Source organism: Hetaerina americana, unplaced genomic scaffold, assembly GCF_022747635.1.
Source record: "Hetaerina americana unplaced genomic scaffold, ioHetAmer1.1.p SCAF_44, whole genome shotgun sequence".
Classification (NCBI taxonomy): Eukaryota; Metazoa; Arthropoda; class Insecta; order Odonata; family Calopterygidae; genus Hetaerina; species Hetaerina americana.
The window spans coordinates 1718063-1790000 of NW_027287030.1; the positions used below are offsets into that span (position 1 = coordinate 1718063).

Below are 71938 nucleotides of genomic sequence, written 5' to 3' on the forward strand. Positions count from 1 at the left end.
TTCTTGCATTGAGGAATTTAATCACTGCCCTCACTTCACAACTGGCGGCGTTCTCAATTTTTTTAAACATTGTAAACAATCACAGAAACAACACAGGCAATGCTAGCGTCACGCAACTTGGCTCAGAGAAGGCAGACAAGCCACTGAAGCTATCTGACCTCGTCCAGCGGCTACTCGCGTCGTCAGCACTTCATGCGGTACGAACGGGTACTACTTTCCGGATGACCCTCGTATTTTGAAGATTAAGTAATTGTAATGATAACGGCAATAAATTTTCATTTTTGGAACCAGTCCCGATACTTACTGTACGGACCCTGTATATATACATACACACATATACACACACATACAGTATATATACATATATTTTTTATTTATGTAAAATTATATGCAAAATGTTGCATGCATATACGTGCAATAGGTTACAAATTCATTTACTCATTTTTGAACAAAATTTGAATAAACAAAATAATGATAAAACAATATTTACCCAAAGGCACTATCAAAACTAATTATCAGCATATTATTAAAATTTTTAAAACTTCCACACCATTCAATTTCCTATCAAAACCGGATGGAATTTGAAGAGTTTTCATTCTATAAGAGGTGGAAATCACTATAATCGTTTGTAGAAATTATTTCACACTTTCACTAGCTGTGAATTTTTTAAAAATTTGTCATACAAATATCACCATTAAAAACTTTCAGTTAAATGTAAATGAGATACATATTTTGATGTCAACATCTTTTTTTGTACATGTGATAGAATATAAAATGAATGAATCTTAGAAACATCATCCTATCAAACCACAATGGCATTATTTACAAAATTATTACTTGCTTCAAACTATTATTCAAGTCATCCCTGATTTGAAAGGAATGCCAGCACAACTTCACTCGACATCTGAGACACTATAATAATTAACTCCACTTTTAGAATATCACTTTCCATTGCACTGCTAATGTGTATAATGCACATGCAGAATTAATGAAACTATGCCATCATTTCAGCTCTGTCTAATGAGCTTACAGTTACCAGTTACTTTATAATAGCAATTTTATTTTGCCTATTGCATTAAGTTGTGCGTTGGAATGACAAATATTACTTAATTCAACTAATATCTTATCATTGAAAAAATTCTGGCCATGAAATTATACTATTCATAAAAGTTTCTTCTAGTCTTTTAAGATAATGAGCGTATGAAGTTAAGTCACAGTTTTACCCCAATTTACATTGAAAAAGTATTCTTGTGAATGAAGATAATGATTCTTTAGAAATTAAAGTGACTCTCTACACAAGAAACAATTTAAAGGAAAGGTTAGACCAGGCATATAAAAAGGTCATTTAGTGATGCAAGCATGCCGATAAATGGCTGTAAAAAAACTTGGCTGATCATAAATATTTTACTTTTAACATCAATTAGACCTATTAATAAAGTGTTGCCCTTGCAGTCATCAATATCAAATGACTAGCTCCAACTGAAATTTTATTTTCATTTGAAAATATATCCTACAGAATCATACACAGAAGTGCAACAATCTCAGGCAGTTAACCTGCACTTGAGATTCAACAGATTCAATGGTAGTTTTGCTGCAGTGTCTTACAAATTATGTTTTAAAACTTAGAAACTAGACTCTAATGAACTTAAGACTCTATTGATTCAAAAACTTGACTCGGGTCAAAAAGGAGAACCTAAGGAAATGTCGGAAAATATATATTAATAACATAATATATATTAACAATAATTTATTCATACATTGTATTTTCCAATATATCCATCCAGGGGGAATTCTGACTGCAAATTAGGTCTGGGAAGTCGGGGTAAAATTTATTAGCTGCCCAAAAAGTGCAAAGTGATCCTTCCTTCACCATAACCTGGTTTTCAGTTAGCAAATTGATTTTAAAGACCACATTGTATGCCTCACATCAAAATTTAACACTAACGTATGGCTGAAAGATGAATAAATTGACATAGAAGGTTTATCTTGAAAGAAATGCAATACTATCTGTATTTTTTGATGCCCAGGGTGTGGTTCACAAAGACTTCCCACCTCAAGAGCGCAGTCAATGCTGCTTACTATGTGGATGTGTGTTCTACTGCACTCCTGGCTAAGCAAAACTTTGCAATGCTGCTCTAGCCCCCCTTATAGGCCTCAACTGGATCTGGTAGAGTTTAACCTGTTCCTGGGAATCAAGACCAGCCTGAAAGGTGATTGTTTTGGGACCTCCAAAGTCATCCAAACTGCCGTGAAAAAAAGGCTCCAAATGAGGGTCCCAACAACATCTTCCGGGATGCACGCACAGCACATGAGCGCACAGTCACTGGCAGAATTGTTTAGATACCAAAGAGGACTATTTTGAATAATTTTAAACGTTGTAACAATATCTTGAATAAAATTTTTCACAGATAAAATTGCATTACTTTCTTGATGAATCTTGTACTACTCCATTACAGTAATTTTAATAAATAAGACTTCTCATGATCCGTAATCATGGGCACATAACAAGAGCATGATTTAGACGACCAATAAACTCATCAAGGTAAGCCAGCCGAGTAAAGATTGATGCAGAAGGGAATGGAAAAAAATATTATGATGCGATGTGAATTTATGTACATGAAGTGGAAACCAAGGCACAGTCTTCATCGTGTGTTTCAAAAACTATCACCACGATCATGAAAAGCTCTTCAGTTCAGTCAAATATCAAAGTAATATTGATTACTTGTATCTCAGGAATGTATTTTGGCATGAATTCATGACAGGGGAAACAAAGAGAGACCGAGTAGTTCGAATGTACAATGAAAACTGATGGAAAACACAGGAATGAAATGTGAGACAAAGAACAAGGATGTTTTATCATGACAAACCATCAGTCAATACCTCATTATTGATTGCTTAATTGGTAGTGATTGCATTTTTTTTGAATTATTTATTTTTATTATTATTTCAAAGTGTCCCTCTCTGTAATATTGCCAATGCTACTGGATTGTCATTGGGCATACGTATATTGATTCTGTATATTTGATAAAACAAAATAAAGTAAAAATAACAAATTTCAAATTCACATTAATGTAAATGTTCTAAGAGGGACCAATCAGACTCAGGTGATTAGAGTGACTAAAGTAATGGGGTATAATGTACGGGGAATCTTGGGTCAATCTTCCAAAAATTGAAGTTATGCAGTTTTTGGGATACCAGATCTCTATTGAAAATTGAGATGCCATGGAGTAATTAACTGGTTGCTCTAATTTAAATGTGTAAAATTCAACATATAAAAGGAGTCAAATTTAAGGATCGATGGTGGAAGATGAAAAAGTGACCCTCAGATATTGTCAGTTTTGTAACAAATGTGATATAATCAGAAATTTTTAGAGAGAAGTTGTGGTAATAGCAAAACAAAAACATTGCATTCTCCGTTGTATTTTCTTTTTACAATCAAAGATACAGACAGAACTTTGATAACTTATGGTAAAAAATTTCATTTTAAAGATTGGGGGAGGACATATGCAGTTTAGGAAGCGTTTCAGAATAAAGTAAGCAATATAGTTTCTGACATGAAAAGAAGGGTTGCTTTATGTCTAGAAGCTTTCAACCAAGAGGCAGAAGTTGATGAAAGGCACCTCATGTAAAGATATAAAGAAAAGACAAGAGATAGCCTAAATGTGAAATTTAGACTTGTAAGACTTGGAAACTTGTTCATTGAGGCAATAGAAGAGGTATAGATGTGACACCTTTGAGGTGTGGGTGTGGAAGAGAATGGAGAAAATAAAATTGGCAAATGAGAAAACAAAGGAATTATAGTTCCAGGCACAGTGAAAGGGAGAAGATTGTTGGTAGTGATTCAAAGAAGGAAGGACAGGTGGATGTAGGAGACACTGAGAGCCAATGGGATGCTGAAGACGGTAACGGAGGAGAAAATACTTTGAAATCAAAGTAGATGGATGAAGAGGACAAGCATTTTGGAGAGAATTGAGGAAGGTCGAACGTTTACAGAGCAAAAGTGATTTTTAATATGGGGTTCAAGGATATTCTATGTCCTGTTAGTCAGGGAACAGCAAAATGGAATTTGCAAGGGCATACACATTTTTGCTATATGTTCAAATACATAATATTGGTTTGGTTAGTTCACTATTGATAAGGTAATAGCTGATATGGTGGACAGTCCACTATCCACCATGAATAGGCAGAAATATATTGAACGGACCGAGAAACAAATGGAGAACTAGGCATGGTAGGTGAAGAGAGAATATTGTTGGGAGAAATATGAAGGAGGCAGTAAAGAGTGTGTACAGAGTGGCTATGGATGGTTGAATGGTTGAAGACAAAGAGAAGAAAATTTTGTAAGGTAAAATACTAGGTCTGTCCGAAAAGTATTGCGAATTTTGAATTTCCACAGGTTACATATATTTGATTTTTAAATTGTTTTTTGTGGCGTTATGTATGGTACTTATAACTCTCCCTTATGCCGAAAAGTTCAGCCATTTTGAATTTCCCCTTAATTTTTGAGAGCTGTTTTGCTGGGATGTGTTTTGGCTTGTCTTCAATTTTTGCGTGTTCCAAAAAATGGATCAAAGAATCTGTATCAAATTTTGTGCGTTGAAAACGAAATTAGGTGCGTGGATGCATCCAGAATGTTGACTGTGGCAAATGGAGAAGCTATCTTGGACCGAAAAAATTTTTATCGGTGGTACAAAATGTTCTCAGAGGGCCGTTGGAAGATGTGAACGACGAAGAGTGTGCTGGACACCTGAGCACGTCAACGACAGATGAAAACATTGATGAAGTGAAGAAAATAGTATTATTGAATCATCGTTAGGGAAGTTGCTAGGGCCTAAACATATTGATTGGCTCGTGCCATTCGATTTTTACCAATGATTTAGACATGACATGGGTTGCACTGAAATTCGTACCAAAATTGCTCAATTTGGACCATAAACAGCAATGCATTAACATTGCTAATGAGGAGTTGGACTCTGTCCACGACAACTTAAATTTGATCCAGAGGGTCATAACTGGTGATGAATCATGGGTTTATGGTTAAGACATGGAAACTAAAGCTTAATCATCCTAATGGAAGCTGCAGCACAAGCAAAGACCAAAAAAAGTGCCCCAAGTTCGGTTGAATGTGAAAGTTTTCCTTACAGTTTTCTTCGATAGCAGGGGCATGGTGCATCATGAGTTCTTGCCACAGGGTAGAATGGTAAATAAGGAATATTACCTGCAAATTATGCACAATTTGTGCGAAGCAATTTGCCACAAACATTCGGATTTGCGGAAGAACCAATAATGGCTTTTGCACCATGACAACACCCCTGCTCACACATCATTGCTTGTGTGTGAATTTTTGGCCAAAAACAACAAACCAATGATGCCGCAGCCACCGTTTTCCCTAGACCTGGCCACCAGTGACTTTTTCTTGTTCCCAAAACTGAAGAGGCCCATGAAAGGGCGATGCTATGCTACAATAGACGAGATGAAAACTGCATCAAAGGAGGAGCTGAACAAGATGACAAAAAATGATTTTTTGAAGTGCTTCGATGATTGAAAAAAACGTTGGCACAAGTCTATAATATCTAATGGGGATTACTTTGAAGGGGACAATATAGATATCCATGAATAAATAAATAATTTTTGAAAAACACAAAAGTCTTAATACTTTTTGAACAGACCTCATAGATGGAAGAAGAGAATGGGTATGTTGATTAGAATAAAGGAAGTAAGAGAGTACATAGAGTTAATGAAATCTTAAAGAGTTGCATCTGGCGAGGCTTATAGTTTGAAAATTGCTTAGTCCCTGGGTCCAACAGAAATTTACCAGTAGATGTACAGTAGATTATTGTTAATCATTACTTATGATGGTAACATGCATCAGTCTCATAAAGGGCAATTAGGAATAGATTATTAGCATTGTGTTTAGAGAAATAAACCAACTAGACCACAGCTATCAGTGGCCTAGAAAACATATATCTGTCAGAAAAATTGGGATTTGGACATGACTTTTTTTTCCTTGGTCAAGTAGTCACTCTACGTTAGAGATAACAGACAATTACAGAATGGCAATGTAATTTGGGGTATGACTGCAAGTGGTTTTTCACCTTTCCATGTAGTAGATGAATTTTTATTCTTATCTGATGCACTGAACTGCCAATACTACAATTTACCTTAACATGAAATGATTAACTTGCCACTCATGGCAACAGAAGTGATCTGGAATGGTTTTAACATAATTTAATTTAACTTTATGATTTGTTTTAATCATTGTTACAGCAGCCATTCGGCTTTTAACTTAAAGGGCTTATGTAACTAGAAGTGTATATAAATTAGTACAAATGCCCAAAGTGCAAAGGTAAAAAATGAATCCTAACCTGATTGAACACTAATCCTGAGATAAAAACGGTTTAAATGCTTTGCTTGTACACTTAGTAAACTCATGAGCTTAATGAGACAACCATAATGCAATTGTACAAACTGGAAAAATGATGCCCATAGAGAGAAATATGCACACATATCTTAAAATAAAAAAATATTGATATAACAATGTTCAAAATTATATTTTTTTGTATTAATGAAGTCTATAATATTGCCATAAAAATGCAAAACCATGTAGTTTTTTTTAGGCATGTTCACAGAATTCAGATTTGGCTACAGCATTTACTATTAGAAAAATAAAATAAAACTCAGCTATAAGCCTAGAAATTTGACTCAAGAGTCAACTGTATGAGTAAAGGGTAAACTACAACTATTCCTTTGGTTAAAACATTACTATTACCACTATTTAGCACTATAGGAAAGAGGCATCCAGTTAAAATATAAAAAAAATAAAATATGGCACAATCTTTTGGGGAATAATATCAATGAACTGACCCAAATTAGATGAAAAAAGTAATAAATTTACCCGAGCTATCAACTAATAATAATCATATTACCTCAGTAAATGCAAAAAATTGTATGAAATGTAACATAATTGTTGCAATTGCTGAAATGCAAGGGAAAACAGTACATATGTGACTTTATAATAGGGGACCATGATAGTCAAAGGAAGAAGAATGCATTGGTTGCAATGGAAAGAGCAAAGATACCCAAACCATTTTCCAATAGCATTTCACTTGTCATGCTAGCTCTTATTCTTTAGTACACTAATTTTCAATGGCAGGGCATTGATCAGAACAGACGTTTGCCATTGATTACCTAAACAAATTTACTTAGCAAAGGAAATAATCAGTAAACAGTGAGCTGATTGATTGCTTAGAGGAACTTTGGTATGAGGTTATATTTTGGATAATAACTCTTGCCTAATTCTTAACGATTTATAGAAGTTAAAATTAAGCCAATTTTTTACTGATATTATGACTTTAAAAAATTGACAAGTCATTTACCATAGAAGCACTGTTCACAAAAAAAAGAGATCAAAATTATCACATAATCTAGCACACTATCAATGTAATTTCATACTAATCAAATATATGCAAAGGCATGAACAATTTTTTGTTATCACTCTCATGCCTTCATTCCATTGTGATACCTATCATTACAGCCTTTCATTTTATACAATCTAAAATAGATAATTTAATCAGTAATTAATAAGGATTCGGGTTTGACATATTATCATTTCTCGAGGCCATGCAGGAACAAATCAACGCATGCTTTTCTTAGCTAAGCTAACCTTGCAAGCCTCATTTTAACATCCCTTCCCTCCAGAAAATGTGAAGATAAATCACTCATGACTAATCCAGGGGCAGAGCATAAGTTTATCAGAGTAAAATATTGGTAACATCTTGCTCAGATGTTTCAACATAAAGCTTACATGATTTAAAAAAGGGCGATTGAGACTTTTGGAGGGAATAGATGTAATTGTGTCATGAGCACTTACAAGTTTTGAATTGATCAACTTTGATTTTTCCCTAAGAGTTATCTTGAACTCAAGCAATATGAGAGAAGAGATGGTTTACAAGACAAATTTTCTTGGTATCACTTTAACCCTACACTAGTTTTAAAAAAATAAATGAATTATGAAGAAACTTGACCTAAGAGAGATGATTTTGCATGAGAAAAAAAGCATCTAGCTGTCAAATACAAATTCTCCTCTGAGATAGATCAATGAACTTTGGCAAATAAATTGGCATTTAATAGGAGGTCAAGTGAGTCAACTACAGTCTGCATGTAACACAGAACTTGTCCAAACCCCCCCCCCCCCTACCATGGATGCGTGAATATCACATACCATAGGCTTGAAAAATGAATAAAATATATACCAGATGAGCTCCATCATCATTCATGAGATAAATCTTTAAGTCGAAGAAAAAAAGGATCAATGCTTTCACAGAAAATAACATTACAGCTTTTTTTCTATCATATCTTTGGAAAAATTCAAAATAAAGAAAAATAATATCACATTGCACCATTTAATATGTCATTGATTATTATGTGCTTATGAGCTCAATGAAAGGCAAGCTAATAGGATATTGAGTGAATATTTTTTTCAGCAGCCGTGAACTTAAAATTCTGAATGAGGTTGGAAAAATGAGAGTTCAAATTAAGTCATAAGTTTTCCAAGCCATTCTTACTACTTTTAGGCTAAAAAATATAATTTTACAATTAAAATATTCAGTGTAACATTTTAAATATGCTTTTTCCATAGCAAACTGTGGCTGAATACAGATTCTCTGTCCGATCTCACTTCAGTTCCTGACAGAATGGATAATAAAGGGGTGCTAGGATGAATGCTGTCATAGGCTAAATACAGCTGGCCTAGGAAACAAAAATTTGGAATTGACAGTATCCACTAATTCACAAAAAAAATGGCCACGAAGAAAAAACTTCAGCCGTTCAGCTTCAGTCACTTGGAAATTTTAAAATTTGCATCCTATTATTCCTATTTCCTTCCCCAAGTAACTGAGGATCCTTTGCTTGTCAATTGTGATGTAATAGACAGACCGAGGCTGCACTATTTCTGCAAATCAGGGCTTTGATCTCCATCAGATGTTTAGGAATATAAAAATACCAGCTATCAAATGTATCCAACAGGGGTTAATTCACCTACTGTTCCATAATCTTAGGTTCACAGCACTTAAGGAGAAATGTCATAGCCATTTCTAAAGGAAATTCAATATCCTTGATAAATAAATAGCTTTTGGATTTGTTTCTGCAGTGCCTATTCTAAACATCTCCTCAACTCATTCCTCAACAGGAACTCACCTTAAGACCAGCACTTAAGTCATAGAATAATAGACCAGTGGAATGCTACTGGGAAGTGTCCTTTTATAGCTAATTGAAAGTCCCAAACCAAATAAAATTTCAAATAATGTTATGGAGAACTTTTCATGGAAAACAAATCATTGTTACTGACACATTGAATCAAAGGAGGCTATGAAATACATCCATTTCACAAAAAATGAATATACACACACTATTCCCACATATTAACTTTGAGTTGAGCAGATATTAGTTCTGTGAGCGTAAAGTTACATCTGTTCATCGGTGAATGCCTTACCATAATGACAAACGAATGTGTATTTTTTCCATACAAAGTTGTGAAAAGTAATCTCCCTAAGCCACTTCTACTACATTGGGCCAACACAACAGCTAAAGGCACACATCTCATCCTGGGTTCTATTGATATGCTAATAGAAAAAGGCCTCAGCCTGTAAAAAAACTTAACTAAATAATCTATGCAGAACATCGAAACTCTGACCATCACAGTGAATTTATCACACATCTTTCGCTGTTATGATTATTTAATTCTTTTGGATGATTTTGCGCAACAAATGCCTTCCAGTAGGAGTTCCACCTCCTTCTCCCAGCACATAATAGGCTGAAGAAGACAACTGTGCACTGTTTTCTTAAAAATAACTTGCCTAGCAAGTGGTTTACCCCAGAAGCACCATGGTGTCTTCACTAATGTACTCGTGGCTTCCATCTGTTGTAGTTTTAGACAAGTATATCCGAGGCAGGCTATCAGAAGATGATTTCGCTAAAGAAGGTCTTACACCACAAATGAAATACCATCCAACAATTGGCAGTAGACAAGCACGAACATGTGCCACTGGTTCTGACTTGGTGCATAGTAGCAGAACCCAGAAAACCTGCAAGTAATTATAAACAGTATAAGCCACGAAAAAAACACAAATAAAAGGATTAAAAAATAATAATTACCTGCAAGTACGGTATAACAAAAATTAAAACCCAAATGGAAAAAGGGACATCAACCAGATGATGCCAAAAATTTCCTTGGTCCTTGTGTTGATGGTATTTGTTTATGTGTTCTAATGCGTTGGAGCGATATTGGTCTGATAATTCAAACAAGTAGTATGCAGCCGTTAGAGTCCCAATTAGATATAAGAATAGAAGAAGCCAGGCAATTCTTTGCCTGAAATTCATTTTCACTTATAACAAGCGTCGATTTCATTTTACAAAACTAACAGCCGAAAACCCATGGCTTGCTTTAGAGAGTAACGGATTGCGATGTTTAATTAAACAATTCTTCTTGACGATATCTGTAACATTAAGACAACAATTACTAGGGTTGAATAAATAAAAAATAATACTAAAAGCCGCATAGGTTGTTGTGCACGACAGTACATCCGGTATAATTTTAATCAAAATTATAATTTTGTTGGCATAAATTTTCCGATTCATCGTATACTTAAGTGTGAACATGAACCAGCTGATTTGATTTCAAAAGGCAGTCTTAAGTCATAGTTGGAAAATTAAATCTAGGCAGACATTCGGTTTTTGAACACCCCGCACGCTGTTGTTCACTCACCAGTATATTTAAGCAAGTACACTTAGCATCCTTACACATTTTCCATTGATCCAAGTGTCTTCACAATGCCCGGGAAATGTATGCAAGTTCCTTACATACCGTACAAACCCAAGACAAATCTACCATATTACTTGGACAGCAGATATTGCCGACCAACGCAAATAAGGTGCGTATTTCACATATCATCTACTTCGCGCGCGCGTAATTTAATTTATCACGACGTAAAATAATCATTGTATTTTACTTCACACGAAAATTATCCCATTTGTAGTGTGCCGTGGCCATTCAAAGACAATATCCTTATTTTAGATGGGCTATCCAAGGAAGAGGTCAACAAGCTGGCTAAGCCAAATTGTTGGAATTGGTCTATTGATGAAGTAGGTGATTGGGTGGAGAATACTCTTGGATTTCCCCAATACAGGGTTTGATACCATTTTTATCGATTAATAATAAGTTTTTTTTCGCTTAAAGTTTAAAAACAAGGTCCTCATAAAGATATCATCCATTCAAACAAATTTTCACCGTTATCACCATAATTTTCTGCCATTAAAACTTTCTAGCCTTAAACAACTGACTTATCAAGGTATTAACTATTGGTTAAAAAGTCCTTCAATTATCATCAATCTGAAGTCCTAATGATGATTCATAGCTAGCCCTCAATGTACTACCGTTATGCAATTTCCAATTAACCATTTTCAAATATGGTTTTCCAGTTAGCTCTATTATTCCATAGCGATAGGGATTTGGAGTTACATCCAAGTTTGGATTTGTGAGTCAACGAGGCTGATGTTTTCTCCTTTTCAAGCCCTTCTTGTTGCACTAGCATGAAACTACATACACGTGTATTCAGATAAGTAACCTATATTGCATTTAAATAATTTTTGGAAGAATGTCCCTACCCTTAATTTGGTTTTTCTTGCCCTAATTGTTGTATTAAGACTGATCTTGATATCATGCATTATGTTAGCTTAATTCTGTACAACAGTGGTAAAGAACCTGCTGTATAAGAATATTATTAATTCAGCGAATAAGTGCATTTCACTTAACATTTATTGTAAATCAAGCCAAAGAGTGTTTGGATTTAATGTTTCATATAAAAAAATGATAAAGAAGAAAGCTCTTCAAATTTATGTATCAAAATCAAGAACTTATGCGCAGGGGGTGTCATCTTTTAATGACAGCAAGGTTGTTCAATATATACCAACCAGTTTGTCCCTGAAAGGACTCCCAGTAGCTAAAAATATTCGAACAAGCACAGTGCACAAACAGTCAGCATATAGTAGCAATCTAAATATTATTGGATGCATCATCCATTTTGAATATACATGATGAGGGCATGATACAATATGGCATAATTTGATGACCCCCTCTCAGTATCTATGTTCTTTTCATGCACAAGCTATGTTTAGTGCAATAGTTATTTTGGGCATTTGCCCATTATTAATTCCTCATAATTAATATACTAAGTGTAACCCTTAAAAATAAAATTACAATTTTAAAATATAATTTTATTTTTTATTAATAACATCATAGGGATTCCAGTAGGAGTAAATCATAAGATATGGTCATTAAATGTAATAAAATAATTTTATAAGCAAACATTGGACATATTTCATCACAGATGATGGAGGAAAAATTGATCACATTCCGTTGAAATAGGGTAGCATATTTTGATTGGCAACATGCTTAGTGACAACCCAGATTAGATTCAGGGCATTGCCATGAACATAATTGGTAATTAAAATATTTCATAAAAGCATAAATTAAAAATTTTGTTAGAAAGGACCCCTAGCAGGTCTCCATGTATAAATATGTCTCCAAGTATGGGCTCTGCTTTTCCTGCCCATACTTCATTTGCCTTCCCTACATCCCTGGTTAATCATTTTACTTTAAGGCTATAAATTAGTTAGAGCAGTCAGGTAACTTTTGTTTTTTGAACACAGAGGTTTTCAATTTAAAGTCCTTCATTTTTTTTGTTGTTATTAAAATACCTTGTTATTATTCAGCTTCATAAAGGTTGATTAATTTTGCTCCTCATTTCAGAATTGTTTCATGAAGAACTATATCAATGGACGAAAATTAATACTTGTAGATGCATCCACTTTGCCTCGATGGAATATTACAGATTTTGACCACGTGAAGGTAATTTCAATACATGCACATGTCTTTTACAATTTCAGACTCATTTATGATAGCCATAAGATGTCCTTAGATTGAAAGCTTTCACTCTGATTCTATCAAATAAATTTTTTTCAAACACAGGTAATAACTGCTGCAGTACGAAATTTACTAAATATTGTGCCTGAATATTTCACTAGAAGTATAACATTGCCACCAAGAGAACCTAAAACTATGTTTTTGATTTATAAAAGACCAACTGGAATACTTCAGGACCGAAAAACAAGAACAAAAATACTGCAGGAAGTGGGTTATTTAATATCCAGGCCAACACTACCCTTTAACTTATGGGATAGGACGAAATTTGAAAAACCAAAATTTCCAAAAGAAATGGTTGGACTTTGGAGGGTTAGAACTAACCGCCAGTTATCAGGATGCAAATCACCTCCCAAAGAGAATGCAATTTAAACTCCATGACAAAAAAAATCAGATGCTTTCACCTCGGCATTTTTCATTGGGAAAGGGATGTAACATTTCAACTGAGTCATTGAATAATGAAGGATAATATGATGAAGACCTTCCTTAAAAATGAAATCTCTTGGCATTTTGCTGATTTCCATCACATACACACACATGGCACAGTGACATTTTAAAGTTTGTGAATGAACGAAAATGTCAAGCATTCAATTCAGATGTTAATTTCTGTGCAATTTCCAAAAAAGTAAAGTATTCTTCACATTTAAAAATGAGACGACTGAATACCTTTGGCTCATGACAGAAAACAAAGAGTGGAACCACCTCACACGAACCCCTTGAACAGCCAACTCAATAACAAATAAATTCACAAATAATACGTTTAAATACTTTTCACCAGCAAGTATCACAATTTTTTGGTTTGTTTTTATAGTAAAGCTATAAACATACACGTTTGCTAACGATTTATGTTTTTCCTCCGCCTGACAGGCAGAAAAATATCAGCAGCATCATCATTGTTGTTGCCACCACCTCGACTTTCATTCAGCCCTTTGGTTGAACTTTCTGATTTAATACTAGATAACGTAAAGTCTAACTTTTGTGATTTAGATGGTGCTGGCAACATTTCATTTTTGTCTCCAGTCAGACAGTTAGCACCTAGTGAGCTTCGTTTAGAGGATTCAAAATCACTATTTTCATCTGTGTCAAGTTCTGTCTCACTGCCAGATAAATCACTAAGTTTCGTGGCAAAGCCTGCTCCATCTTTGTGATCAGAGTCAACAGTGATTCCTGGAAGCAAAAACATTATATGGCAATAAAATAGAAAATAAATGGCATAACACCAAATAAAACACACCTAAAACAATCAAATATCTTTCAAAACGTACAAATAAACCACAACACAACTATTACTACATACACTGATCCTCTTTAATCCACCAAACACACAGGTTTCTATTCCAAACGCCCGTATTTGCAAAATTACTTCCAAAGATAACAAAGCTACATCACACCAACATCCTTCAAATGACTATTCTCTAAATCCGATTGGCAGTATTTTCGAAAACAAAATACTCATACCCTTTCAGGGAAACACATATTGAACTGCCATAACGCCCCAAATCTACTAAAGAAATGGAATAAAGAAGTCGCATTTGTTAGAGAAGGTGACCAGCAGTTGGTCTTTTTGCATCATTAGGGATAGGTAGGTAATTCAGTAGAGGTGGGATTTCTAGGACTTGGGAAAAGGATGGCAAAAACCCAGTGTTACCCTATTATTAACAAAAGGCACGAAGGGATCCACTATTTTACATCCCAACTGGAATATATTTAAAAAACAAACCAGACTATAAACCTACATATGTTTCAAACACAAAATTTTAAAAATTTGGAAGATCCAAAAGGCCTTCAGAAATTCTTTATGAAACGACACTTGACTACCAGTGCTAAAGAAAATAAAGATAAAATGCAGTACAATTGAGCTTTTATGTAAACATCATAATTGGCTGTTTAGAGCTAGTATGTGAAAAGTTTACGAATTGAAAATGATTCCTGTGAGTGTCCAGCTTCCTTTGTTGCAGGCAAAAAATTTCATCGGCAGGGAATTTGGGAAAATTACATTTGTTAGAGGCAAAGCCATTCATCAATGCATTAAAAGTGGATCCCGAGCTGTTTTTGTAAAAGGAATATACTAAAGTAAAGTGGATTTAAATAATTACCAGATGTAGTGGGACGAGTCTCAATGATCCGCTGCAGCTCACTAATTTTCTCCTTCTTCGTGTTTAGCACAGCTAAAGATTTATTATAGAGGGCTTCTTCCATATCCTTTTTTAACTTCGTTATTGTGCACACGTGAGTGCGCAGGGAAGTATTCGCTGAAAAATTTCCAATTGTTTATCAAGACTTGTCACAAAGAGCCGGTTCACTAAATATTTTCAAAAGTAATACCTGTACGTAAATCATGGTTTTCCTTCTTTAAAGAATTGTTCTTCGCTGATAGGGTTATGCAACGATTTAACAAGAAATCAACAGCTATTCCTGCAAATGATGACACTGGAATCTGTTGATGGTTAGAAATACTTTAGGAAAAGGAACTTTGTAACCTAAGAACATTAAGTATCTAATTCCTACACCATTACCTCCTCAAGCAGTAAGGAACCAAACTTGATCTTTATGTTGTCATCGATTATTTTTTTCCATTGAAATTCTGATTTTATTAAAGAATACGTGAATTCTGCACAACCGCCATCACATGTCAGTGCCCTTTTTGTTTCCAATAGATACTCCTCTACTGAACTCTGCGTGAATCCGCAAAGGGACTTCAAATCAACTTCTGACACCTGAAAATTTTTTCCCATTTAATGTTAGCAATTTAGCACAGTGTACACTCACCTGAGAATATTTTAAAATCCATGTACATACTGATTTAGCTAATGCCTTGTCCCTGTGAAAAATATTTATTGAGAAGCTATTATCAGTCCATGTTGTGTAGACAGGAACAGATTCTCCAGGTAAATTTTCCAGGGGTATTTTACAAATGTAAATATCCATTGCAACAAACGAGTTTGCTGATGTTAAATAAAACCCAGCTCTCGGCCGCACATTTTTCACTATAAAAATGCTGGTGAAGCAACGGAAAACCAAGGCTATATTTTACACATGCAGATTTTTTGCTCAAACAACGTAAGAAATTTCATACTTCTCCGCTGCACTTGTTGATGAACCGGGTTACCGTATTTCTTTGTTTATGGTAATATTCTTCCAGTCACTCGAAGGTGGCGCAAAACATTATCTAAATTTTGCCGGGCTCGTTGAAAAGGGTTGTTAAGAGAATATACTCGAAAATAAGAATTTTATGCAGCTTCATGACCTTATATAATACAAATAAACTTTCGAAGAGAACACCTAGACATAAGCAAAATTAAAAGCCCTTCGAATTCCGCAATAAACCAAAGAAATTTGAAGAGATGAGCTGGGTGCATATTCAAAGACGAAGTACCTGTTTCAGCGGGATGACAATCAAACAGAATCCCTTATAATAATATTCTCTTCAACATTTAACCTTCGCATTATTGTAATTTATATTTTTCATCATTTCAGTTACTATAATGGAGAGTTACAGCATCAGGGGCACCACACCATACATATCTTAATTTAATTAATGAAAAAACTTTCATTTTTCCATAGTTTCATTTTGTAATCATTTAAAACGATTTTATCATTTTAGGGAGGGCATAGAGAAATTTGTACTCCATAATGAAAAATGGCAGGAATGACTACATTAAGAATTCGCATAGATATGCAATTGAGTTTTTGAAATATTTTTTCACCAGTTCACTGTGGGTTTGAAATGAATAGCCCTTGATTCTAACCAATCAGTGATGACAGGTTCTTAATGAAAATAGATAATAACCAATGACACAATTCTGGGCTCCATTTTGTTGAACAAACTTAGGGAATCCATTTTTCTTGGATTAATTCTATTCACTGGCTCTGGTTCCTTCCCATGTACATCTCTGAAATTCACAGATTTGCAATAAAACATATCATTCGGCCATGTCCATCATTATAAAACAATCTTATTTTGATCTAAATCACCCATTATGGCTAACTTTGATCATCTTTTATTCAACTTGTTAGTGTAAGGAAAGATAGGGCATTCACATTATTAGTCTCTGAAGTACCTGTGACTTGTGCAGCATTCTCTGCACATGGCTAATGGACTTTATCGGCTAGTTTTTTTGCATTGTCACCAACATATCATAAGCAAAACTAAAGTGGAGTAATATCCCAGGCCCACTTTCATTATTCTCAGAAAAGGCAGCAGGAATGGAATAGATATATGTACATGGTTCATTATGAAAGCAACACACATGGTTTTATTGTGATGCAGATATCCATGGCAGTGCGGTAAAACTGGTCGGGAAAAATGGTGGGGGGCCTGCCCTTCCAATGCAGTAAGTTGCCAGTTGGCTCTGAGCAGTCTGAGGGGAAAGATGTACCTCGGTGTCAAGTGTGTTTTTTGACTTGGTAACATGGCGCCCAGCCACAAACCACATGCCCCCAACCACACGTCTTTCATCATTACCAAGTTCCTGGCCTGTAGCACCACCCTGATGGTCCCCGAGCCCCGACTTGGCTCCATGTGACTTTTTTTGTTTCCCCGACTGAAGAGAGAGCTGAAAGGAAAGTATTGAGAGACTGTGGAAAACATCCAAAAGCATGTTACAATGTTCCTGATGGATATTCCTGTCAATGAGATTCAGGGTGCCTTTCAGAGGTACCAGACTTGTCTCCGTAAGGGTATTTATGCAGGGGGAGAGTATTTTGAAGAATTTCAATCATTTGTACAAGTATGATCAATAAATCCATTTTTGCCAGAGAATGCACATTACTTTTACAGCATACCCTGTATTACCCAAGGGACCATTTATTAGAATGACATTAAAAAACTCCGCAATTGAAAAAGTAGAATAAAAAGAGAAGAATGGACTATGTGAATGAGCTGGAAAAATGAAGAAAGAAAAAAACTCCAGTCAATTAAGAGAGTCAAGTTCAATAAGCAAGAAAATGAAGACAGATGAAGGAAGAAGTCATGGGAAAGGATACCAGAAATGATGAAAGAAGACACTTTGCTTTTCCAAGTAGAATTTTTTTAAAATTACGATCTAGGTTTCATTACAGCATCTTCAGGTCCCTCCCCCGACCCAGCCTTTTTTCCCCTCCTTCCCCCCTCTCCTCCTATTATCCTTTGATTGTTCTCTCCTCCCCTCTTTCCCAGCTTATGGGTATATCTATGTGTGTTCAGAAATTTCCAATTTACCTGAAGATGTTATGCTGAAACGAAACCGAGGTCGTAATAAAAAAAATTCTGTGGGGAAAATCAGAGTGTCTTCTTTCATCATGAAGGATTTCCACCATATTACGCCTGAAACTGTGTCATTAATTAAGTGCGCCAGCAATGCAACCAAGGCTAGTCTTTACCGGAAATTGACTATCAAGTACCGCGCCGTATCAATGAACATCTACTTCAACTGCCGATGACTCCCTCTCAGCTTCATACCCAAGTACAAGAACATCAAGTGCAAGGCTGATTCTTCAGCTGAGCGTTTCACAGCAGCAGCTGCGAAGCGAGTATGGATTAAACAGGAGCTGCACAAATGGTATGTGATGAGGGACTTAATCTCCAATTATCTATTTCTGTTATATCAAGAATTGACAAGTTCTTTTCACTGGATGGAATGGATCACTTTGGATGATTGTGTCAGACAAAGAGCAAGTGAAATTGCGTTCAGTAAAAGGAAAGTGATTGCAAAAAAGCTGGCTTCCATTACTCAAAATCGTATGCAATTCCACATACATTTAGTGCCAAAGTAATAAAAAAAACCTGGAGATGTTTCACTGTAACAAAACCTAGGTCGTGATGAAAAAATTTTATGTTGAAAAGCAAAGCGTCTTCTTTCATTGTGAAGGATTTCCACCATGTTACGCCTGAAACAATTTCATTTAATAGCAGAATAAAAATACTGAAAATAGAGTAATCCACATTCAAGTATAACCAGATTTGCATGAATTTTAAAAATAAATAAAAATATTTGATAGAGCCAAATAAAAAAAAAGATAGTTTAGATGAAAATAAAAAATACAGAAACTGCACTGTATTTTTCCCGAGAATTGCCATGTAACAAAAAATGTATTATTTATAGAAGTTGAAGATGAAAGGCAGTTCAGCAATGGAGTTAAGCTGTTACCTCAGTGGCTATATATCCATGGGACAGCTGATATGAAGGATATTTTGTGAAAATTTCATCAAGTCTTAACACAATGCACATAAGAGTCATGCATCTCCCATCTGATAGCCATTACTTAAACTAAACTCTGTACTACTGATGCAACAAATTATGATATTGTAAACATATTAATTAGGTGGGGATTAAATACAAGAGACACCTCACCAACAACTGTAATACTTCAATAGAATGGAATAAATGTCTATGCCCATCACTCAAATGGAGAGTGAGCAGTGAATCTCTCTATTTAAGTTCAGAAACATATAATAAGTACAAGTTTTGGAAGTGAATACCTTGGTAGATTGCAAAATATTGTCTACACACTACCAATATGAGGTATCAGCAATTTCCTGACACAAAAATATTAGAGGTGCAGGGTCTGTCCCAAAAAGAAGTATCACTATGCTCATCATCTATTTAGACTCAAAAGGCAATATCTACAGATATGTAGTGCTTCAGCAATGGACAGCGAACAGTAAGTTTTACGTGGAAGTCCTTGAAAGGCTACCGAAAAGAGTGTACTGCTTCAGTAGGAAGGAGATCTTTGCCAACTGGAGGCTGCACTACGATAACCCACACCACCTTCCTCAGGACTGAGTTCCTGGCCAAGCGCAAGGTGGGGCAATGCTGCTGCAGCCACCCTACAGACCTGATATGGTACTGCCAACCTTCATTTTGTTCCCAAGAATAAAAAGGAGCTTGAAAGGCAACCATTTTGGAATGCTGAATAATACCAAAGAGGTTGTGACACTGGGTGCCTGAATGACGTTCCTGTCAATGCCTTCCACAAAATGTACCATAACTGGCAGATGCACTGACATCAGTTTGTATCGATCCATAAGGGTGCTATTTTGAAGAATTTTAGTTATTTGTACTTTGATCTGCAATAAATTTTTCCCTTCTGGATTTATTCAACTTATTTTTGGGACAGATTATGATCATATTTGACTATGTAGTTTATGCAAATAGTTCTCTGAAATATAGATCGTGAAAGCTGAATTATCTTGAGTTTTATCACATTTGTTGTTTCTAAACGGACAGAAATTTTGCCAAATAAAGTGCGGCTGTAGAAAGTCATACCTAGGGCAGATGGGAAGAACTAATAAGGCCAACTCCAGGCACACCAACTCTACCTTTCATTCATTGTTCGGCACACCTAAATGGAGCTGGGGCAGACGATCAACTTGGATGAAAGTGATCTCAAAATGCCACAACCACTGGTTTATTTCAAAATACATTGAAAATTTCATCAAAGAGGATGGCATTACCAGCTTAGCATGTAGAAGACTTCTTTGAATACCAACCAATAAGAACACAAAATTGCCATGAAGCTGCTTATATTAGGATGACCTGTAGGAAGAGGAGCTTGGTCCTAAAATGAGGGTAACAAATCGTTAATGTTTTATATATTTTATTATTGTTACTGTTATTTCTCCTGTGATTATTATGATTGCAGAATAAAAACCTCTAAAATCAAACTAGTGCATCAATACTTGACCTGAAGATGATATGCAGAGCTGGAATGCTGGCAAAACTGTTGTCAGTTAAGCAACAACAAATGCAGTGAAAACTGAGATAATGAAGTCTTCACATTTGACTACATATCTGCATGCCCAATTATCCTTAAAATAAGTAACATATTAGCAGTCTTTAGCAGAAAAATAAGAAAGATAATAATCAGGGCTAACCTATAAAGTTAATCATCGAATAAATTAACTCCTTACTCAAACCAATTTTACATATTGAACAATTTTGTCAATTGTTCTATTTAAGATATGGACAGTAAAAATTTCAACTGTGTTTCAATGTTTATTAAAATATCTCCCAATAATTATTTCAACTACAAAAATTTGAATTTGCAAACGAAAAATTTTACAAAATCTTCAACAATGTTACAGAAAAGCACTATACATTCAATAAACATATCTACCACAGTTCAATTTGGCTTTAACTTGGATTTGGTATAATTAACAACAGCTCTCAATCTGGATAATCATCAGGTCTAACATTTAATACATAAAATATGCATAATAAATTCCATTTTTTAAATGGAGTAACATAGAATCATATACATTAAGCAGTGCATGAAAAATTATATCCAAACAGCAGCTAGACTACAGTTCAAATTAATTTTTTTAAACTTATCTAATTATAAAATAAGCCATATTTCATCATTAAATGATCTTTATAACACAACCTCTGTAATGAAAGTCTTATAATGAACACAATGACTTCTGAGGATGAAGTTGATTGTAGCAATGAACCAAATACAAATGTATGATGAAGAATATTCCTTGAGTAGTTTAATGGATTTATATCAAAATTCCGATTGAACAATTAGGATGATGTTCCATATAGACATATGGGCTTATATGTTCTTTTTGCATGACAGTGCCACACTGTCTAGAGATATGGCAATATAACAAGAAAATGTCAGAGCTGCCAGCTTTGACGTTTATCAGACTAAATGGAAAACTTCAGTGGAAGAATATACATATGTATATAAATATTGCATTTGAATAAAGGACATTGCACATTATAATGTACACTTGGTTCAAGTCTCATTGTTTGGGAGTATAGACCCATTTTACAGTTCTTTCTAGAGCACTGCTATACAAATACATATTGAGTATGCCCCAGAAATAAATATAAATTCCCTTATGAATACCACAAAACATATTTCCAAAATAAAATTCTGAGTATAGAAAATCTAGTTTCATTAGAACTGTTTCAAGCAATTAATTTTTTCCCAAAAGAAAAAGGCTAATTCAACTTAATCATACAGTGTAACTTCATTGACACTCTGTAGCTGGCATAAAGTCAACACTGCAGACACTTTTCATTTCTGTATTGATGGTTCTATGGTTTTACATAAAACTATTATGCATTTCTACATGCTTAGAAAAAATTACCCATTTTGTAGGGAATGTAACACATTTACTGTCAAATGATTAGAATATTTATTTAAACGTTTTTAATTTTTATTAACATTTAAATGGATGCAATGACACCTGTAATTGGAGCAGGGAAATTCCCTGTACTTATAAAAGAAAATGAACACTTCATCCATTGATGTAAGACATTTAATGATTAGAAAAGATTGATATAACTTGCATGTTAAATCTGTAATTTTGGAATGTGTTGTACTTGCTTTGCGCTTTGAGATTGCTTTGAGTATTGCTTCACAAAATGTCTTCCTTTCTCAATTTTCCCCTCAGGCACTCCCCTGCCATCATATTTCACATCTTTAAGTAAGCTCCTTCTCCATGAACTAAGTGCCAGAATTTTTTCCTGGCTATCTCGAATTTCCTTAGGGAGTGTTTGAGCTTTTGCATTTGATAATTAGTCATTGCTAAACTACAATCAATCCTTATTCACTTACTAAAACTGCTATTAAAAACTAGCATTCATGTTGATTATGGTATTCCATGGAAAACATACTTCCCTTCTAAGCTACAACCTCTAATACAAATAATTTTCCTTTAATGGTTCGTATCCTAATAACCTTCAGTTTTCTATATCGCCTTGATGGCTTGCAGGATATTTTCTGGGTATACTGTAAACACCATCATTTTATCCCTTATTCATATCAGAGATTATCTTTAACAACACTAGAATACCCATTCCAATAACTATAGTGAGCATTAAGCATTATGAAAATCCTATCCATGAACTGCAAGTGGTAACAGTGTTTTAATGCTCTCAAAATTTAAATTGGTTATTAAATTTGAATTTCTCAATGGATGGCTTCACCTACAGGCCAAAATCCTGATGCTCATAATTAGTAGCTAACTCACTACTAGTATTTTTGGAATGAGATCATACGACAGCATTTACTGATGTACACAGTTGCAACACATGAGACCATAGGCTGCTTTATAATTAGAAAATTATTCCAAAATAGCATTTTTTTTAATGATCACATTGTTTTTTTTAGGATGGTGCTCAAAACATGAGAATTGTTGAGTATTTTAATGAATTTCCCTGATTTTCTCAGGTTTGTAGCCACCCTGGTAAGATCACATTTTACTTCCACAACATCATCATATGCATTCACATAATATTACCCCAATATCTTTCTTCATACCTAAAGACTGACCTCATGAACTTCGGGTAATCCAGCTAGAACATACCCAATAAACCTGGTTGAGAATTCTTGTTAGAAATAAATATAATCTTTCGGCTATGAAATGTTACGTTAATGCTCATACTACGTTCACTTAATACACGTTTTGTATTTTTCAGAGTCAAAATGTAGAAGACTTCCTGAGGTGAGTGCAAAAGAAAGTCTTTTCTTTAGTTTCAGTCTTTGCAGTTTTCTTCTCTATAATGTTTTTAATAACATAATCCCATAAATAATTGAGAGCTGCCACGTTAAATTTGTGCTTACAAGCCATGAAAGTGCATAACAGACATCAACACACAAAATTAATCCACTTCAAACATTTAACAACCAACACATCAATATTTGCTCAATTGGAAAGTCAAGAAAATGAGGCTCTTCAAGTACAGTTAACCAGGTAATCAATTCACTAGACACTCTGGGTGTAATCCATGTAATTTTTTGGACTTAGTGAGTTAAGTTATCAACCAATTGATGCAATTCATATAGCATATATGCACAGAATATCTAATGGCCCATGGGTACCGGGTAGTTACAATAATAATAATAATAATAATAATAATAATAATAATAATTTTACATCTATCATGTGTATCTGATGTGTTTAAGCCATGAGTGCATGCTCAAAACAACATTAAAATCATAAGCATAAAGTAAAAATCACTATATTAATAAAGAATATGCTTTTACCTTTCTATTAAAGTGGCAACAACATTAGCCTTGACCTGCTGCCAACCTCAATTTTATGTGAAAAAGTAATTCTACACCTTAAGGTGGATAAACAAATTTCAAAAATTCTCCATGTCCATCACTTTTTAGGTCATCAATATTTAGCATGCATTTTCAGGAACATTTGCCAAGGAGAAGGTTGCAGAACCATCTCTGATACATATATCACTCAGCTATAATTTATTCAAGCATCCCCTCCCAGGAGAGGTCTAGATTTTGGCAATCTTTACATACATGCCTTTTTTGTTCCATGCAAATTTTTGGCTGCACATGCATTTTAACCTGTATTTTATATCTCTAGCCAATTGACTTGGTTTTTGCTTTAATTAGTGACCTACTTTGGCTGCCGATATATCTGGTTTTAATTAGATTAATATCATTGGAATCAGTTTTGGAGCCATGTTTGTGCCACAATCTGATTGAAATGGTTAACTCCCACAGAAAAGAAATTAGCCACAAAAAGTACAAATGCATACAAAATATGAATGAGCAAGCTGAGACAGAGGAAAACATATGTGCTAATTCTTAAAATATGAATGCAATTCTAGTTCAGGATTTTTATGGAATTTTTAATCAATTGTAATATCAAACTGACACTTATGATTCAATATTTGGACCTGATATCACCAACTTCATTTACAAGTAAATCACAGGAAAATTCACACAAATCACATCTCGGGCATTACTTGTAATATCTACATTCTTGCTATATGTTATATCTGGATTCCATTGTTTGTGCATTAATGAATAGATTAGGAACATTTACTTAGTCACGTGAACATGAAATTACCTCTAAATTTAATTATGGAAACAGTCTTATGTAATATTTTTTCAATAAATTAAGTTGGTACATGGTGAAAAGAAAAAATATTCAAAATGGTTTCAAAATTCTTAAGACTAACATTCAACTGAGCAGGAGATATTTAAAATGATTTTTCTAGTGAAAATTTGGCCATGTCTTTCGTCACAGTAATTATGATCAACCTTCGAAGAAGTTTCTTACCAAGTTATCAAATGATGATATCTTAGCTACTAGTTTTCAAGAACTAAAAGGTATGCACTCTTTCAGCCAATTAAGCCATTATGAAAGATACCATTCACTGATATTGGTCAACCACGTGACCATCATTGGAGAAAGAAAAGTATATATGTAAGGGGTTTGATATGGTACAAGATCAGTGGAGAGCCATTATCAGTGGTCAGAAGTACCAATAGGTGGTCACCTAATTGACAAAAATAGCAAAGCTTTTGATTTCTGTCTTCCATAATACCTTTATTGACTTAAAGAATATATAATACATTTTAATTTTTCCTTGAATGCATGCAAAATACTTCATATACCTATCTAATAGTAACCCAATTCAGGCATTTATTTAATTCTGGCTGATAGGGATCCTTTAATATTTCATAATTCGTCCTCCATTCATTAAAAAAACTGATTACCTGGGATTCACCCAGAGAACTGGAATATGCATGGTTAACTGTGAAATTGATTACCTGGAAACACCAAAGAAACATTGAGCTCTACGGGGCAATGGCACATCTTTAAGGCTACAATATATGTATAATTACTAATACTGGCATTTTATTAATGGTATTCTAATTTTCCATTTTCAAACACAAAACATCACCTTTGAATAAAATAACTCAGATTAAAAATTTATCTGAACTCTCTAATATCCTAGGCAAATACTAAAAAAAAAAACTATGAATCAGTCAAAAAAATATGATAAATGAACAAAAGCTGATGAATTCACATGATCTTGAAAACTGAAGAGATGGGATGCTTGAAATGTTTCATGGAAGCTCCAGTTACAAAAAAATATTATTGGAGTTTGATCCCTTTGCGTTCCTTTCATTATAATAGCAAAAAGATTAATTAGACATTTCAGGTAAATTCAGTTCTCAGAAGTCCCTTATGACAATGTATTTGCTTGTTTTATTGCAGTTTTGGACGTGATGCATCTGTGTGCAATTGGAATTCAGATAAAGGCTTATCAAAAGTTAACCAAAAATTATATTGCCATTAAGGTACTTCGACAGTAGGAACAAATGTGAATTAGGAGACAGATAAAAGACCTAGGAGATATGGACCTATGAACACAGAGTCTAAATTCTTGAGCATGTGGCAAATGTTTCCATTTGTGGATATATCTCTAAAAAATAAATTTGTGCAATATAATATTTACTACATAACTGTCTAAGCATTTGCTCGATAAATATATCTATAAATGAGTTAAAAGTCAATCATAATAGGTATCTTGACCCAGAAATCAGACTTTTGTGCCCCTAACCAGGATTTAAAGCTTTGAAATATCAATAGACTATGCTTACTTTGGCAAGATATGAATGTTTAGGATGTATTACTCTATTAAAATGTCAACCACTGCATTCTCTACACTGCTTTTGGCATCATAGCAAGGGCAGCTCCACATGCAGCATCTCCAGCTGAGGTGAATATCACTTCCAAGTGGCTTTCAATTTGTTCCCCATCGCTCCCCTTTACAACTTGTTCATACCTCTCCTTCACACAAGACTGCAATACTTTGTTCCTTGCCAGCGCAGATCCAACGCCCAACAGTCTCTTGATACCACTTGACAAGAGCTTCTCTTTGGGCATCATCCTTTTGCAAACAATAAAGGAAAGCTGAATAAATTCACAGGATATGAAATTTTACTGGAAATTAGAAGCTTACACATCCACTGGTACACTGATCTATATATGAGGGCTGTCCAGAAAGTAACTTATGTTTGCGTGCAGCGAGTAAAGTAGAGGGGGGAGCTGAATGTTTGCCGTTTTGACACACTTACTAGGGCAATACACCTTGATCTGCGGTTTAGAAGGCCAGGCTACTTGTTGTTTGTTTACAGTAGCAAGCCAAAATTAACAATATAATTGGAAATTACACCAAATGTAAAATCTGTGTTGTGATAAGGTTATTACTGGCAATAAACTTCAAAGCTGCTGACATTCATCGGGTGATAGTGTTGTGTGTAGTTCAAGAATGAACGGACATATATCCATGATGCCCAAGAACTGGTCATCCGTCAGTTCACCTGTTACAAGGCTAGGCCGACCACTGTGGCCCTCGTCATGAACGTTGGTGTGACCACTTTTAAACTGAATGCACCACTGCCTCACTCCGCCTTCACTCATAATTCTGTCTCTGCACGTTTCACAAAGTTGCCTATAAATTTCAATTGGCTTGTGGTTTTTGCCAGCAAAAACTTAATCACAAATTGCAACAACTCATGGGATTTTCTATTGTAGAGCACATTTTTAAAGTTCGCAGTGAGCCCCGCAGTCTGCACACTACCACAGCAGGATGTGCACTGTGTGTAGGGATGTTTAGACCCCAAGCTAGTGGCTCTAGGCCTACCCACCATCATGCTAGGCCAAAACGTAAGTCACTTCCTTGACAGCCCTCATATCTACATGATGAACAAAGTCCTGAGGAATATGAAATGAACTGGTAAAGCAAAAAAATACTGAAAATGGACATTCTGTGCCATTAATTCCATTATTTATAAGTTGAGCCAGCAGATAAAAAAATGCATCAGAATCATGACACCATATGCTATTGAAAATTATTTCTGACAAAAAGACAGTAAATTTTTGGCGACTCCGAAATTTTAGCTATTGCAGATAAATCATAAAGAAAATTGAGGTGCGATTCAGGGAGTTAACAGCATTTTAGGGCTATTCTTACCAAAAAATTAATGATCAGATTGACCTTTAATTCAAACTAACATATGATATCTTATTAACTATAATATCATCCACGTCAAAAAAAAAATCTTCAACACCTAGTATCATATATCAGTAAACAAAATGTAATGCAATTACCTGTGTATATTATCCACTAGACCAACACATAGGGCCTTGGTGATAGGGCCAAGCCCTAAACTAGATGGACCAATTCCTTCTATGCATGCTCTGTGTTCTGGGCAATGCCTCTCTCCAAACAGAAGTGGTTGGATTTTCATGGTTGAGCTTGCTCCCTCTTCAGCTTCTCCAAGTTTTAAGATGCACTCCCATACTTTTGCTACAACAAAAAGGATGGAAAAAATATCAATGGAAGATCTGATGCAGAGTATACAATTACATCATGATGAAATATATCCAAATAATGAAGCCACACCAATTATTTCAATCGTAGAAGTTGCAAATAAGCAATTATCTCTTGAATCAACACTGATATGAACCTTTACTTTTTTGGAAATAGAGGCACTTTTGGTGGTGCAAATTTCAAATCTTAATTATTAATTATCTTTACATTGTTTTCAGCAATATTTGTAAAAGCTACACATCATATTTTTGGCAACTTCGGAATGAGCTATTAGCAAACTAGTGATAATTTGCTACAAGGCAGATTTATTGTAAAGTCATAGTCTAATAAATGTAAAAAATTGCTTGATTAACAAACCTTGAGGCACACCATGCTTCCCTCCGGACAGCTCACCGACCCACCTCTGCAATGCTGCCACATAGGCAGCCAATACATTTCCCCCATTCATGGAGGCAGCCACGGAAAGGTAACGGCCACCAAAGTATGGGAAGTACTCCACCATTTCTGAGGAGCCAGTGGACCCTTCTTCCAGGGTTGAGAGGGGTGCCGGGTGGAATCCCTCCGGCATGACAAAAGCAAGTTGGGCAGAGGTGGACACATTCATCACAGCATCCGTCTCAGATACCAGCGTGGCCAACACAGAACATGGTAAATCTCCAAGGGCAGCACCTGGAATGAGGGGATTTTCCCAAAAAGAAATGGTATATGGCACATACATAACGTATAATAAGACGAGGAGTTTCAAATACGTAGGTAGCAAGAAAAGGTAACTGATGCAGGGAATTTCACCAGTAGTGTTCCTCCAAGACCTCCAAAATCAAACAGTACATATGTATATAAGTAGGACGCGGTAGTCCAGGTGGTAGAGCGTTGGACTACTGACCAGAGGGCCAGGGTTTGATTCCTGGGCAAGGCACTCTGGGCACCTACAGCTCCACCCAAGCTATGTGATTTTTCGGGTACCTGATCTTCCTGAGAAACCATAACTGGCACAGGGAAAGGAGCTGGCCCACCTACCCTGATGTGTGAATTTCACACCCCGTCGGGCTTAGTACTGGATGAACTCTACCATCACCTACCAAACTGACCTTCGGGTTGATTACTGTATTTATGGTTTTTGTAATGTATAGATATGTTAATATATATATATATATATATATATATATATATATATATATATATATATATATATATATATATTTTTTTTTAAGGTAATCTACCGGTTAAGGTAGATTTTTGGATGGACACAACTACCAAACAAATATTTTATTACTCCTAACAAAACACAAAATCCATCATCCTACTCTATATCAGGTCCCTCTTCATCTCTGAGTACTTTCTTCCTCCCTTCATCCCATCCAACATCCCTATCCTGTTCCTTCCCTTTCCTCTTTTGCCCAACATTCTACCCTCCATCACAGTCTTCAACATCCCACTGCCGGTCAACACCCCCTTCATCCACTTTTCCTGCCTCCATAGGATTGCTCCCAACAAACCCCTCTCTTTGCCCACCATACCAAGTACTTTCTCATTTGTTTTCTTCTCTGTCCATTTCACCTTCTCCATTCTTCTCCACACCCACATTTCAAAAGCCTCCAATCTACGTCTATCCTCCTGCTTCAATGACCACGTTTCCGCACCGTACATAGCTACGCTCCATATCAAAGTTTTTACGAGTCTTTTCTTAACATCCTTACTCAAAGTCCCTGTCATCAACTCCCTCCTCCTTGTGAAAGCCTCTTTGCCTAGCGCAATTCTTCTCCTTACGTCCCTACTACTTTGACCGTGTTGGTCCAAGACACTACCGAGATACGTAAACTGTTCTACCTGCTCTAGTTTTTGCCCTCCTATTTTAATGTTAATCTTGGCCTTTTTCTTTCTAGAAAATCGCATAACCTTTGTTTTATTAATATTGATTCTCATTCCATACCTGTCGCACTGAATTTCCAATTCATTCAGCAATGCTTGCAGCCCCTTGGCTGACTGACAAACTAAAGCTTGGTCATCAGCAAACCTAACTGATTTTACGAATTCCCCGCCCACTTTCATTCTTACCTCGAGTTCTTCCCATGCCTCTTTGATCATTTCCTCTGCATACAGGTTGAACAGCAACGGTGATAATGGGCAACCCTGCCTTACACCCCCTCCTAACACTGCCCATCCTGACTCCTCGTTTCCCACCTGCACCTAAGCAGTCTGAGACAAGTACAGGTTACGGATTAGCCTCCTTTCCCTCCAATCTATTCCTATTTTCTGCAATAAACTCATTAGTTTTTCCCAATTCACTCTATCAAACGCTTTTTCGAAATATACGAAACAGGCAAATACCTCCTGGTTGTGTTCTATATTCCTCTTGATTAATAATCTCATTACTGCAATGGCATCACGCGTACCTCTCCCCTTCCTAAACCCAAACTGATCATCCCCTAAGTAATCATTTGCCCTACTCTCTATCCTTTTGTTTATGATCCTAAGAACAACTTTAGCTTTTTCGGAATAGGAACTAAAACTGATCTCACAAAGTCTTCCGGCCAGATTCCCTCCTCATAAATACTACGGATCAGCCCATATAGCCTCTTCCTCCTACACTTTCCTAAGCATTTTAAAAGTTCCACGGGAATGTTATCCACCCCCACCGCCTTATTTAGTTTCATCTCCCTTAATGCCCTTTCTATCTCATTGTCTAGTATGCCTGGACCTAAGCTGTCTTCCTCTACGTCATTTTCTTTTTCAATGTCTAACTTTGTTGGTCTGAGTTCTTTACTATACAGTTCTTCTATATACTCCTTCCATCTCTCTTGGATCTTTCCTGCGTCAACTATTACCTTACCCGCATTATGTCTGTTAGCATAGCTCTTCCTTTCTTACTTCCCGATAACGATTTAACTTTGCTGTACAGCGCACCCATTTCATCCTTCCTCTGCAGACTTTCCATATCCTCGCACTGCGTCTTCCACCATGCTTCTTTTGCTTTATTTGTTGCCTGCCTCAATTTATTGTTCAATTCTTTGCACTTCATTTTGCCTAATTCTGTATTTATATTCTTCCATTTTTGCCGCTCATCCATCTTTGTAATCATCTCATCCGTGATCCATGGTTTCCTAGTCCTTTTAGCGTTAACGGTTCCAATAGTGTCTTTTGCGGCTTTAGACAACCCTTTCTTGATCATTTCCCATTTTTCTTCGATAGTACTAAACCCTTTGCCATCCTCCATGATTTTCTCTACCGCCTGTTTGTATTCCTTCCTTTTCAACCCATTTAACGCTTCTACATTCCATTTTCGAACTCGCCGCCCCTGCCTTATCTTTTTGAAACGTACGCTACATTTCATAACAACTAAATTGTGGTCTGAGTCCGCATCCGCTCTCGGGAAGCTGTGGGAATTTATCACACTGTTCCTAAACCTGTGTCTAACCAGGATATAATCTAGCTGATATCTTCCTGAGTCACCTGGCATTTTCCATGTATACCTGCGTCTTTTGTGGTGTCTAAACCAAGTGTTGGTGATGACTAACCCCTGTCTCCTGCAGAACTCAACCGCTTTCTCCCCGCTGTCATTCCTCGTGCCTAAACCGTAGTCCCCCACTTCATCACCATCTCTTCCTTCGCCTACCGTCGCATTCCAATCCTCCATCACTATCAAATGTTTCCCTGCAGGAACACACGCGATCATGTCCTCTAACTGATCGTATATCCTATCGACCTCTTCTTCCTTATGGTTGCTCGGTGGCATGTATACCTGAATAATAACTAAGTTCGTCGGTTCTGCTTTTATCTCCACTAGTAGTATTCTATCTGTTACCTGCTCTATGTTGACTACGCTTCTTCCTACCTCTTCATTTAATATATATATATATATATATATATATATATATATATATATATATATATATATTAAATGAAGAGGTAGGAAGAAGCGTAGTCAACATATATATATATATATATATATATATATATATATATATATATATATATATATATATATATATATATATATACTCATATATACAGAAACATATATAAGGAAAAGGGATAGGAACACACATAAAGGACGAACACAATAGAGGTGGGGAAGGTGGAATCGAACGGATCACAAGAGTAAAAATATTTTCTTGACCGGGACTCGAACCTTGGATCTTTCCACTTGCCGGGCAGATGCTCTTAACCACTTGAGCTATCGAGGAAACGTAATTTACCCTGAGATCCATGGGTCTAATATGTCGCCAAGCGCCCCGATTCTTTAGCCAAGAGATGGCGTCAGGGGGCTGTTTCACCCACCAAAGGAGAAATACACCACACACAAGAGGGAAATGACAGTGGGTTAGAATTCATACAACATCATACAGGAAAGGAACAGTGCGTTTCGTGGCACGCATAGCCAGAAGAAAGAGATGAGCCACATTGGCCAAATGCACATTCAAACACGAAATCCCGCCAAACGGCAAATAAATACTCATATATACAGAAACAGATATAAGGAAAAGGGATAGGAACACACATAAAGGACGACTCTATTGTGTTCGTCCTTTATGTGTGTTCCTATCCCTTTTCCTTATATCTGTTTCTGTATATATGAGTATTTATTCGCCGTTTGGCGGGATTTCGTGTTTGAATATATATATATATATATATATATAACATATAAATATGTATGTGTGTGTGTGTGTATATATATATATATATATATATATATATATATATATATATATATATACACACATACATGTATGTGTATATATATAGATGATTTCGTCCACGTAACACAGAAGTGCTGAATAGTACATTACACAGTAACAAACAATATAGAAATACAAAAAAAGATCACTCACACGTTATTTCCTGATCATTTCGACGGAATTCTACTACGTCTTCATCGGAAGATAGAGAAGTAATGACTGCTGGAATAGTAAGGGTGAGGGGTGCGAGAGAAAAGGAAGGGGGCCAGGGGAAGGGGAGAACGGGAGGCGGAGGAGGGGTGAGAGGAATGGTTGGGGAGAGGAAGGGGAGAGGAGATGCTAGAGGGGAGCAGAGATACAGAAGGAGGGAGAGGGAGGAGGTGGAATTGACACAAAATCGGAAAAGAAAACAATCTGCCCACTGCAACTATGGCAACATCCGAGACCCAGGTTTCAACTTACAAAGTCTTGGTCAAGACCCTGCAAGTCGAAACAAAGGCCACGCATACCAAAACTCATGAGGAAAAACAAAGCGTTCAACTCCCCGATATGCATCGCTTCCTCAAAGTAACAATCTTAGGCCACTCTCATCAGTGAACGACATTGAGGCCCGAATGCTGATAGGCCATACAGATGTAAATAAATACCATTTCAAGAGTTTTAATTCTATAGGGTTATTGGATGTGGGAAGGGACGCTAGGACGGAAACATTGTAAAACTGGTTGAAAGGGGTATTATGATGGGAAGCATGTTTAGGGATGGGGAGACCTGCAGACTGGGAGGAGGCATTGCATGAGGCACGGTGGTAGTTAATCCTAATGTTCAGTGGTGTGGAACATTGGACTATGTAAAAGGACGGGCAGAGTTTACAGGTTAGAAGATAAACAACATTCTTGGAAGTGCAAGAGGAGTGGGGGAAGGGCGGGAGAGAGTTAAATGGTGGGATGGAATGGGGTGGAGTGGTGAAATTAGGGCAGGTTTTACATCTTCCTCGATGACATTGAGTGGGTAGCAGTAGTAGTTTTTAGGGGAGGCGACCGACAGCTAAGGTCATTTGCGTCATAGGGGATGGATAGGAAAGGATGAAGGGTGGAGAGAAACCCGGCGTCGGCATTAGCCTACTCTTTACGAAAGGCACCAAGGGGTCCGCAGTTTAACGTCCCATCCGACGGACGGCGTACTCACTCAAAGTGCCCTCCACAAAGCACCTCAAGTAGGGATCGAGATACCTCTGAAAAATATTTAACAACGCCGGGATTTGAACCCGCGCCCTCAGGGTGGGAAGCCAGTACGTTAGCCCCCGCACCATCTCGATCCCCGACATTGAGTGGGTATGGCTCTGGGGTGTGAGGGAATTTTGAGAGCGGCCTGGTGGATTTGAGGATATCTGCTAGGTTGGCAGGACATTTGAAGGAGACAGAGGGGCATTTGGGAAGAAGGTTGGAGGAAGTCTCACAGACATCATAAATTTTGCCAGAAATCTTAGATGGCGACATTTCTGGGCGATGCAACCCGCCACTCTTCAATACCCCCCCCCTCTTCAATACCCCCGCACACACACACACAGCGCCCTCACTAAGTTCCGCTCTCTCACACACAAATAAACACAGATACCATTGTTAAAGGTCTGATGTACAGGACAAAGTTCTGTTTTTGGATTAAAGAAAAATAAAAAAAAAATTGGACATAAATATCATTCTAATTTCTGCATAACTTGCAATAGGTGTTAAAGTTGGCAAAGCAAAATCACTGCCAATGAGGCATAGAAATATTAATTAAGTTGAAATTAATTTGTTACTTAATTTTTGATAAGCTAGCTTCACTAATATTTATGGAAAGTCATGCTGTGACAAATGGCACATAGCTCACCAACAGGTGTTCCAGCAGGGATTCCATACCAGGAATTAACTAAATGTCCAGCAACAGAACCTGATTTAAGAACCATGGGTGGCAATAAGTGGACAGGAAAGTCGTTTTCTGCTAGCAGATCAGTCTCCCAAGACATGGCTTCTGTGTCAAAGTAACCCCAACTTGCAGCATTCTGAACTGACATCACAGCATGGGGAAGACTATTCAAAGGAAAAGAAGAGAGATTATGATCAGTCAAAACTCTGCTTGAAAAGAACTCAATTTAATATTAGCATTGACCCTTAAGAAGTCAATAGTTTTTTGCAACTTAAAAAAATCTCCCCATTTAAAAAATCTAATTTAAGGTGAATTTCATGCAACAAAGCTGACCGTGGAAGCCTAAAATTTGTGAAATTCTAACTTAATGTAGAAAGATAAAAAACTAAGTAAAAATAACATTTTATAAATAAAAAACACATTTATTTAAAAATATTTTTTATCCAAGCCTATGTTTTGATACACACACTTAGAACATAACTTCTACAGCTTATTGAAAGCTGGATTTCATATTCCATACCTGTTAAGACTTCAAGAATGTTCATAGCCTCGAACTATAATAATATATTTTTAAGATTTGCAGCAAAGAAGTTCTTGATACACAACGAGAATGGTGAATATGTTAATACTATGAAATGTCTAAGCTTGACCACTCTTGAAGCTAGAAGAAAAGCATTCTTTAATATATTTGCATAAAATATTACGAAAATTAAGTAATTTGCTACTCTGTTCTCACTAGTCTCATTTACAGTGCTGCCTGAGAAGAATAGGCTCAACACTTATGCTTTTCAGACTCTATTACAGAATAATTATTCTTTTTCTCAACCCATGTACAGTGCAAAAGTAACATTGGTCATTGCAATAGAGCTCTAAGCGCCCTCAAAAACTATGCGAAAAATAATGTCTCATTAGACTGTAATACTTCTTTTACATCTCTTACATCATTTTATCTTAAAACAAGTCTGTCTTTCTCTCCTTAACTTGTCTCATTACCTGATTTTACCTAGCATCAAGTTTCCTTTTGTACAGGATTTGACCCGGTAGCATAAACATATTACAACTATGCATTTCAGCTTCCTCATCCAGCATGCCGTATTTCCAAAACATAGCCTATACATACAGAAAGCAGGGAGAGAGATGAAGGATGCCTGCCTTCCAAGTATTACTACCAATCAATGCATATTTCATGCCTGTTGTCTTCCGGTCCCTTTGGCTACACCTCTCCACCCTGCCCCAAGTATTTCTGTATGCACAGGATACATAGCTTCATAGTTAATAGCAGTCAATAATGTTTCCAAAACATTATTAACTAACAGTGAACCTTTCAATTTAGACATTTAGCTGTCTGGGTACAAACAGAAGTCTCAGCCAGATATGAACAAAATACCCAAAAATGCTTTGATGACATAAAATGCCCTATCTAGTCTGATCATTCAGCCACACTGAAAAAAAAGTATTCACCAGACTTGAACTAAGACTGGACTGAAACCGGTTCCCTTATGAATTTATTAAAAAATGAAACTGGAAGAATACAAGTGTTCTATCAGTTTCATCCTGGTATTTCAATTAAGTATGCAAAATGTTAAAATATTCTTTACAGTAACTCAGCTTTCAATCAGATAGGTAGACTCAATCCTCAAGTCTGTTCAACTGATTGAAGCATACAGGCAGACTCATTTGGCTTACTCAACATTATTGAGACAGGCTGAGTTCGCAAATCTTCCTTGATTTTCAAGTCTCTTTAGGATTTTAAGTTTTGTGAGTGTTGAATAACTTGAAACCTGATGACTTACAAAGGTCATCATGCATCCTTGCACTTGCCTGTCCATAACTCAAAATCAATCTTCATAAAAAATAAATGGTATCTCAAAAGCGAAAAGCATGCATTGAAATTGCCTAAGCAATGTATATTTAAATAGGAAATAATGTAGATATAGGGATGATTATTACCCACAAAGAAGAGCAACTATTAAGTCCTGCACAGTTCCAGCCCGAGTGAAGGGACTATTTTGAAGCTTCTGTGGTTGATACCGTTGCTTCCAAAAAAGAGTTGCACACCCAAAACCTGTAGCTACCCTCAGATGAGAAGATTGAGGTTGTGGTAGAGATCTGAGGAATTCTGGACTACAGCGAGAATCTTGCCAGGTGTACACATGAGAGACACTGCCATGAGGAACCTCCAAACGTTGGTCGGTTAGGGCACCAGTGGCTGGAGATTAAAGTTATCAACAATTTAAAACAATAAAAGAGCTTTGTGAGACCATTTTGTAAAGCATGAAGTGATTAGAAAAGGATGAGTGGATTATTTAACCAGATACTTTGAAGATAATGAATTTTTAGTATTTACTAAGCATGCAACTTCAAATAAAAAGGACTTTTTCTTTAGGAGGATAACTTTGGAATAAATAAACCAACTAACCGATATTTTCTGCATGACGCGCTGTAACGTTTGCAATAGCGTCCCCATCCCACAACATAACTCCGTGCATTTGCCCACAGATTCCAATGTGGCTGACATGTCGTAACATATCTTTGGGGAGTCGAGATATGCAGTAATATAGAGCGGACAATATCGTTGGAGCATCTTGTTTGTTTCCTTCAACACCAAGCTAAAAAAAATATGAACTATAAGAGGCATTTACTTCGCAGAGCTGCAAACTGTTTCGGTAGCAAAACCACAGTTATTGCTTATCTCTCATTTTAATATTTTAGGGCAATCCATAAGAGAAAGCCACAAAGATGTATCGATCATTACCGTCATTTTCTTTTCGGTTTTCCATCATATAAGTTTGTATTAGGTAACGCTATGTGAGATAATATGTTATTACCTCACTAGGTACACCTCCGGCCCGTGAATCCTTGACTTGCCGCGAGACAACTTGTCGGGTAGTCCGACTAACTATGGAAGCTTTCACTGAGGTTGTGCCTATGTCTACTCCCAGAATATATTTTTCGTCTGCCATTATTCTGCACACAAATTGTATCCCACCACTCCGTGCTGAAGTCAAGTGCAACAATGGCGTTATTGATTTTGCACCATGCACATCCTTTATAAATGAATATCGTCAGCAATTTTTAAAAGTAAACCCCGTGACTTAACATTTTGCCAATCAGCGTTGAAATTAAATATTAATTTCGTAAGGGCATTCCAATGCCATACCAGCTTAATTTCAGTATTCATTTGTCAATGTTGAGTTGATTTGAAAGATTGAGCGCGTCAGACAGTCGAACGGACAAATCATTCGGAAGTTATAGGTATTGATTACCTATATATCGGCTATAACTCATTTTTGACGGAACTCTTTGCTTAGTTCGAAAAGGATTTCCTTCGAAATAAATAAGTCAATACTAAGAGTGGGCTTGTGATCGAATGCTTTTCTTCGAGGCAAGAATTATTTCCCGAGCCCTTTCATAAGAAAGGCGAAAGGGATAAAGAAGTTGCAATTCGTGCGATTGGAGTGTCATCAAAGGCAAATTGCCTCTTTCAAATCTTTTCATGACAAAAACTGAAAATCTCAACCATTAAAGCAATTTGAAAGATGGGATTCGGGTGCTTCCGAAAGGCCTTCGTGAAAATGTCATATTTAGCGAGGAGAAGGCTGATGGATAGGAATCTAACTAGCAAAAACTACAACTGAAGTTCATTTGACTGCCATGACTTATAGGAGTCATAAACTCAGTTTTTGTATTTCAATGTTTCAATCAAGAATAATTTCTCTTTCTATCCGATGAAAATATAAATTGTATATTGAAGTTTTAAGTATTGAGCAGTTGTGATGTGTAAGTAAAATAGTTTGAATTTCCTGTAGCATTGCCTCTAATTTTATGTTACGTATAAATTAGCGTCCTCAATGGAAGAAAATGCCGATTCAGCTTTATTTTGTTGATTAATAATAAGGAAGACGCAATGGTATCTTCATTACGGTGGAATAGGAACATAATGACTAAATAGTAAAATTTTTCCACTTGATAAAAATTTATTACCGACAAGGTTTTGATGTACTGCATTATTTTCGGGTGATCTAGCAAAGAAGAACTTAACAAAATCTGGTCTGTAATAAATGTTTATCTCGTGGAAAAGTGCTATTATTTGGCCATTACCTCATCACAATACCTATATGTATGTAAATACGCTCCCCTGATCCAAATCCTTGAATTCACTACTGGAACCATTGTCAATTAAATAAAAGAAGTTTAAAAATATATGAAGTGCTTTTAATTTTTCTTATAATATTTTAAGACATTTTGGCAGAGCAGCACCTGATAGCATTTCTTATAAACTTGGCAACTTCCATATTTAATAATTGAAGAGCAAATTATGTAAATTACCATACATGGCTCTTATAGTATATATAATGTGATAATAAAATGGTCAAGTATTTGGAATGAGTGAAAGAATATAAGACCCCTGTAACACTAGTGCATTTATTTCAGTGGGGAGACCTTTACATTTTCCTGTAACTTCCACATTACTGATAGTTCTTATTTTATTACCTGATTTTACTAAATGCGCTTCAAATATTACATCAGTTCAGCGAACAAGGGTCACCGAGAGAAACTCCATGGTATGGAAGCTTGTTAAATATTAAATAAATTATGTCTATATTTAACTTACTTTTTATATTTAATCATTTTGGCCAACTTTGAGATGTCTTCATCCACTATTTTGTGCATAAATTACAGATTCAACTGGTATGCATTATAAAGAAATATTTTAATGAGTTTGCTTATATCACATTGAATTTCAACAACTGGTTGGAGAAAGGAAGTGGAAGGAATGGAAGCAAAGTAAACACGAAAGTTTTGAGGTTAACTCGTGAGTTGCTGGTTTTGGAAGAAAATTTACCATGGAAAAATGGGGTAAGGCAGTAATTCCAACTGAGGGGTAATGAGTGTAACTTTCTGATATGCTAAAATTTTCATTGCCTGAAAATTGCAGGTTGTACATATTCGGAGAAGATTTAACTCTGAAGGAAGGAGAAAAAATATCACAAAAAGGAGAACCATGCTGGGTGTGAATATCCCAGTGACGACTCTTTATGTATGTCAATTAGTAATGCTTTTTATGAAAATTATTTGATGGGATGGAATCTATAATTATTTTCAACTTTTTACCAATATATATATATAGCTCTACCTCCTGGACTACTGTGACCTATACATACATACATACACACACACACACACACACACACATATATATATTTATGTATATATGCATGTATAGGTCGCAGTAGTCCAGGAAGCAGAGCAATATATAAATCGGTAAAAAGTTGAAAATAATTATAATAATAAAAATATATATATATAAACCATAAACACAGTAATCAACCCGAAGGTCGGTTTAGTAGGTGATGGTAGAGAACACCCAGTACTAAGCCCAACATGGCGTGTGAAAATTCACACATCAGGGTAGGGGGCCAGTTCCTTTCCCTGTGCCGGTTATGGTTTCCCAGGAAGATCTGGTGCCCAAAAAATCACTTTAGCTTGGGTGGAGCTGCAGGTGCCCAGAGTGCCTTGCCCGGGGATCGAACCCTGGACCCTCCGGTCAGCAGTCCAATGCTCTACCCACTGGACTACCGCGACCCCCATATATATATATATATATATATATATATATATATATATATATATATATATATATATATGTATATATATATATATATATATATATATATACATATATATATGTATATATATGTATATATACATACATACATACGTACATATAGCATTGGACTACTGACCAGAGGGCCTGGGTTTGATTCCCGGGCAAGTCACTCCGGGCACCTACAGCTCCACCCAAGCTATGTGAGTTTTCGGGTGCCATATCTTCCTGGAAAACCATAACAGGGAAAGGAACTGGCCCCCCTATCCTGATGTGTGCATTTCACTCGCCGTCAGGCTTAGTACTAGGTGAAATCTACCATCACCTATCAAACCGACCTTCGGGCTGATTACTGGGTTTATGGTTATTTATATATACAGGGTCGCACCCAAAAGTAGTAGGACTGATTTTTTTACAAGAATTTTACTGACGATATACTTACATCGACTTAATAATCTTCAAAGTATGCTCCTTGAGCTGCTACACACTTAGTATAACGTTGCTCCCATTCCCCGTACACCCGCTGGAAATTTTCTTTGGGGATGCCGTTGATGAACCTTGTCGAAGCCTCTTGAACGGCGAGTCAAAACGTCGTCCATTGAGCTGTCTTTTCATCAGGGGGAAGAAGAAGAAGTCCGGTGGTGCCAGATCGGGAGAATAGGGTGGGTGCGGCAACGTGGCAACGCTGTATTAGGCCGTTGCCTGTTGGTCGACACTCAGAATTTTCGGCACCATCTTGGCGCACACCTTGCGCATGGCCAAATCCTGTGAAATAATGCGTTGGACGTTGGATGCTGACAGAACCAACTGGTCTGCAATTTCTTCACTGGTTAAGTGTTGGTCTGTGTTCAGCAGTGTCCTCACTCTGTCCACATTTGTGTCGGTTCTTGCTGTCGACGGCCGTCTGGAGCGATGGTCGTCTTCAACGAGCTCCCTAACCTCTTTAAACAACTTGTGCCACTCAAATACTGTGGAACGGCTTAAGGCAGTGTCCCCATAAGCCTGCTTGATCATATCAAGGGTCCCAGTTGCCGTCTTCCCGAGTTTCGCACAAAACTTCACGGAATAACGTTGCTCTAAATTCAGATTCATTTTGTTTTTTGACGCGGACAAAAAACATGCTTCACTGAAAACGGTGTCCTCACTCAACGACAGCCCGCAGGCAACTTGGGTTGGTGTCGGTCTGTTGCTAAGAGCCCCATCCACCTTACCCTGCCAGGCAGACCCCCCTCCACTGCTCCATTTGCGCCAGAGAAAATCAGTCCTACCACTTTTGGGTGCGTACCTGTTTTTTATATTATATATATATATATATATATATATATATATATATATATATATATATATATATATATATATATATATATATATATATATACACACACACACTAAATAATGTAATTTGTAGTATTCCATGGAAATCTCATGAGGGAGCTTTGTCACAGAATAATTACAATTATAATTTTTTACATTTTAGCTGAGACATTTATCTTTTAGCTTAAGAGATTAGTCCACCACCGAAAGCTGCCCTTGGTAAATGCTTCCGGGATGTGGTAATAAAATAAGGCACCCAGGAGCATTCATGATTCTGGAAGCGGGTGCATGAACCCCCGCAAACACAGCCAAGGAGAGAGAAAGATGATTGGGATATTGTTTAACTCTGAAATTTAGTACAGGCACAGCACTAACCTCTAAATTACACAGTCTTTTGTTATTTCCACCCCAATAATGAGTGTATTTTGTTGCAGAATCCACCAATGTCAATGCTGAAAAGAAATGGGTCCAAAAATATCTTGACTGGCTATATTGGAGATATCTGGCATGATATTCAAGACATTTTGAAGTTCAGGTATGTTAGTAGTTTGCCTTAGAGTCATTAATGGACTCTCAGTGTTAGCATAATTAAGGACAGGCTTCCTATCCTTTCACATGAAAATTCTTACAACCTTTCCTTCAGCCAGTGTTGCTCCCTAACCATCCTAGAAACCCTACCTGCTTCAGCCACCCATATAGAGGTAAGAACTTGCGAAACCACATAAAGCTTGATCTTTTAAAATTCCCACCTCTAGCCACCATATTTAATTCCCTTCCCAGCATACCCTGCACCTCCCCCCCCCCAGACTCCATAATCCCCATCTGAGACCTTCCAGTCTGACCTGAAGGCCTCATAGAAGGCAGATAGCTCAAACAAACTAAAATGTGAGTCCACAGCAGTGACTTTGTCCCAGAAATATTACATATACTCCCAAAAAGATTAAAAATGGATGCTCTCGAGCAAACGGAGATAAGGAGGCATCTATCACGCCCAAGTTGGCACTTTCTTCCTGTCCCCCTCCCCACTCCTTTCTGAAAAACTAGCCTGGAGTTGGTCAAACCAACCCCTCAACGCACCTGATCGCCCCACCCTTCTCAGGCCCTCAATCCCCTCCCCGCCTCCTCCCCCACACTCGGTCCTGAGCGTATATATTTTCACACTGATGCTAAGTAACTTTGTACCTGATGATGCTGCAAGTCGGTTAAACGTGTTGTACCATATAATAAAAATCTGTGGAAAAGTACCAAGTCTTTTTAATATAGATATGAAATGCTTCCATAAAGTGAAGCCCAAAACAGTTGAATATATCAAATGTGAGTGTCCTCTTACAAGTTATTTATTTTATTTTGGGTTCTATTGTGTCCGATAATTATATATATATATATATATATATATATATATATATATATATATATATATATATATATATGTGGGACATGGTAGTCCAGGGGTAGAGCGTTGTACCGCTGACCGGAAGGGCCCGGGTTCGATTCCCGGGCAAGGCACCCTGAGCACCTACAGCTCCACCCAAGCTATGTGATTTTTCGGGCACCAGGTCTTCCTGGGAAACCATAACCGGCATAGGGAAAGGAACTGGCCCCCCTACCTTGATGTGTGAGTTTCACACGCCGTTGGGCTTAGTACTGGGTGAACTCTGCCATCACCTACCAAACCGACCTTCGGGTTGATTACTGTGTTTATGGTTATATATATATATATATATATATATATATATATATATATATATATATATATATATATATATATATATATATATATATATATATATGTGTGTGTGTGTGTGTGTAGATACTGTATTTTGGTAGGAGTCACAAACTATTTATTTAGTAACTGTGTCCATCCAAAAACTTATCTTACCCGGTAGATTACCTAATAATAATAATATATAAAAAAATATTTATGTATGTATATATATATGTATATATTATATATATTTATGCATGTATATATATGTACATATGTAGATATCTATATATGTATGTGTGTGTGTATATATGTAGATATCTATATATGTATGTGTGTGTGTGTATGTATATATATATATATATATATATATATATAATTAATGTGGAAGGGGGGTATGAAGATTAAGTTGTAGATGCATGGTAAGGGGGAGAGAGATAAGATGAAGTGTATTCTGACATTACCCGTCAATATTTAACCATGAATGCATTCTTGATGTATTGACATGTACATAGTGTTCTTACAACCAAATTTAATCTTTACCTAATGAGGCTGCAAGCAGTGAAATCATGGATGCAAAAAATAAATTAAGAAAGTTCAATAAGAGTGTTTTTTGTCCTTTGGACCACACCCTACAGTTTGCTATAGCTGTAACAGGATGTAATATCTCAAGGAGGAGACAATAACCTTTATTTCATTTTGATTATAAATTTTGAATAGATAGTGCAGTGATGATCCCAACATAGACATGGAATGTAGAACAAATAAATCAACACAGATATACAAAGAAGCATTCTAAGGGGATCATGATGATGCAGTGGCTAACATACTGGCCAACTGAGAGGGCCCGGGTTCAAATCCCAGCGGTGTTGAATATTTTTCAGTGTTATCTCGATCCCTACTTGAGGTGCTTTGTGGAGGACTTTGTGAGTACGCCGTCCATCAGATGGGACGTTAAGCTGTGGACCCCTTGGTGTGTTTCATTAAGAGTAGGCTAATGCCAATGCCAGGTTTCCTTTCTACCTTTCATCCTTTCCCATCCCTCCCTAATGGCACAAATGACCTCAGCTGTTGGTCGCCTCTCCTAAAATCTACTACTAACATTCCATAATGATTGCTATTTTTATTATTATTTTGAATTCAATTGAAAACCAATTTACCCAAACCATATTTCTTTGGCAGTTATTCCGTGCATTCTTCAGAGGAAGACAAGTCAATCAGTCACAATTCTAAGTGTTGCCTGCCAACTGAAGGTGAAATAGAGTGCACCACCATGAATTGCCACACCTGGAGTGACCTTGTGGGGCAGCTGATGAGGGGTGAGGCAGATGTGGTGACCACACCTTTGACCCTCACTCCAGAGAGGCTTGTGAACATTCACTTCTCACCACCAATTCTCTTCACCAGGTGAAGGTTCCTTGGTCTTATACGTGTAATTTTTGACTTTGCATGACTTAAGGTATGCATACAATTATGTATGTGTGCGGGTTAATGTGTGTAGATTGCTTGGTTTATTTATTATAAGTTCACTAGAGCTGTGCACATCAGATTTATGAATTCCACCTTAAAATTGGCGCAGGAAAAGCCATTTTTAATGCATTTTAATAAATATTTACAAGGTTTTTTGAATGAAAATATATAAATGATTGAATGTGACATTGAAAAAAATTAGGCATTCTTTTTTTTTCTATTTAAGTGCAATAATTATATTTTTTACTATTCATAGTTAATAATTATATTTTGTTTGATGCTCATGAAAAATGAGAACACAACATTTACCCAATTCAATTCCAACCTAAGAAATATTATAGCCTCCCCGGTTTTGACGATAAATGAACCCTCTCGTAAGTGTTCTACTGTGACAAAATTCTTAGCTATGCATATTCAGGAGACTATTCTGGGAAATTCATGTTGATAAAATAAGCTCTAAAGTTGTCATAAGTTGCTACCTCATTAGAAAAATTGTGACCCTGGTTAATGATGCTTCTGTTCTCTCAATTTATCATGTATTCATTCATAGTTAATGGAAATATGGAATATTTCATTCTATATACCTCTTTAGGCTGCAAAAATGGGCAGTGAGAATCTCAGGCAATGTTCCAAAGGCAAGAAGTAGTTTTAGACTTTAATTTAAAAAGTTCAAATTGTTAACTATTTCATTTATATATCCCATGCTATTATTATTACGAAGCAAAAAAAATCCATGTTCGATTTGATATCCAATGCGGATGTTCATAGGCATACACGTAGCACAAGATGATGTAATGACTTGAAGATAACAGTCCACAACTCAGCTATTTTTCTAAGAACCCTTGTTTTGCTGCTGTGAAATTCCTGAAATCATTACCTATAAAACTAAGGGAAATATAAAACTGGCTGTCATTTAATTCTTAACTGTATCATTTCCTGCACAAACACCAATGCAATACAGTGGATGCATTCATTTTGGTAGTTGGACATATAGTACATAACCCATAAAATCTGTCTTTGTGTATCATTCAGAAAAATGCGAAGCTGGTTTTTTAATTGGATCCTTTTATTATATTCTAAATAAACATCATTATTTAGGTACCTTTCGTTAAGAGTAGGCTAATGCCGATGCCAGGTTTCTATCCACCCTTCATCCTTTTCTGTCCATCCCCTATGGCGCAAATGACCTCTGCTGTCGGTTGCCTCCCCTAAATACAACTACTACTATGATGGAACACTAAAGATTGAATCAATATGGTTCAATCTTATTTTGTGTAATTTTTCCTCTAATGTTACTTTTCTATTTACAAAGAACACTCAGAGATCTTTCTGATTAGCAGGACTAACTTGGTAAAACGAAGCCTCAATGATGGCCTCACCCAACATAAATTGTGATGTGGGCAAGTTCAGTATGTCAACTCCTCCTTGATTTCAATGCAACAATTTCAGAGTGTAAAAATCATTTGCCTTGACCGGGATTCAAACCTGGATCCCTCAATGTCCGGTCGAGTGCTTTAGCCAGGCAAGCTATCGAGGCATCCTCTTAAACTCTGAAATTGTGGGGGTTTTAAATGAGGGGCAAAATTTCAGAGTTTAAGAGGATGCCTTGATAGCTTAACTGGCTAAAGCACTCAACTGGACATCGAGGGATCCGGGTTCGAATCCCGGTCAAGTCAAATGATTTTTACACTCTGAAATTGTTGCATTAAAATGCACAATAGCAGATGACTCCATTAAAAGTTACTTTTGCGGTATCTCCCGCAGTTTCTTTGGAATTCCTCCTTGATTTTCCGCATTACTGCAATTTGTATTCCACTCAGACTCAAAAAGACATAAGGTTGCATTTGTTTATAGTATGCAGAATTGTAGGAATAATAAAGCACGGCATATTACTAAAAAAGAAAGAAAAAACTGTGATTTACCTCATAAAAATTCTCAATTATTTCATGGATATTAAAATGGAACTTTCCATCCTCTGTGATTGTTGAACTTTGACAAGTCTTCTGAAAAGTCAACCTTTTGCAATATTTTGTTTTGGCCAAACATTGCCACAAGCAATATCAATTTCTCATAAGTCATAGATCATTTCAGATACAATTTTAAGTGCTTCAACTTGGAAATGCTGTACTCTCTGCTAACAACAGTTACTAGCATTGTAAAGAGGATTAATAATGCCATCTATGTGTCAGGAAAGATGCCGATTGTTTTTGCATCTTTTAAGAACTTATGGAGTTTAAATTGTAGACACATTTGTTTTGCTACAAAATCTTATTGTATTCAAAACTTTGCGACAACAGGCTCTCAGGAAAGTTGCAGTAGTAGTTAATTTTCGCTTTATTCTTGTATGTGCTGCAAAGACAGCTCGCATAGGATGCAGTTGAATGGCTCATCCAATAAGGGTTTTTATACGGTTATGATTCATGCTTATTATTTGCCATAAATTAGGGACAAGCAGAAATACCATTGGGACCTGGACTATATACCATACTATTTAGTTAAATATCATCCTTGAGAAACAACTTTTTATGCAAGGTGTCAATCCTATAGCCAATATTGAACATTTAAGAAATACTCTATACCAATATTTTGGGCAACCAGGTGACCATCAACTGGAGTGGGAAATTTTGACAGTGGGGAAGACAAGTATCACTTAAATATTCAATACTGGCGATAGGATTGACACCTTACATATTAACAGCCAATAGTTCACACCATCTTTGTATTAAACAATTTTGTGTTCAGATACTTATTGTTACTTTCATCCTTCTAAACCTAAGCCAAGCACAAATGTAAAATATTTTTTTCACCAGTATTAAGGGATTTCATTTGGCAGTTGGACAATCTTCACAATAAATATTCTGGGAGAATGTGTCATTCCCTATCTTCCCTTCAAGCTCATCCTTGTATTTAAACATGCAAATATGGATTCAAACTTAATGGAACTAAGATTAGCGAAGGGGTGGGGAAAGTGTGGATTGGAGGAATAGAAAGATGAGAATTGAGGGAGGTAAGGACAAGTGTTTTTCAGGGGAACCAATCAGAGAAACCCTTAAGGATCTTGGTGGGCTACATGAACATTTACTGTACACACTGGAGGTTGCCGTCACTTCTAAAAACTCCTGAAACCCTTTCACAGCAGTTCACTCTCCGGAATTCTACTTCTCTCATGAGGCAAAAATGGAGGGTATAGTGTCTCCATACCCTTTCAACTACCAAAATAATAAAATGACCTAAATAATAAAAAAATGGAATAAATAAAAATAATCTAGATCCATCGTTTATTCACTGGAAAATTTTTGTTAATTTATTTAGATGCACATAATTTTTATAAAATTTTTTAGTATTATAACGCACTGCAGGGAAGGTGAAAAGACACATTTACTGCAGCCTAATATGTGAACATACTAGGTATGTTCACAGCAGGGAAAGGGTTAATGCAGGGGAAAAGAAGAAATAAAGATTACCTCAACCACATGAGACCAAGCAATACTTTCAGGTTCACTATCAAGGGTTAACATTCTTAGCCATTTTTTTAAATTAGTACCTTTACTCATTTTGGGAATTATTTTGGAATCTTCCTTTCCAAATGAGCCTGCTCCATTGATGCTAAAGGACTTTGAATACTTCTATATACTTTCTAACGTAATGCAAATAATAATATATAAATTCTAATGTAACTATGATTATATATACTTTCTATTATAACTACGAGGGTCATCCGGAAAGTAGTACCTGTTCGTGAAATAAAGACACAAAAGTAAATATTAACAAACATAAAAAATTTTATTTGAAAGAGGATACTTTAAACTACTTCTCAACATAATCTCCAAGCAAATTAAGGCATTTGTCATAACGTGTGACAAGTTTCTGTATTCCTGCTGCATAGTCCTTCGCCGCCAGCTCATTGAGATACGCGAGGGACCCATCTTGCACAAATTTTTGCATAATGCAGATGGTGTTTAACAATTTCATGAACAATTGTTCGAGAAACATTGGGAAAATGCTCACAGATGTCATCAATTGTGACGCGCCGATCGTTCCTCACGAATTCATCAACTGAGCTCACCAGTTGGTCTGTAATGACAGACGGTCTCCCCGAACGCTCATCGTCGTGTGTGTTCCCCCTCCCCATGTTGAAGTTGCGACACCACCGCCGAACAGACGACTCGTCCATTACATTGTCTCCATACACCTCCTTTAATTGGCGATGAATATCACATGGGCGAACGTTTCTTGCATTGAGGAATTTAATCACTGCCCTCACTTCACAACTGGCGGCGTTCTCAATTTTTTTAAACATTGTAAACAATCACAGAAACAACACAGGCAATGCTAGCGTCACGCAACTTGGCTCAGAGAAGGCAGACAAGCCACTGAAGCTATCTGACCTCGTCCAGCGGCTACTCGCGTCGTCAGCACTTCATGCGGCACGAACGGGTACTACTTTCCGGATGACCCTCGTATATAAATGAAGAAACAATACTGTAGAAACATCAGGTATTTTTCTTTTTCTATTTTCAGTGAGCAGCTGTTTATTCGGTTGAGCTCCAGCCCACCAGTCAGCTACGATTTTTACTTGCAACCTTTCTCGCCCAATATATGGTTCATGATTGTCTTCATATTCATGTGCATTTTACCCATGATGTACACATTGATTTTTTGGCTTTCTCCAAGTGACAGCTACCCAAATATTCCTGACAGCAAGCAAGATGACCTGGAGTATCACAGTAGAAATAATCTTCCACTGAGCTATAAAATTGTTGACACAGTGTCTGATTGGCTCATGGAATCTTTTGGAATATTTTGTCAACAAGGTGAGAATATTCATTGTTATCTGGAAGAAAAATATTTGCCTTTCTGGCCCATTCTACTGGCATTAGTAGAAAAGACCCTGCAAAGAATTGAATTGTAAATTAATAGGGAAAGTCAATTGTGAGGAGTAATGTGAGAGAGAGAGCAATGCAGTAATGTGAAAGAAATCAAGTAAGAAAGTGTGCCGATAAAAAATACTGCTATGTGAGATGATGGCAAAGGAAAAAATGTAGATCAGTCTAGGAGGCATTAAAAAAAGATTATTAATGGAGCCAAATAGGTTTTAAAGAAGGGAGAAAGAATGTGCAGAAATTCAAATTAAGGAATCAGATCATCAAGTAGACAAATATGGATAAATAGAGAATGAGATGTGGATAAGAATGATTCATGTTTCTAATATCGTTCGGTGAGCACACAGGAAGTTAATGTGAACGAGACAGTTGGAATTGGTGATATTTCAGCAGAATTGTATAAGGATTTCTCAGAAAAATGAAAGGAAAAGCATTTTTTAGCTCTGTCTTAGAGGAAGCAGTTGGCTTAGAACACTTCATTGGAGATATTGGAGTGACTATATCCTGACAAAAAATTGAAAGTTAGAATATGAGGAGTACACAACTATGAGTTTAAAATTATACATGGCAAAGGAATGCAGCATATACTGAAATTTCCTCTCACACTTTGCTCAGGGAACCAGGGTGTTTTGCAATTCTAATTGTAATTTCAGTTAACCCATATCTTGGTTACAATTGCAATCAGGGATTAGAGAAATAATCTCAAGAAAGAAGATCCTAAGGCCAATAAAAATAATTAAGAAGAAACTCCTATACCGGTATTTCGGTCACACAGGTGACCATCAACGGGGAGAAAATCAAATAGGGCACTTGAACTAAGAAGAGGAATGTGCACAGGCACCGTCCAAAGTCAAGTGGGTGTTCAGGTCGGGGGGGGGGGGGGGGGGTGAGGTATATATACCTGGAGGGGCAAGGGGGGAGGGGTTAAGTGATGGTCCGTAGGTGGGGGGGAGTTTGTTGAGGTCACGTGGGAAGGAGTGGGGGAAGAGTGGCGGATATTAGGAGGGGGGCTGTCTGTTTCTGAAATGACTAACAAAATTAAAAAGTGAACTGTTGATGATGCCTGGTTCATTGTTCATTAGTTTATTCTTGTTTAAGTGTATGTGTAAGCTCTCACAGGCATCGAGTTTATAGTGTTGTATCGGTTTTAATAATGTTAAGTCGTTGGGAGTGATAGAGTGTTCCGTTTCAAAAATGTGTTTGGCGACCGCTGATCTATCGAAACGTCCGTTCTTAAAGTGTCCTATGTGTTCCTTGAATCTGATATTGGGATTACGTTTGGTCTGTCCAATGTAGGAGAGTTGGCAGTGTGAGCAAGTAATTTCGTAAATACCTGATTTGTCTAACTGTGGTGTTATGTCTTTCGGGTTCCCTAAACACGTAGTCCCAGTTTTCACATATTATGCCCATTACTTTATTAGATATACTTAATTTTCTATACCCTCTTTAATGAATTGAATATTTATTGAATCGATTTATCAAAACGAAATTTTTGGATGATTACCACAATATTTTTAAGTAAACATTGAGGAATTTCATAACAATATTTTATGCCTACTTACCTCTTTATGTATTATTTATTGACCATCTGACTGCTATACTATTAGATTTCAAGGATTAAAATTTATTCTCAGACTTGAATTAACTGAGTTTCAATCAGTTTTCTATAATGTCATCTTTATGAGATCCCTGAACTGGGACAATCATCCTCTGGTTTTTATTTGTTTAATATGAAGAAAAAAGGTTAAGGCCATTTTAGGAATTTATTTTCAATTCAATAAAAATATAAACTAGGAAAAATTTCAATGTCATGATCCAAAATTGAATAAAAGGTGTAATAATACCTGTTGATTACTTAAAATAATATGTAAAAAAATCAATTACTTTATGCATGAATTCAAAGGGTTTATACCTTAAAATGGCTCAATAAATTATATGCTTTAAAAATGATTGTAACATAGTTGCTCATATGACTGTATACAGGTTAAATTATTATGCAAAAATGTAATTTTATTTAAGAAATTCAATTTGAACTAGTATCATAAAGTATTTTTTCCAAAAGTTTTGCAACTAAGTTGAATTGCTGTAAAAGTAGAATAATAGTTTTTATTGCCTAATTATAATTCTATCCTGATTCAATTTTCAGGGCTACAATTTGTACCGCAGTCGCAAGCAGTCAGGCTGTCCTTGTATGTTACCATGCTCACCTCAAGTGTGATATACAATGTTTATTCAGGTTCATTGACTTCTTTTCTGACTGTCGATCGGCAGATAAAGCCTCAGTTTGGCACCATGGAAAATTTGCTGCATTATGTGATTAGCAATGGATTGTCCATTGGCGTTTTAGATAATTCATCTTTGATAAGTGTCCTTTCGGTAAGTTTCTTTAATTATGTCAATTGACTTCTGTGAACCAGAGACTAGAACTAAACATTTTAAAAAACTGGTTCAAGACCAGTTGTTAAAATGGTTCATGAATTTAAAAAAGCAATTGATCACAATATGTACATACATTTCCAGATTGAAAAAATAATTCCTCCTATGTTTTTCAGGAGCAAAGTTCAGGGCCATATAAAGAAATTTGGGATATTGTATGTGATTCCAATCCTGGACTAGTACCAACAAGGTTTGAAGGTTTCCATAGGGCATGTCACGAAGATTTTGTGTTTTTCACAATGAAAGATTCATATGAAGGATACAGAAAATTTTTGCAGCCTTGTGAATTGTATGGTATTCCAGAGTCAAATCTAAATACTTATGTTGGGATAAGTATACGTAAAGGATATGAATATGCCGAACTTCTGGATGATATGTAAGTACAAATCCATTCCATACTGACTGTCAAATGGAATATCAAACCCACTTAAGGGAACTACACCCATTTCACTTCCTCAGCTAACTTCCACAGTTCATTTCTTAACTACAACTCAGGACCAGTTTGTTTCAAGAAAGAGTCGTTTTTATGCTTTTATGAGTATTCATCAGTATTAAAGACAATTGAAAAACAATTTGCATGCATAGAAAACAAAAAAATGTTAATACATACTTGTATTTATACACACACACGCGCGCGCAGGCGTTTGACCTCAGTGAGGCGGCCATTAAGTGATGGTGTCACGTTAAATAACACTTTTGAGGAAGGCAACTGGAAACCACCTCAATGATCATTCCTAAGATTTAAATGATGGACAATACAGAGATTTTGAGTCCTGGCAACTACGGGGCTCGGCCCAATCGGCCGTGTGTCGTGCCCGGCAGCGGGGGAGGCAAGGCTTCCGCGGTCATCATCCCACGAAACTCTTGTAAGGGAAAACCGGCAGCAGGCGGACAGAAGACGCAGGAGAAGAAGACCAAGTTAGTTAGAATAGGAACGTGGAATGTTAGGGCAATGATGAGGACAGGTAAACTAAAGAATATCAAGCGAGAGATGGAAAGGGGAAAAATAGATATTTTAGGTCTATGCGAGGTGAAATGGAAGGATAGCGGGGATTACTGGAGTGATCAGTATAGAATAATATACAGAGGCGGGGACAAGAGCTAACGAGGGGTTGGCATAGAATTAAATGAAGAGGTAGGAAGAAGCGTAGTCGACATAGCGGATAGATTATTACTAGTAGAGATAACAGAACCGACGAACTTGGTTATTATTCAGGTATATATGCCACCGAGCAACCATAAGGAAGAAGAGGTCGATAGGATATACGATCAATTAGAGGACATAATCGCGTGTGTTCCTGCAGGGAAACATTTGATAGTGATGGGGGATTGGAATGCGACGGTAGGCGAAGGAAGAGATGGTGGTGAGGCTGGGGACTACTGTTTAGGCACTAGGAATGACCGCGGGGAGAAAGCAGTTGAGTTCTGCAGGAGACAGGGGTTCGTCGTCACCAACACTTGGTTTATGCACCACAAGAGACGCAGGTATATTTGAAAAATGCCAGGTGACTCAGAAAGGTATCAGTTAGATTACATTCTGGTTAGGCACAGGTTTAGGAACAGTGTGATCAATTCGCAGAGCTTCCCGGGAGCGGATGCGGACTCAGACCATAATTTAGTTGCTATGAAATGTAGCGTCCGTTTCAAAAAGATAAGGCAAGGGCGGCGGGTTAGGAAATGGGATGTAGACGCATTAAATGAATTGACAATGAAGGAGTACCATGAGGCTGTAGAGAAAACCTTGGAGGACGGTAACGAGCTGAGTACTATCGAAGAAAAATGGGAATGTATCAAGAGTGGGATATCGAAAGCCTCAAAAGACACTATATATTCAAGAAGTTCTCTCGGGTTTCCCACCGGGTCAGGTTGCAGTACACTGACGTTTCGAAGGCTGACTCTGCCATCGTCTTCAGAGTTCACTTCATCCTGAAGACGATGGCAGAGTCAGCCTTCGAAACGTCGGTGTACTGCAACCTGACCCGGTGGGAAACCCGAGAGAACTTCTTGGATACCATAAGCCGGGAAAACCTGAGATCCTTCGACAATATATATGTTTTCCGTTGGGACAAGGACAAGGAAACCGTGGATCAGGGATGAGATGATTGCAAAGATGGATGAGAGAAGAAAATGGAAGAAGGTAAACACAGAGTTAGGCAAAATGAAGTACAAATAGTTAGATAATAAATTGAGATGGGTAACAAATAAAGCAAAAGGAAGATGTAGTGCGAGGATATGGAAAGTTTGCAGAGGAAGAAGGGTGCGCTATACAAAAAGGTTAAGACACTATCGGGAAGTAAGATCTGTGTTAACAGTTATGAGGTCAAATTCTCCTTATATCCTAGGTTCTCTCACATTCATACAAAAATAATAGTAACACACACACAACAAATATTTATGCACTGATAGCCCAGTTACTAGGAAGAACACATAGGACTTAGGAAGGGCTCGGAGGAGGACCATTGGCGATTTGTGTGTGTCTACCAAACTTAGCTATGCTTTTACCCCTAGCCTGGGTGGATGTAATTCAATACTTCTGTGGTTAACGGTCTAAATATGCTAACTTTGAAACGGTAAAATGTGAAATTATCAAGCTTAGTTGCCTAACGCACCACCGAAATCAGACTTTTTTGACTTTGTCTATACTGAAAGGGAAAAATGCGGATGGTATTTATTTAGTATGTAACTAACTGGTCGAATACTAGTATGAGAGATTTAATAATAAAAATTCTTATAGTCAGAACACGGTGAATAGCATAATTTGGATACTCTGTAAACGTTGAAAAGTGGCTGAGTCTTTAACTGGTTACATAACACATTAACAATTAATTTAATGTCATAACACGTGTCTTTGATACTATTTAGTGCATACAATAGAGAATATTAGTTATCCAGGGATATCTTGCATTGCTGTTTCTGAAGTTCAATGTAAGAAGTACTTACATTATCACCCAAATCTTACGCAGACTCCTGAGAATGAATGAAGCAGGCATGCTGCATAGACAGCGTCTCATATGGTGGCCTCCGTATTCTCCGGAAGAGTACACATATGCTGCCGCCCAAAAAGATGCTGTGGAGACAGGAACTGCGGACCCCATTATGAAGATCACCATTGGTCACATAACTTTTGCCATAGAATTATTGATTTGCGGAATTTGTCTTTCTTTGGTGATATTTCTCTGTGAAAAAATGTCAACATGCCAGGGTTGGCGTGTTGATTTCTAAGAATGTGTTAATGTAAGAATTGCAAATATCATTTATCTCTAATAAGTTGCCAAAAATGAATAATACTATAATAAGAGGAATTTTAGTATATTTAGTATAAATTAAACAGTGGTCTTCTTTGTTGTAAATCTGACTTAACTGCACCTAAGAGTCCTTCATCATCCTTGACCAGTTTCAATTATAGAATGAATGATTCTTTCTCGCTTCACTGTGCCCTACCTGAAATCAGTTTAAGCCGTTTTAAATGATTACAATAATCTACGAATCAACAAAAGGCTTAAATATACCTAATTAATTGATATAATATGTCGTAATATTTCATTTTCTGTCGCTAAAATTGAAGCTTTTTCCAAGTGATTTTTTTTATTTTTCCAGTGTCCCATATTTCAGTCGAGGGAAAAGGCACATTAATTGTGGAAACATTAAAATTAAAATTAGTTATTGAACTTGCAACAAGATGTCTTCATTTTAAACTTTTGTTTGTTCTCCAACAATTCTATTTATGGTGCAAAATTTTAAATAATCAAGTTTATAATTAACTACCTCTGTGTATCTAATCAGGGCTTTCCATTGATTGGTTTGATAAGTCCAACATTATTACCACTCGTTGAATTCTATTTTGGGCTAAAATGAAAGCGTCTTTGATGCGGGGATATCAAAATGCATAGAGGTCAATGTCGTTTAACAATTGCCAACTCCCACTCGCTCTGAGTCAACTCGACACAAGAGCATTGGAAAGTACAAGGGTCTCTTTGAATGGCGTCAGCTTGCGTCACAGTACTTGAATGCAAACACACATATCAAGGCACTTTGAATGCACGATTGAGTGAAATAAAATGATACATACTTGTTTAGAACTGAGTCTCATTTGAAAGAATGGTATTCACATAAGGTCTAGTTTGTTAGCATCGGTGGTTTTCATTGTCACAGGACTTAATTGTTAGCTATAATAATTCTCTTTGGTAAGAGAGTTGATTTTCTCTTATTATCCTCTTATTTTGAAATCGACGTCATTGAATCAAACGGGCAATAAAGCGGAGGTTGACCCATACTGATTATATATCCCTTCTTACCCTCCGTGGGTTGAGAGATGAAAAGCCCAACAAGATTATCGGAAACTAATGGAAACTCTGTACAATTCCGTGGTCAAACTGGTACACATGGAGTGAGCACCGCACTCGCCTGTTACACCAGTCTTGCCCTCGAATTGACCATAATCGTACTTTTGTCATGGAATAGGGATTTTTAATTGAAAACTACGGAACGATTAATGATCAGAAGTCAAAATTGCAGACAAAATAATCAGACTGAAATATTTTTCAATTAATACGAGAAAACTCCGGGAAATCTGGAACACAAAATCGGAGCTAGAGGCCACTGGGAAACATCTTTGGTTTCCTGCACGGTTCCTTCTTACTAAAAACCAGCAGGGGTACTTCCAACTACGTTTCTGAGCATGGCTATTCAACTGCTAGGCACCCTAGATACCAGCTCTGCGCTCTGCCTACCTTACACTGAGGTCTCCGAATTCACCGTACCCCCTCCCCTAACCCTATACATATATGAGCCATTATTTTCTTTAACCATGAAGCCCACGCCACCCTTCACAATCAAAAATAATCATTTACCTCCATAGCCCCTCCAGCCTTTCCCATAATTTTTCGCCTAATTTAAAAAGGCATTGGTGCGATACGACGCAAAAGTAGCCTCACTTGAAGATTATATTATGTGAGAGAACTATTATCATACAACTTTCCAGGGGCGACTTGTGGAAGAGTCCAGTTTTGCTCACAACACCTGATTAGCAATTAATGCACGATAAGTGATTAAAAGTAGTATGAGTCCTGTAAAAAGTCAGAAATCAACTTCTGGCACAGACCTATCTGTCTTTTACACACCATTTTCAGAATAAATTTACTGAAATCCACTGGTCTCTTTTAATGATTCAATTTAACACCGATCACCCAATCGAAAGTTCTCATCACAAATCCTTCCAAGTGTAAAACAATTATACCACTGGAAAAGAATGTGTTGGATCTTGAACATCATTTATCGACGAGCCATTTGTCTAAATCAAAGTTGGAACCTAATATTCATATAGAATTTCAGTATAGGCGATAAAGAGATTAGATTTTTCCGAGAACATTTTTGTTAATATAAGTTATAGATACCATTACTTTCGAGAAAGCTACGGACTACGTATACTTGGATAATGCCTTACCTGAAAGGCTCTTACTTACTTTGCCCTGGTGGCATTTAGCGATCAAAATGCTCCTCTCAGACGCGGACTAAAATGGATCCAAACCTCAAGTTATATCACGCTACTAAATGTCCGATTATCTCACCCTTTTAAACCCTCAGATGTGTCAAATGCTGACTGCTCCTACATCACGAGCGTTCCGCAATTAAAATTAAATAAGATTTCTCACGAAAGCGAGCTTTATGGATCGCCTTCCTCAAAGGGATAGCAAACGCCCAACCAATAGGCATCGATCGACCCACGCCGATATTAAGGGAATTGGTGGCCTTGAAAATTTCCGTAGCCTATGTTCCTAAACATCTTTGGTGATAAAATATTGTCATTTCATTCTTTGAAACTGTACGTAGAACACTGAGTTGAATTGATTTAACTTAAAAGGTCACGAGGTGTGGGAAACACGACAATGATATATTACGCCTACACTTACCAATTGCATGAATGACTTCATTTTTCATTCGCGCACTAAAACTCTGTTTTTATTTCAATACGAAGGTGTGACTATACACGAGCCTAAAATGGAATACACATTTCAATTGTTTTTATTAATTAAAACGTTGTTAATTCAAGTTGAGGGATTCCAATAACGTTAAAAACTTATAAATAAAGTAAAGAAAGAGAAGTTATCCTTAATTACAAAGAGGGAAAAGTTTGCGATAGTGAAATGCAGCTTCTTACAACCATATGACCAAAGTTTTAGGGTTTTACCTTTTGTCAATTACCTGCGTACTTCATGACGACACTTATTCCTATGTCAACCAGTGAAAGCAAACAAAACTGGCCGTTGGCGGCGGGGTCTTACGTCCTCGTCTCCCAACCCAGAGGTTCGATTCCCGCCTAGGTGGTTTTTCATCTACCTAGGTGGCTTGGGTGTATGTAATTGTCAAATTATTATATCAATGTTCATAGTCGGATGTAAAGGTCGAAGTGCTGTTTTCGGACTAATGCAAAATAAATAAATAAATAAAAGTTTTTATAAAAGTAAGAAGATACAGAGGCAAGTAATTTCACGCATGGATCATCAGTGCTTTAAAGTGAAAAATACAGGTATATACTCTCACAAAAAGCGTCATATGATGGAGAAACAAACTATTTTTGCTTTGAAAAAAAAGTCGTAATTTTTTTCTATTGAATGAGTCTATTGATTAGATATTTAAATCTTTGCTGAAAATTATAATCTGTTGAAATTCAGGTGACGGAATTCCGTGAATAATTTTTTCCCGATACCATTTTATCAATGTCAGTTTGAATTCAATAACTAAAATATCAAAGCCTGACAAATATTTGCAATCACAACGTACATTCATAGTTTTGAGGCTAAAATTTGATAATAGCTCCACAGCAGAAAAATGTATTTGAATATCTTTTGTCGGTGTCAATCGCTTTCTCTATATAAGTATTTCTCATAACAATGCACGAAATATTACAAACAGTATTCTACCGGTTTAGGATAGGTTTCAAAAGTATTTCAGCACTAATGTACTTAGAAACACTGACTTCGGAAATTATGTATATCGATATTGACTGAACTGTATTTTCATAAAATTATTAGATATTGATTCGGTGAACGAGAGCGTCTCATAATACTAGTTCTGAAGACGGGATTTATTTTCTCTATTTTGTGCAAATGTTTCCATAGTTATTATCGAATTAATTTCTGAAAATTGATCTTACCTTTCTCAAAAAAATCGCCACGCAAAATGCAATGAATATATCTTACGCCAAAAACACGCCAGACGCCGAAATAGACATGTCCCGTAAAACACTCCCTATTGAGGAAAGATAAAGCCAGTGGGTAGGCTGAGCTCCCATGTGGGATGCGGTCAATGCCGAACCAATCCTCCCTGGAGTCAAGCGACTGTCCAATTTGGCTTTCCGGGTGATGAGGGGGGGGAGGGTTGGGTAGGTCTTAGTCTTTGGGGATGAGGGTTGAAGGGAGGGGAGCGGATCAGGGAGTGAGGTAGGAGAGGGAATGCAGCGGTGATGGGAAACAGTGTTTTATGCATGGGATCGTGGGTATTTTGGAACGAGGTTAAATTGGGCGTCGTTGATGATGGCAGGGATCAAGGGAAGATTTCTCTTTTTCGCGTTATCGCCATCGCTACGGTTTTCCACTCCCGCCGATCTCCGATCAAGAAAAAGTTTTGCAATTACTTCGGGTCATACAAACCAGTTCCCATGATTCCCACGAGCAGCGGTCGGCGATTTCGTCGTGTTTAGTTACGTTAGGTGAACTTGGAAGAATGGTTCGCGTAATCATTAAGGGTATTTATGTTATGGACGATGAATATTCCATATCTCTCTTATTTTTCAGACAACTTACGCTTCTGTGTGCGTCTTCCTGCACGATATTTTCAATTTATTTCGTCGTTTACTCTGTTTATCCTGCTTCTCTTTCCCATTTAGGTCTTCCTGTGCTTCTTCCAAACAAATATATATTTTTTAGGCAATCTGCCGGTTAAGGTTGGTTTTAGATGAACACAACTACCAAATAAATATTTTGTGGCACCTAACAAAACAAAATCCAACAAACTACATCTAATCAATGACAACCACACCATTAGGATATCATAAAGCGAAACCAATTCAAATAACAAATGAACATTGTTATCACTATGAAGTTATTACTAGATCATATCTTCAAACTACGTTGATAAGGTTGATTGCCGATTGCGGTGTTACCCAGGAGATTGTTTTGAGTAGATTTGTGTGTTTCTCAGTAAACTATTAACTTATTCCCACAAGTAATAATAAAAAATAATGAAAATAGCTTATTTTAAACATCATTCATGCGAAATAATTATAAAAAGTGAATGAATCAAATTCCACATGAAAAAATACTGGGGCTTGCACTGAATTTACATGTATCGTACTCGTATCTACACGACTTACAATGAGGTTCTGAATTATTGATGCAACGGAAAAATCGATGAATCATTTGCAGTTAAATATCTATTACTTGCAGCGCAATTAAGGGATATTTTTAGAACTGTATATTTATGAATACAGTACGATTGTATTTTTATGTACCTGTACGGCTCACGTAATCGCAAATAAACGTCCTTAAATTGCGAAATTATACATCGACGATTATATTACAGTATTTTCCCCAGCACCTAATTTGCTTCTTTTCCGCAATGGTGATTGGATTGGAGCTATTTTTGAATAAAACAAATGGAAATGAACAAAAACTGTTGTTGATTTGGATACCAGTTCTCTCATTTCTATCCATGGCAACAGTACCATATATTATAGCTTCCAGATGAACACAAATTTCCTGATGTAGTGTTTCAGGCAGATATATATTACCTTTTCTTGTCTTTTATTTTCTATTTTGTCATAATATCTTGAGAGTCACTCCACTGATGCATCTCTTTACCTCTTTCGCCTCATACGGTTTAGATCTCCCTCTCCTTCCCAGAAAACATCTTCTTCTGTCTCTACCACTCTTTCTCACTCCTTTCAATAGACCCTGGGCTTGGTTGCTTTGTAAGAAGCTCTTAGGCATCCCCAGCACGTATCATAATGAATGTATCCTTATTACTTAAATAAAGCTTACTGTGTCTTGGTCATGAGTCAAGTATATCGTATGACTATGACGGTGAAAGTATATCTAATGGCACATTGTATCACTGTGCCCCGAATATTGCGACACAAAACCCCACAAATTCCGCTATTCCTGGCGCTACTCGTATAATTCATTGGAACTGGGTCACCGGGTCGGTGACAATAAATTACGCTATGGAGAAAAATCGTGCTGTGAGTAGGAAAGGTGATGACCCTGAGAAAAATGTACGTGACTTCACTCAAGGTTATCTCTCAATACATTTTGTCTTGGTGCATGTTTTATTTGTAGACTTTTGTCTACAGCAAGCTTGAAGAATTGAAAAAAAATGTCAGTTACAGTATTTTCACACGAAGAGATATGGTTTTAATAAAACCGACCAAATTGATCAAATTTGTATATCCTAACGATTGAGATGGTGGAGGCAGGGAGGAGTGCAAGAATTTAAAAGTAGTACAACTCTGTATTCCATACCTAATGTATGTTAGATTTAATGCTGAGGCGGATCTTGACAAATTTTTGAATTTATTTTTATTTCTTAGGGTTTTCTGGATTAGGTCAGGATTTTTTAGTTTCAGAAAAATAATTTAATGGCTACCTCGATTATTATTCGAAACTACCTCGAAATTTGTTGGTAGGACAGAGCAGAGTCCCCTTGTAGCCTCACGAATCGTTTTATTAGCCTCCTCAAGAGATTTTTTTCAGTTTAGGACAAAACTTATTAATCTCCTAACGTTACTCGATCGTCGATTTCATTTTTATCGTGAAATGGTCGGCTCGCAGAGGTTTACAATAACTGACGTCCTGTCGCTTCCACAGCTTGGAGAGCACTGAGACCGGTTTTGCGGCAAAGTTTATTGTCTGATTCACAAATTCCGAGTAATTTAATTCCACTCCAATTAATAGGAGTTGCACGGGAAATTCAATTGCATTACTTTTGGAAACCATATTGTTATTGGATATTTCGCGAGTCACAAATACGCGAGAAAGCTCTGCAGAGCAAAGTTAAAAAAAAAAAAGTATGAGGGAGTAAGGAATGGGAAAGACGGTCGAAATATTTAAAAAAATCCTTTTTCTGTAGCAATACGTTGATTTTGACGGAAGTTGCTATTTTTATGAAAATCATTCACCTAACACCAATCTCATAATATTCACCAGCCCTATCATTTTTGTGTCGTCGCGAGTTTAACACAGACAGATGAAAATGGAATAGCTACCGATTGTATACTTTTGTGACTCAAGCAGTAGAAGATTACCTTATATGTAAAATATTTAGATATTTACTAAGAAGTAATCTACCTGTTTAAGATTGTATTTTGGACGATACCCTACGACTAATTCTTCGAAGTATCGTTTAATTTTTTTATTCTTTGTCCTAAACTATTTTTCTTAATTTCTTCACAACTCCTAAACTATTTTTCTTAATTTCTTCACAACTTCTGCCTACCGTCATGCTGCTTTAAAAACCGGCACTCCCTTTCTCTATTTCCCCTTTTTCCCCAACGTTTTTCCCTCAATCGCGGCCTTAGACATACCTCGGCATCTCAATATTTCCTCCACCCACTTTCCCCGTCTTTTTTTGGATTCCCCAACCAACTTCCCCCTTCACTCACCCTATTTAGAGCTTCAGCGTTGGCCCTCCTCTCTCTTCAACTAATATTCCACATTCTCCGCCACACCCATATCTCGAAAGCCTCCAACATAGGCTCATCCCATCATCTCAAGGACCAGGTCTCACATCGATTTAGTCATACGCTTCATATTTAATTCTTAAATAATCTGCTCTTCACATCTCTACTCAACTGCACCGTCATAAATTCTCTTCTGTCTCTTTCGCTAAGACAATACTCTCCTGATGGTCCTTATGTTATACTAAGTGTCCTCTAAAATAGTATCCATGTACATAAACTGCTCCATAAGCTCTAGTGTATTATCACCTAGTTTATTGTTCAAATCATTTTCTTATTTCTCGAGAATCTCATTACTTATATTTTCTTGTGATTAATCCGCAATCCCAAACCTCTCGAATTGGTCCGATAAAGGGCTCAATAAAAATTGCAATCCCTTGGCTGTCTGATTCTCTATTGATTAATCATCCGAAAACCTTGCAAAACTAACTGATATGATCATCTTGCCGTCTACTTTCATTCCAAATTCAAGCCCTTCCTATGCTATCATTATCATCAATATATCAGATTTTTCAAATCGCAACTACTTAATCTCACCACAATAAAGTCGTCAAATAAATAAATTGAAATTTCCTCAGCATTATGATTATTATTAAATGATCTACCGGGTAAAGTAAGGTTCCTGTCCATTTAATCTTCAGCATTCTCTTCCAGCTCCATGTTTCAAAGGCTTCTATTCTTCCCTGGTTCGATTTTCCAATGTTCCAAGTTTCGGAGCCATAGAGCGCCATGCTCCACACGAAAGTCTTGACGAATCGACTCCTTGTTTCCAGCCTTAGGTTCTTTGAACATATTAATTGCCTCTTCTTCATGAATTCGTTCTTAGCTTGGGCTATTCTTTGCTTGACGTCGGTCGAACTTCTTTCATCCCAAGTTATGCTGCTGCCCAAGTAATTGAAGGATTCCACTTGCTCTAGTTTCACCCCTCGGAAATTGTGATATCTGCATTTAGTTTCTCTATTCCACACAAAAAGATTTTAGTTTTCTTCTTGTGGATGTTCCTATTATATTCCCCCAGTACTTGATCCATAGGACTTAAAGAGTTGCTTTCAGGTCCTCTAGCGTTTCCGCCACTACTGCGATGTCATCTGCAGACCGGAGCATGTTGATTTCATCTCCGTTTACCTTGACTCTTTTGATACCCAATCCTTGTGTTTATTTTATTGTCTCTTCCAGGTATACGTTGAATATTGCTGGCGAGAGGTTTCATCCTTATCTTATTCCTTTGTTTATTTTGGCTTCCATTTTTCGTTTGCATTGTTGTCACCTGGTTATTATAGAGGATATGGATAATTCTTCCGTCGTTGTAGACCAATCCAAGCGCTTCTAGAATTATTAGATAAATCACATATCCATGGATTGATAGAACTTCCCCCTTCTTACTTTCCAGTTCTGCATAACCTGTCTTGGCATAGTGAAGATCTGTCGTATGGGTTGCTGCCTTCAAATCATGCTGCCGGGTTGTGGTTCACTTTTATTCCCATATTTTCTGTGCACCAAAGAGCTATTTTACTGGGCGAAATTATCACTTGGTTTCTACTAAGTCTTCCGCCAGCATGTATATACATATGCACGGTTTTTCGAGTTTTTTTGTTTTTGGTGAATATTATTTCCCTTTTTCCTTCTTCCCCCGCGGGGATCGCGATAGTGCGGTGGCTAGCGTACTAGCTTTCCACCGAGAGGGCCCGGGTTCAACCATAATAACCATAATCCCGCAGGGAGCAGATATTTTTTAACTGGTTTCCCGATTCCATTTTGTCTCCTATCTGTTCTTCTTGGGTGTGTATGCATGTATGTGCATTGTAAGAGTGACCTTTGACCAGACTTGACCATTGCCACCAGGTCAATTGCTTCATTGCAACGATAAATTATTAAATAATAAAAAAATAATTCCTACTTGAGGTGATTTAAGGAGAGTACTTTGAGTGAGTACGCCGTCCGTCGAATGGGATGTTTAACTGTGGACCCCTTGGCGCCTTTCGTTAAAAGTAGGCTAATGCCGACGCCGGGTTCCTTTCCACCCTTCATCCTTCCCCGTCCACCTCAACTGTCGGTCGCGTCCCCTTAAACTACTACTTATACTACCGTCCTCTCCCTTATCCTCCCGTATCTCTTTCCCATCCTACCTGGTGTTTACACCACCGCACACCTTTTCGGTGGATCACGGAATATTTACCATATGTAGTCTTACACATTACTTACGGTGTTCCAATGAGTCAATGAGTTACTAAGGTTATACCAGAGAAGAATATGAAAATCACTCTGAAAATTTGACACGTATTTCAAACCTTAGCGAAGGCGATTGAAAAAAAAATTACCTTCCCCTTGGCTGCTTGCTCTCTACTCTTTGAGACGAAACGTCGGATCAGCAGAAGGGATTCTTACAGTGTTCCTCAAGCAATTTTTAAGCCGCCATCTGCGAAAAAACTTGGTGCTGCCCACCCCCACCTCCTCATCCGTCGTCGGAGGGAATTCACACCAGGCGCGCGGCGACTCACTTCCGTAAACACTCCCATCGAACTCCCACTCACGTCGCCAGAAGGTCCAAACCGCTCGCTCATTCACCGCCGGCAGATATCCGTCCGTTTAACTCGCCTCTTGACTCGTAAAAATTGATTTTAAACGGTTGCACACTCTTCGAACGGGGCAGCGAATATCTTCTGAACACATGAACGCAGCGACTTGCGCACACAAATTATAATCAGCCAACTGTCCACGATCTTCACGCCTAGCAGTCACGAGCATAATTTCAATGCTAACGTGGACGGAAATTGACCGAGTGTTCAAATGTGTCTTGACGGCTCAGACCTTGGCGAACCGAGGCGCCATCATTGGGCGCGGTGGCTATCGGTTTTAATATCCGCGTCATACGCGGTGCAAGTTGTATATCACACTCAACACCACACTCGGGAGGACTGGAATAAAGACTTCAATAAGACAGGGTTTGGACACGGAAATGTCTTTTGTTTTCATTAGTAAAGTTATCGGAGCGGTTAACAAGTCGGCTATTTAGAGAACGCTTTATGTCTAGACATGTTTGCAGATATATTCTGGATCTGTGAGTAGAGTAAAAAGGCAAGGTTTATTGTTCTAACCTCTCGCGTTTCGTAGGGTTAGGATATAAATCTACACAATACCCCGTAAGCCGCCGCAAGGGCGTGCGGCGGGGGGGTCACCAAATGTAAACTAGAATAAAACCACATGCAAAACCAAATCATGTAACCTCTACACAAATATTAGTTTGTTCATGCACTCGATAACCTTAATCACACGAAAGAAAGTACTTACATGCAACAACATTTAATAACAAGATATTATTATTACACGGTAATATACCGGTTAAGGTAGGTTTTTGGATGGACATAACTACCAAATAAATATTTTGTGATTCCTAACAAAGTACAAAATCCAGTATCCTACTCTACATCAGACCCCTCTTCATCTCTGAGTACTTTCTTCCTCCCTTCATCCCGTTCATCATCCCTATCCTGTTCCTTCCCTTTCCTCGTTTGCCTAACATTCTCCCCTCTATTACAGTCTTCAACATCCCACTGCCGGTCAACACCCACTTCATCCACTTTTCCTGCCTCCATAGGATTGCTCCCAACAATCCCCTCTCTTCGCCCACCATACCAAGTACTTCCTCATTTGTTTTCTTCTCTGTCCATTTCACCTTCTCCATTCTTAATAACAGGATACGTACATTCAAATCATGCTGTAGGAACTGATAAAAAGATGGGTACATTAAATAAAAAGAATAACATGCAGGAAGAAACATGCAAGATATCGAAAAATGCATACACTACCAATTGATATAGGAGCTAATCCGAGTTCACGGCATAAATGTGTCAATGATCTTCATTTTTTCCAATATGGTGGCGAGCTGGTATGATATTTTGCCATACAAAAACTGTCACAGCGTCTACAAAAATACATCCACCGAAATGGCAATCATGTAGGAAAATAAACAAAGATCAACCTTTAAAATCATGCAAATTATATAGAAAAAAAACAGAATTTTATATTTCTAAAAATAATAGGAAATCTTATTTTTGGTATTACCTCCGCACATGTAATACATCTTTCATTGTTTTGCCTTCAGTATTTCGTCAGCGGTAGCCGCTGAAATTTGAAACATGTTCAGTTCACCTACGCCTGCTTCTGATGATAAAAAAAACTCTCCTTGAAGGTGTCTCTTCACTTTGGAGGACAGGAAAAAATCACATGAGACTGGGTCTTTCACAATAAATTATTTGAATTAGAAACTTTATGATCACTTTTTACAGAAAATTCCCTGCATGCACGTGATAAATGAAGAAAACTATTCCTTTCACTTCGAATTGGTAAAATAAACGTCGCATCATCGAATGAAAAATATATGACCTTCTCCCTCCTTCAGTTCTTTTAATTGAGGGGCTCCTTACTGATCCCTCAATTGGGTAAGATTGCGCCGTTAATTTATCGAGGAAAAATTCATTTCGCTGAGTAGAGTCGCATTGACACCTGGGGTTAGAACGCGGACGAGGGAAATGGAAATTTTGGCCATCAATTTGATTGACCTTATATCGCGGACGGCCTTCGAGGGAATGGATGCGGATGAATATTCCACCTTTCGGCAGAGATTACCGCCATTCGTGTTATGTAACCGGCGCATTTGTTCAATGACTTAATCCTGCGTGTACTTATATGTACACTATCTTGAGGTCGAAGAATGATCGTAATTTTGTTCAAGGTTTCGTAACAGCAGATGAGTGCACGAGAAGCCAAGAAAGATATGTGACCAAGAGATTGCTTCACAATAATTTAGATAAGTCAATGACTGAAGGTAGGTTTTTGAGAGATAAATTTTCTGAGCATTCCCTTTTGCATTATATTATATTTTTTAGTGCCTTGCAAGCCACCGCTAGGGTGTGTGGCAGGGGATTAACACACCCCAGACTAATTTTGACCTGAATATTTTTACCCCTACCGTGGTCAAACAATATTATTCTAATCCCTTATCTTTCGTGCAAAAAAATGACATCTTAAATTTATCTGTTCTACAGAAAATCTCTCTCATTATATTGACATGATCCCGCCTACCGTAGTACGATGGCAGTAATAATACAATTTGAACATCATTGCCAAAGAGACATCATGTCATTCTTTAATTTCTAGACTCATCTAGCACGACAATAAATGAGTACTCGAAAACCCACATTCAAATAAACCATTCTCCAATTCCACATACTTTTCGCCTCCACTCATTCCATTGCACATGCATTTTGATTTACTGCCCCTCCCTCATTGAGGAATAAAATAATTTATTATTATTGTCGTTGGTAGTCTATCGTTTAAAGTAGGTTTTGGATGGACACAACCTAATAAATTTGTACAACGATGCACTCTCTTACCCCTCCTGACAAAAACACACCATGGCATCCGAAAGTACAAGAAACCCTTCTTCAATTAAATATACTTCCTTCTTTCCGCTCAACATCACTATCCTATTCCTGGCCGTTCCTCGTTTGCTTAACATTCTCCCCTCTATCACAGTCTTCGACATCTCATCGCCAATCATAATAATCTGCATCCGTCTTTCATATAATTGCTTTCATCAAATAGTATGTCGTGCATGACAATCTAGAAAAATAAATTACTTAAAAAAAAAGGCAAAACTTTAAAGATCTCCAAGTCCAAAACAGGAAATGAGACTGGAATGAGTTGAAATAACTTTTCTGAATGAATGACAGATTACTATTCCACTTGATCAAATTTATTTTACCCCCGGGTTTCGATGAATTACATCATCTTCAGGACCTTATGATGATGTAATAATTCGAAACCCGGTCGTTAAATAAATTTCATCGAGTGGAAAAGTGCTAAAGTGCTAATCAGTTATTCGTTATGCTCGGCTTCCACCACATCACACCTTAAGCTACTCAATTTGAACTTTTCTGAAGTTTTATTTCTGTCTCTTGCGGATTCAAATATGACTGATTTTGGATGCAATAAAATATAAATAAAATGTTTTCCGTTTTCACGTCGCCTTTCACGGGTTATTTTATTTTAATGCCCTTCTTGTTACTTGGAGCTCGTCCCACATGCTGAGTGGAGAAATATTATACGTTTACTTTTAGATATCCTTGTGGATACAGCTGCATATAATATTGCCTCAATTATTTGAGGGATTTTGCATTTTTATTGGTAACTAACTTTTTAGCAAAATTTAATTTTGATGTTTAATGCCTGGTGAAAAATCACCCCCTGCCACAGACCCTAGTGGTGACCTTCAGAGTAGCATGTAAGGGTATACATGTATATACAAATTTCACCTTTCAAAGGGGTTCATTTGAAATTAAAACTTTCATCATAGACAGAGATTCCTATGCTTCTGGATTATCTAGGCTTCTCTCGCATGCAGAATCGGCATTATAAAGATCTCATTATAAACAAATGAGTTATATTTTACCTATTTTGATTATTTGCTTTTCCAGTCACGCCTTTTCTAAAATACCTTTTCAACCCTTATTTTAATATAACGCCATAACTTCCTTTTATTTCTTTTCACGCACAGCAAGGCCCTTCTTTCCACCCTCCTCTATTTTTGCTTGACCTAATATATTGTTGCCCCCCTTACCGCTAAATATATGAATAATACTCGCGGGAAACTAGTGATACCGAGTGTAGAATGATCATTGCCAGAAAGGGAAGAACTCACCACCTAATTCAGAAGGTCACATATCGCTCCCAAATTAGTACTATGGAATTATTAATTAATTAACAATCAATTATTTATATATTAACGCATTCATTGAAAAAAACGTTTCTTCATGCTCTCATTCACTAAATACGCGTGTATTTATGTCTATGAACGGGTGAATATTTATAAATGTGAGTCTGGTGACCTAATATCCACCGCAATATGCTCTATTGGCAATTTCCGTGTATGCAGACGCATAAGGACACAGAGTTTAACAAGAGTTCTATTTATAGAGCCCCGTGATTTATTTAAATGCATGGATGCTTGGTGCATTTGTGGAAAATTGGCTCCCTCAGCTAATATACCCCTGACCCATTGCCTCCAGGGAAGAAAGTGCACCGCCGCACCAATTCAAAACCTATATTTGCATGCGTTGGGAATAGTGAAGGCGTACTCCTGGATATCCGGGAACGAAGATAATGAGTTTTGAACGGCATTGTTAATTTGTATCGGAGGATGAACTAACAAGCAACCACAAGGACGTGTGACTGGGGGCTATAGAGCAAGAGTCAAAACTGTGAATTCATTCATTTATTTATATTATACATATACATTATATATATATATATATATATATATATATATATATATATATATATATATATATATATATACACACACATATACATGAGGGCGTTTCGAAAAGTAAGGTCTCCTATTTTTTTTCATAAAAAATCAAATTTATTCTCAACTTAGCGTGCATCGTTGGCAAAGTTGAACATTTAGTTATTTTTAGCAGTCGTCAGTTGGCTTCGCGCGGGAGAAAGGTACGACGCCGGCATTAAAACGCTGGTCACAAAGATGCAAAAAGTGATTGATCGTCAAGGTGACTGTGCAGAAAAATAGATAAATGCTCAGCCTTTCCTACGATGTATACAAAGTTGAGAATAAATTTGGTTTTTCATGAAAAAAATAGGAGACCTTACTTTTCGATTCGCCCTCGTGTGTGTGTATATATATATATATATATATATATATATATATATATATCCCTCCCCGGACTACAACCTTGACGTGGTGGAAGGGCTTGTGCGTTCCGATGACCCCTAGAGCTGTGCTGGCGGGAGTAATAATCATTGCTCCTGGTAGGGTCACCCATGCCAGATAGGTCGAAGGTTAGGAGCCAGACGAAAGGTAGTCCACGCAGCGTCTGTTCCTCAGTGAGGCGGCTGCAATGGCGTCTGACCCCAGTGGGGCGGCCAGTAAGTGATGGTGTCACGTTAAAAACACTATTGAGGAAGGCAACGGGAAACCACCTCAATTATCATTCCCTAGAAAAATATGATGGACAATAGAGATATTTTGAGTCCTGGCAACCACGGGGCTCGGCCCAATCGGCCGTGTGTCGTGCCCGGCAGCGGGGGAGGCAAGGCTTCCGCGGTCGTCATCCCACGAAACCCTTGCAAGGGAAAACCAGCAGCAGCAGGACAGAAGACGCAGGAGAAGACAAAATTAGTTAGAATAGGAACGTGGAATGTTAGGACAATGATGAGGACAGGGAAATTGGAGAATGTTAAGCGAGAGATGGAAAGGGGAAATATAGATATTTTAGGTCTATGCGAGGTGAGATGGAAAGATAGCGGGGATTACTGGAGTGATAAGTATAGAATAATATACAGCGGTGGGGACGAGAGCCAACGAGGGGTTGCCATAGTATTAAATGAAGAGGTAGGAAGAAGCGTAGTCAACATAGAGCAGGTAACGGATAGAATACTACTAGTGGAGATAAAAGCAGAACCGACGAACTTAGTTATTATTCAGGTATACATGCCACCGAGCAACCATAAGGAAGAAGAGGTCGATAAGATATACGATCAGTTAGAGGACATGATCGCGTGTGTTCCAGCAGGGAAACATTTGATAGTGATGGGGGATATGAATGCGACGGTAGGCGAAGGAAGAGATGGTGATGAGGTGGGCGACTACGGTTTAGGCACGAGGAATGACCGCGGGGAGAAAGCAGTTGAGTTCTGCAGGAGACAGGGGTTAGTCATCACCAACACTTGGTTTAGACACCACAAAAGACGCAGGTATACATGGAAAATGCCAGGTGACACAGGAAGATATCAGCTAGATTATATCCTGGTTAGACACAGGTTTAGGAATAGTGTGATAAATTCCCACAGCTTTCCGGGAGCGGATGCGGACTCAGACCACAATTTAGTTGTTATGAAATGTAGCGTACGTTTCAAAAAGATAAGGCAGGGGCGGCGAGTGAGAAAATGGAATGTAGAAGCATTAAATGGGTTGAAAAGGAAGGAATACAAACAGGCGGTAGAGAAAATAATGGAGGATGGTAAAGGGCTTATTACTATCGAAGAAGAATGGGAAATGATCAAAAAAGGGTTGTCTAAAGCCGCAAAAGACACTATTGGAACCGTTAACGCTAAAAGGACTAGGAA

At 37.1% G+C, this 71938-nt stretch overlaps 3 protein-coding genes across 4 annotated transcripts; 1 reads left to right on the forward strand and 2 right to left on the reverse strand.

Annotated features, from left to right (window-relative positions):
- Positions 1 to 12309: 12309 nt before the first annotated feature.
- LOC139692915 (DNA repair protein XRCC4-like) lies at positions 12310 to 16053 on the reverse strand. Its single transcript, XM_071591234.1, has 5 exons — positions 15776 to 16053; positions 15493 to 15693; positions 15302 to 15413; positions 15073 to 15228; positions 12310 to 14143 (listed from the first exon to the last, which is right to left on the reverse strand). The coding sequence occupies exons 1-5, from the start codon at positions 15902 to 15904 to the stop codon at positions 13812 to 13814; spliced, it is 930 nt and encodes a 309-aa protein (XP_071447335.1). The 5' UTR covers positions 15905 to 16053; the 3' UTR covers positions 12310 to 13811.
- Positions 16054 to 20577: 4524 nt separating this feature from the next.
- Positions 20578 to 37793, reverse strand: LOC139692890 (sedoheptulokinase-like). Of its 2 annotated transcripts, none has more exons than XM_071591200.1 (7): positions 37475 to 37793; positions 37066 to 37255; positions 36597 to 36855; positions 34611 to 34810; positions 28423 to 28734; positions 27843 to 28041; positions 20578 to 26619 (listed from the first exon to the last, which is right to left on the reverse strand). In XM_071591200.1, exons 1-7 carry the CDS (start codon positions 37607 to 37609, stop codon positions 26391 to 26393), a joined length of 1524 nt encoding a protein of 507 aa, XP_071447301.1. In that variant the 5' UTR covers positions 37610 to 37793; the 3' UTR covers positions 20578 to 26390. The 2 variants fall into 2 exon arrangements, with proteins under 2 accessions (XP_071447301.1, XP_071447302.1); XM_071591201.1 differs by lacking the exon at positions 37475 to 37793 and adding an exon at positions 37402 to 37416.
- A 1293-nt stretch (positions 37794 to 39086) lies between these two features.
- On the forward strand, positions 39087 to 56121 carry LOC139692925 (probable glutamate receptor). The gene is made up of 9 exons (XM_071591247.1): positions 39087 to 39211; positions 39330 to 39506; positions 39586 to 39687; positions 42003 to 42103; positions 44456 to 44680; positions 49265 to 49557; positions 51773 to 52002; positions 52179 to 52438; positions 55026 to 56121. Exons 1-9 carry the CDS (start codon positions 39209 to 39211, stop codon positions 55282 to 55284), a joined length of 1650 nt encoding a protein of 549 aa, XP_071447348.1. The 5' UTR covers positions 39087 to 39208; the 3' UTR covers positions 55285 to 56121.
- The last annotated feature ends 15817 nt before the right edge of the window (positions 56122 to 71938 follow it).

Coding starts and splice junctions, on each gene's coding strand:
- LOC139692915 (XM_071591234.1), bottom strand. CDS start 15,904: ATGGATATTTACATTTGTAAAATACCCCTGGAAAATTTACCTGGAGAA. Junction 15,414..15,492: donor GTTCCTTACTGCTTGAGGAG/GTAATGGTGTAG, acceptor AACCATCAACAG/ATTCCAGTGTCATCATTTGC. Junction 15,229..15,301: donor AAACCATGATTTACGTACAG/GTATTACTTTTG, acceptor GAAATTTTTCAG/CGAATACTTCCCTGCGCACT.
- LOC139692890 (XM_071591200.1), bottom strand. CDS start 37,609: ATGGCAGACGAAAAATATATTCTGGGAGTAGACATAGGCACAACCTCA. Junction 37,256..37,474: donor CCGGAGGTGTACCTAGTGAG/GTAATAACATAT, acceptor TATTTTTTTTAG/CTTGGTGTTGAAGGAAACAA. Junction 28,042..28,422: donor GAAGCATGGTGTGCCTCAAG/GTTTGTTAATCA, acceptor TTTTTGTTGTAG/CAAAAGTATGGGAGTGCATC.
- LOC139692925 (XM_071591247.1), top strand. Junction 39,507..39,585: donor ATTTACCATGGAAAAATGGG/GTAAGGCAGTAA, acceptor TGAAAATTGCAG/GTTGTACATATTCGGAGAAG. Junction 39,688..42,002: donor TCCCAGTGACGACTCTTTAT/GTATGTCAATTA, acceptor ATTTTGTTGCAG/AATCCACCAATGTCAATGCT.